Raw genomic sequence first — 70,061 nt, forward strand, 5'->3', positions numbered from 1 at the left:
TGACCCCCCCCAGACCCTCTACTGCCCCCCCAGTGATCCTCCTAGACCTACAACTGCCCCCCAAGTGACCCCCCAGACCCATAACTGCCCCCCAAGGGACCCCCCCGCAACTCCCCAGACCCACAACTGTCCCCCAAGTGATTCACCTAGATCTACAACTGCCCCCCAAGTGACCTCCCAGACCCATAACTGCCCCTCAAGGGACCACCCAGTGCCCCCCCCAGACACGTAACTGCCCCCCAGGGGACCCCCAGTGACACCCCAGACCCATAACTGCCCCCCAAGTCACCCCCCAGACCCATAACTGACCTGCAAGTGACCCCCCCATAACTCCCCAGACTCATAACTGCCCCTCAAGGGATAACCCAGTGACCCCCCATACCCATAGCTGCCCCCCGAGGGATCCCCCCTGTAACCCCCCAGACCCGTAACTGCACCCCAAGTGACCTTCCAGACCTACAACTGCCCCCTAGGTTACTGCCAAGTGATCACCCAGACCCAAGGCTGCCCCCAGGTGAACCCCCAGTCACTCCCCAGGCCCACAGCTGTCCCCCCAGTTACCACCCAGACCCACACCTATGCCTCAAGAGACCCCCGTCAGACCTACAACTGCCCCCCACGTTACCTGAAAGAGACCACTCAGATCATACTGCTCAGGCACTGGATTTGCAGCTGCTTTGCTGTGTTAGGAAATCGCAATGAATTTTGCCTAGCCAGAAGGATGGGTTTGTTTAGTTTGCCTCTTGGATCAGTCTGGAGTCAAGATCCTCGCCTCTTTGTATGCAGAGACAGAGCTTTGCACTCTGCAGCAGTGAGGATGCTGGGGAGGGGACGTGGTAAAAGGCAGATGCTCCATCCTGAACAGACTTAATGCCTTGTACACATAAACGTAATGAAACAGAAATGGAATCGTAGGAAGCACTCTAAGACACTCAGGTTCATCCCACAAGAAGGCTTCTTGTGCAAGCCCGGCTCAGAATAAATCTGACCTCCAGCCTTTAAGTGCTGCTTCCAGAAGAAACGGGAAAATGGTCAAGAAGGTTTTTAGAATTACTTCTTTTACTCATCTCGAGTGGAGCAAAAGACCCAGATTGTTGCTGAGATGTTCAAACCAACTGAACCTATCAGCTGTGTAACAGAAAGAGGTGCAGGGACACAGGGCTATGAAAAAAAATGTTGTGCTTTGGTTTGACTAACCCTAGGGTGATTGATGGAAGAATCCTCAGCGTCTGTATTTCAGGCAGCGTGCTTGCACCAGTCACACAGTGTTTATGATGAAGATTTCCTGTGCCACACGCCTGACAAATTACTTTGCCCTTTGAAACAGAGACAGAATATGTTTCACATGGTATCTGCAAACTATCATCAACAGTAATAAGAAGAGGACTTGATCTTAGAAAGTGCTGTGCTTATTCATCCCTGCAGATAGAAGAGATCATTCCAGTCTGTGCTGGGGGCTCCAGGTTTTAGTTAGGCCATAGTGCCTGCCCATCACAAATCCATGGATCTGGGTGACAATTCATTTTCAACTTACAATCAACCCAGGGAAGCAGGGAAATGAGGACCTGTTTAAGAAACTGGCAGCAGATGTCTGCATTCAAGACATGGTGCCATCTGAAGAAAAAGCCACATCACATCATGTCATTAAGACTGTCAAGAGGTTTTCAGTATTTTCCTGGTTAGGGTCTGCAGCAGCAAAGTCACTAGAAACACAGCAGCTGATAGCCACAGCTGCTGGTACTGATCCTTACAGACCAAAGGCTACGGAGAAGATACGAAGACAACTGGAAAGAGTGACTTTACCGACAACTAAACCTGGGCCAGAATGGCGCTAAGTTAGCTTTCAGTAAAATTAAAAAGCTGCTATGAATTGTAGGTGTTGAAATCCTCCTGATTATGAACCCAGCCTAAGGGGGTGGTGAATATCCTGTCATCACTTGAAGCTACAGCATTGCCCCAGAGAAGACATCTTTCTGAGGGTACCTGCGGAAAAATGACACCACTGCCATGTTAGAGCAGATTATTATCTCTTGGGCTGAGCTTAGAGACAACAGTTAAGAGGCATCACTGTAAAAACTTGCTGCTCTTACATACATGCCCACACCTGCCACCGTTTAGGGTCTCGGGTGTGATGGATCTTTCACAGCTATGACACAAGCAGTAGTTACCAACTAACTGCCCTAGTTAGCACTGGAACAAGATGCATATGCAGGTCCTGAGGATGCAGTGGTTGTTGTTGCAGGATGAAGAGGAACCTGAATTTGGTCATGTTTCCTGACACTGGTGAAAAAACCACAATTTACTTTTCCATTCTTACCCTTACTAACATATCTGGCACTCGAAGGAATCTATGGCTCATTTTGCCCATCATCTAACAATTACATGCAGTGCTAAAGGTATTGAACAAAACCCACAGAATCCCACAGAGGATGGGGCAGCCACAGCTCCTCTGGGCACCCTGTGCCAGCGCCTCAGCACCCTCACAGGGAAGACCTTCTGCCTAAGAGCTCAGCTCAGTCTCCCCTCTGGCAGGTTAAAGCCATTCCCCTTGGCCTGTCCCTACAGGCCCTTGTCCAAAGCCCCTCTCCAGGTTTCCTGGAGACCCTTTAGGCTCTGGAGTTGCTCTAAGGTCTCCCCTTAAGGAGCCTTCTCTTCTCCAGGCTGAACAAGCCCAGCTCTCTCAGCCTTGGATGTTTATCTCCTGGGCTGTGGGTGAAGGCCAATGATCCACAGAGGACGTGGATGGGAAATTCATCAAATATACTCTACTTTCACACACTGGTTTTTGTAGTCAAAGCAAAATGCAACGGTTTAAGAGCTTGATCTTGGAAGCAATCAAGACTGCTGCCATGTATGAAACAACTCACATGTCAGTAATGTTGTTTGGCTGCATCAAATTAAGTGCAGGTAGAGTTGGTGTATTTAAACATCTTGGTTAATTCTCTAAGTTCCTTACTGAAATGCACCCTCATGAAAATCGTCATGAAACGCAAACAAAAGTCTGGAGGCTCAAAGTTTCACATGAACGCATAAGAGAAGTTTTCACCTGGATTCAAAGCTCTTATTCAGACCTGATTTCATTTCTACAAGAGTATTCCTGCCTACTTCATGCTTCTCCTTCCCTGGAAGAGGGATTCCAAGTGGGCTCCAGCCCTGCCTGCACTTCCCCTGCTGGGTCAGGCCCCGCTTCCCGTGCGCTCCTGGCCCAGCCCAGCCCACCTCACCCCACTGCACCCCTGCTGTGCCCCCTGCCCACCCCGCTCCACCCCGCCCCACAGCCCTGACCCCCCCACTGCATCCCTGCTCCCGACCCCCTGCCCCCCGGCTCCAGCCCAGCCCAGCCCCTGCCCTTCCCACTCAATCCCTGCCACAGCCCCGCTCACCCCGCTCCTGCCCGCCTCAATCCCGCCCCGATCCCGGCTCCATCCCGGCTCCATCCTGCCCCGATCCCGGCTCCATCCCGGCTCCATCCCGGCTCCATCCTGCCCCGATCCCGGCTCCATCCCGGCTCCATCCCGCCCCGATCCCGGCTCCATCCCGGCTCCATCCCGGCTCTATCCCGCCCCGATCCCGGCTCCATCCCGGCTCCATCCTGCCCCGATCCCGGCTCCATCCCGGCTCCATCCCGCCCCGATCCCGGCTCCATCCCGGCTCCATCCCAGCTCCATCCCGCCCCGATCCCGGCTCCATCCCGGCTCCATCCCGCCCTCTCCTCTCCACATCCCTCCACCCCCACAGGTTACCACAGACGCCGCGCGCCCGCCCCCTTCCCGCCCTCCCCTCCGTGGCGCCGCCTCTGACATCATCCCCCCGCGCCGCCCGGTGTCATGGCGGCCGTGCAGGCGGAGGGGAAGCCGGGGCCGGTTTCCTGCCGAGAAACCCCAAGTGCTGGAGCTCACCCGCGTCTGCCCCGGGAGCAGGGTCAGGCCCCACAGCTCTGCTCCTGCCAGCGCTGCCGAGCCCTGCACTCCCTTGATGGTGCCGTCAGAGCGCCCCACACACTGCAGCACGGGCTGGACCATTGCTCTGGCTCCGGCAGAGGCACAAGTGCCTTTGGAAGCTGCCAGCGAACAACAAGAGCTGAGAAGCGGCTGCAGAAGGGCTCTGCTGTGGGGCTGAAAGCCAAGGGTGGTGCCGGGGAAAGGAGAGACTGCAGAGCCTCAGCCCTTGGGCTTCCTTCAGAGGAGGTGGCGGTGTTAGCGTAGGAACAAACACATAACCACCGGCATGGTTATATGAGGTGCTTTATTGCAGCGCTGGGAAACCAGGGGTACGCACCCAAATCTGGTTCCAACCTGGTCACATCGCGTTCGCAATTTATACACGTTTAGCACGGAGTACAACATTAGCTAATGCATATGCATTAAGGATTGCCACATCAGTCTTACTACATCAGCCTCTTCTACGCTTGCGCAGCCCCCTCTGGTGGTCGCCTGGTGGTCGTTCCGATGAAGTAAGGAGTCTTCCTCAGGTTGTCCTCTTCACCTTTCCCTTACTTGGACATATTCCAACCCTTGTGTGGACGCTAGCATTTTCTTATCTTCCTTTGACTGCTTCTGGCATGCTCTTCTGGCTATCTTATGCATAGGTTCTACCTGGGTATAGTCTCCAGTACATACTTTTCTAAATCCACCCATACACCTTTCACCGTATATGGTTATATTAGGTTTTTTACTAAGACTACCATTGTTAGCGTAAGAATAAACACATAACCACCGGAATGGTTATATGAGGTGCTTTATTGCAGCGCTGGGAAACCAGGGGCACTCGCCCAAATCTGGCTTCAACCTCGTCACATCGCGTCCACAATTTATATCCTAAAAGTTTCACCGTTAATACATATTCATCATAGGTTACAACATTTAACTAATACATATGCATTAGGGATTGCCATATCCATCTATTACGACATCAGCCTCTTCTGCGCTTGCGCGGCCCCCTCTGGTGGTCGTCTGGTGGTCGTTCCGATGAAGTAAGAGTCTTCCTCAGATGAAGTAAGAAGTCTTCCTCAGGTTGTCCTTTTCACCTTTCCCCCACTTGAGTATATTCCTTGTGCAAACGTTAGCACCCTCTTATCTTCTTTCTGGTATGTTCTTCCAGCTATCTTATACACAGGTTCCACTTGGGTATAGTCTCCAGTACATACTTTTCTAAATCCTTTTATACTCCTTTTACCATATTTGGTTATGCTATGTTTTTGTAGCATTGGGTACAAGACAGCTGTGATATATTGCAACATTAGAACCGCCGTGATACAAAACCACGAAGTCACAGCATTTTCTAATATACAAAACCTCACTATTAATTTATAAATTTCTCAAACATAATAATTTTTACTATTTTATACAATTGTTTTATCATACAAAATTCTGCTCTTTCGAACATTTCCCCCCTTTGAAAATACTTCACTTATTTAAGTAAGTATTTTCATTCTTTTAGATAGCTGTTTCCTAATAAGTAGGAGGAGGTGTCAGATATTTTGAGTGGTCTCTGGTCACTGCTCCTATAATTCGATGAGTCCATGCGTTGTTCCTGGCTATTTCCTTTCGGATACACAGATACATTAGGTAGATCATCAGAAATACAATTAGTACCATGATTATGGTCTGCACGAGGGAACGAACCCATCCCGTGAGGTGAAGGCCCAAACCATCAAACAGTGCTCCAACCCAATTTTGTTCAATATATTCCTTTTGTTTTTCTATTTCTTGTTCAATGCTGTTTAGTTGGGAGATGTCATGTTCTATATCTGCAGTCACATTAGGAATGTGAATACAGCAGTGATCTACTCTATCTTTTAAATATCCACAAACACCATGTTCCTTAAGTAACAACATGTCTAGTGCCATTCTGTTCTGCAAGGTCATTTTGGTTGTTGCCTGCAATTGTAAATTCAAATCTCTGAATCCTTTCTTTGTTGGCATTGGTCCTGTCAGAATGGTATCTGTGAACTTGCAAATCAGAATGGCATCCTGCTTTAAGTTGTGTCAAAACATCTTTTCTACCTGTCCACTAGATTGGGGCCTCCAAGGAGTGTGTAAGTTCCATAATATTCCTAATAGTTTACTAACTTTTTGTACTACGGTTGCAATAAAATGTGAACCCCTATCTGATGATATACCTAAAGGGACTCCAAATCGCGGGATGATTTCTCTAAGCAACCATTTCACTACTTCTTTTGCATGATTGGTGCGACAGGGAAAAGCCTCTGGCCATCCAGAAAAAGTGTCAACCCCTACTAATAGATATTTGTACCCTTGTACCTTTGGTAGTTCTGCAAAATCAACCTGCCAATAATCTCCTGGTTCCATTCCTATCCTAATTCTTCCCATCTCAATTTGTCTTTTTACTACTGGATTGTTTTTCAAACAGATTTCACATTTTGATCCCACTGATTTTGCCATAGTTAACATCTGTGTGGAAATTATTCCTCGTTTTAGATAAGTTACCAATGCTTCTGCACCCCAATGACATTTTTGATGTTCAGTTTGTAGAATCTTTCGCATTATTGCAGGTGGCACTATTACTTGTCCCGTTGTTGTTACATACCACCCTTCAGAATTCTTTTGGGCCTTTAAGAGTCCTGCTAATTTTTATCTTCTGTTGAATAGTTTGGGCTTTGTGAAAGATAGGTGTGGAGTGGGCTTACCTTCAGAGGTATTAAAGCCATCATATTCCACACCTCCCGGGCTACTTGGCGGGCTGTCCGATCTGCTAGTGTATTTCCTTCAGATACCTTTGAAGTTCCGCCTTGATGTGCCTTGCAATGCATGATGGCTACTTGTTTAGGTCTTTGCACAGCAATTATTAATTCTAAAATTTCTTTCTGATATTTTATGTTAGTCCCTTGTGAAGACAAAAGTCCTCGTTCTTTCCATAATGCTCCCTGAATATGTACTACACCAAATGCATATTTTGAGTCTGTCCATATATTTACCTTTTTGTCGTTGCTCAGCTCCAATGCTCTTGTAAGAGCTATCAATTCTGCTTTTTGGGCTGACGTTCCTTCGATTACCTTTTGCTGAGTTGTCACAGCATATCCTGCGTATCGTGTCCCGTTCTCCACAAAGCTGCTGCCATCTGTAAAGAGTTCCCAGTCCGGTTGTTCTAGAGGTGCATCCTTCAAGTCTGCTCTGGTTGCATATGTATGTTCAATGATTTCTACACAGTCATGTTCGAGGGTTCCTTCTTCTAGGTCTGTTCCTAGAAAAGCTGCTGGGTTTAACAGGTTAGTAGTTTTCAAGCTTATATCATCCTGTTCCATTAGGATTGCCTGATATTTCATCATCCGGCTAGGAGACAACCAATGCCCCCCTTTTTGTTCCAAAACAGTGGTTACCATATGTGGCACAAATACATCAATGTGTTTTCCCAGGGTTAATTTCCTAGCTTCTTGGATTAAAATAACAGTTGCTGCTACTACTCGCAAGCATGAAGGCCATCCTGCATTCACTGGATCCAGTTGTTTTGAGAAATATCCCACTGGTCTTTTCCAGTTCCCAAGTTTTTGAGTTAGTACCCCCAGTGCCAATTTTTGTCGCTCGTGGACAAACAATTGGAAATCTTTTGTCAAATCTGGGAGTCCCAATGCTGGAGATTTTGTCAGTGATTCCTTCAATTTCTGAAAGGCTTCTTTCTGTTGTTTTTCCCAAACAAAGGCATGTGATTTTTGGGCCTCATACAGGGGTTTGGCAATCAGTCCATAGTCCATTATCCATAGTCTGCACCACCCTGTCATACCCAAAAATATTCTTAGGTCATGCAAGTTTCGTGGTTCTGGGATAGCACAGATTGCCTCTATGCGATTTATTCCCAGCTTCCGTTGTCCTTGTGAAATTTCACATCCCAGATACAACACAGTCATGCATGCAATTTGTGCCTTTTCTTTTGAGACTTTATAACCCTTTAAGCCTAGTTGATTCAGAATTTCAATTGTCACTTTTATGCACAGAGATTTTTGTTCTGTCGCAATAAAAATGTCATCTACATATTGTAGCAAAAGGTATTGTGATCTCGGTACCTGTATCTTTCCTTGGGTAGTCCATGTTTCCAATTCTTTGGCTAGTTGGTTTCCAAATAGGGTCGGACTGTTTTTGAATCCTTGTGGAAGTCTGGTCCATGTCAGTTGTGTTTTCCGTCCATTCTGTGGATTTTCCCATTCAAACGCAAACAGTTTCCTGCTACTTTTGTCAAGGGGAATGCAGAAGAAGGCATCTTTTAAATCAATCACCATAAACCATTTATATTTTTCCTTCACAGATGTTAGCCATGTATATGGGTTTGCCACCACTGGGTGGATATCTTTTGTTATTTCATTTATTGCCCTCAAATCTTGCACCAATCTATACTCACCGTTTGGTTTCTTTATTGGGAAGATTGGTGTGTTATATTCTGATTCGTATTCTTCTAAAATTTTATATTTTAAGAATTTCTCAATTGTTTTTATGATCCCATATCTTGCTTCTAGCTTCAATGGATATTGTTTAACCCTTACTGGTCTAGCCCTGTCTTTTAACTCCACTATTATTGGTTGAGCTGCTTTTGATTTTCCTGGGATTTCTGTTTCCCAAACTGTTGGTATTACAGCCTGTTCCACTTCTTTTGGGATTTGTGGAATAGGTTTGTCTTTAAGGACTAAAATCTGTCCTGTTTTGGATTCAGGGATTTGCATTATCAATTTACCATTTTCAAAAAACAATCGTAGCATCCAGCTTACTCAATAAGTCCTGTCCTAATAGAGGCTTGTATATCATCCCAGTCTGGGTTTTCATAATCATCTTTATCACTCAAGCTACTTTATCAGGATTTTCTCTATATGTTCCTGCTGATTGTTTCCATATAACCAAATCCCCACGGGAGAAAGGTATTTTAACATACACTGGTCCTTCAACTCCAACCCCCTGTCTTAAAGGGGCAAGGACCGCACTAGCTGCTTGAAGCTGTGTGTTTCCTTCTCGCCCTCCCCTCCGGCGAGTTCTGTGTGAGACTGGGGTGACGGGGGAATTTCTCTCTCGACCTCCTCCATTTTCACACTCTTCTTCACTCTCGAGATCGCTATCACTTTCCTCCCCCTCCCCCCTTTCCTCATTTATCACTAGTGGAGCTACTAACAAACCAGGATCTTCCTCGTCCCTTTGATGTCACCGACTATTTCTCATGGCAAGGCATTTCACACATTCCTTTTCTCCAGCACCCTCCCTGCATTTTTCAGCATTGCTTGTTTTAACAACCATTATTCCGCAAGATTTCTGCCATTTATCATTGTTTCTTGAGATAAAGAAAAGATCCACATACGGTACTTCATCCCATTTTCCTTCCCTTTTACAATATAACACCAACTGCAAAATAGTATTATATTGTAAGGTTCCATTTTACATGCCTTAGTCGTCATGGGGGACTTTAACTACCCCGATATTTGCTGGAAGACTCACACAGCCAGTCATTCACAGTCTAGGAGGTTCCTCGAGTGCATTGATGATAATTTCTTAATGCAAATGGTGGACGTACCAACTAGGAGAGGAGCGCTGCTAGATTTAGGACTCGCCAACAAGGAGGGTTTGGTCGAAGTGGTGACGGTCAATGGCAGCCTTGGCTGCAGTGACCATGAGATGGTGGAGTTTAGGATCCTGTGTGGGAGGAATAGAATACCTAGCAAAGCCACAGTTCTGGATTTCCGAAGGGCCAACTTTGGCCTCTTCAGTCAACTGCTAAGGGAAGTCTCATGGGAAAGTGTACTAGGCGGTAAAGGGGCTCAAGATAGTTGGTTAGCATTCAAGGACCGCTTCTTCCAAGCTCAGGATCGGAGCGTCCCAATGAGTAGGAAATCAAGTAAGGGATCTAGGAGACTGGCGTGGTTAAACAAGGAGCTGCTGGGCAAACTCAAGTGGAAAAGGAGAATCTATGGATTATGTAAGGAGGGGCTGGCCGCTTGGGAGGAATATAGGACAGTTGTTAGAGGATGTAGGGAGGCAATTAGGACAGCTAAGGCCTCCTTGGAACTCAATCTTGCTAGTCGGGTTAAAGACAATAGAAAGGGCTTCTTCAAATACATAGCAAATAAAACTAACACAAGAGGTAATATAGGCTCACTGCTGAACGAAGTGGGTGCCCTGGAGACAGAGGATATAAAGAAGGCAGAGGTGCTGAATGCCTTCTTTGCCTCTATCTTTACTCCTGCAGACTCTCCCCGAGGGCCCCGGATTTCTATAGCCCCAGAAGGAGTCAGGACAAAGGAGGAGTTTGCTTTGGTAGATGAGGATTGGGTTAGGGATCAGCTATGCAATCTGGACATCTGTAAATCGATGGGTCCAGATGGAATGCACCCACGGGTGCTGAGGGAGCTGGCGGAGGTCATTGCTAGGCCACTCTCCATCATCTTTGGTAAGTCGTGGGAAACGGGCGAGGTGCCTGAGGATTGGCGGATGGCAAAGGTCACAGCAGTCTATAAGAAGGGCAAGAAGGAGGACCCGGGTAATTATAGACCGGTCAGCCTTACCTCCATCCCTGGAAAGATGATGGAACAACTTATTCTTGACTCCATCACTAGGCATATCAAGGATGAGGGGGTCATTAAGAACAGCCAACATGGTTTTATGAGGGGGAAGTCATGTATGACCAACCTTATAGCCTTCTATGAGGAAGTGACTAGGTGGAGGGATGATGGTAGAGCGGTAGATGTAGTTTTTCTTGATTTCAGTAAGGCATTTGATACTGTCTCCCACAGCATCCTCATAGATAAGCTAAAGAAGTGTGGGCTTGACGATCAAGTAGTGAGGTGGATCGAGAACTGGTTGAAAGGAAGAAGGCAGAGAGTTGTGGTCAATGGCGCAGAATCTAGCTGGAGGTCTGTGACTAGTGGAGTTCCTCAGGGGTCGGTGCAGGGACCGGTGCTGTTTAATATTTTCATCAGTGACCTGGATGAGGGAACTGAGTGCACCATCAGCAAGTTTGCTGATGACACAAAACTGGGAGGAGTGGCTGACACACCAGAGGACTGTGCTGCCATTCAGCGAGACCTGGACAGGCTGGAGAGTTGGGCGGGGAGAAAGTTGATGAAATTTAACAAGGGCAAGTGTAGAGTCTTGCATCTGGGGAAGAACAACCCCATGTACCAGTACAGGTTGGGGGTTGACCTGCTGGAAAGTAGCGAAGGGGAAAGGGACCTGGGGGTCCTGGTGGATAGGAGGATGACCATGAGCCAGCAGTGTGCTCTTGCGGCCAAGAAGGCAAATGGCATCTTAGGGTGCATTAGAAAGGGAGTGGTTAGTAGGTCAAGAGAGGTTCTCCTCCCCCTCTACTCAGCCTTGGTGAGGCCGCATCTGGAATATTGCGTCCAGTTCTGGGCCCCTCTGTTCAAGAAGGACAGGGAATTGCTTGAAGGAGTCCAGCGCAGAGCCACAAAGATGATTAAGGGAGTGGAACATCTCCCTTATGAGGAGAGGCTGAGGGAGCTGGGTCTCTTTAGCTTGGAGAAGAGGAGACTGAGGGGTGACCTCATCAATGTTTACAAATATGTAAAGGGTAGGTGTCAGGATGATGGAGCTAGGCGTTTTTCAGTGATATCCAGTGATAGGACAAGGGGCAATGGGTGTAAACTGGAGCATAGGAAGTTCCACGTTAACATCAGGAAGAACTTCTTTACTGTGAGAGTGACAGAGCACTGGAACAGGTTGCCCAGGGGGGTTGTGGAGTCTCCTACACTGGAGATATTCAAGGCCCGCCTGGACAAGTTCCTGTGTGATGTACTGTAGGTTACCCTGCTCTTGTGGGGGGGTTGGACTAGATTATCTTTTGAGGTCCCTTCCAACCCTTGGGATTCTGTGATTCTGTGATTTTCAGGCCATTTTTCCTGATCTTCTAATTCATACTGCGTCCACCATACATTGCAATAATCAATTAGTTTGCTTTTCCGCATACTCTGCCCAAATCCACCCTCCTTCCAATGGCTTAAAATACAACCTAAAGGAGATGATTTAGGAATTGGTGACATTTTATAATTACAAGATGATTTCTAAACAGGCTCCTCTCTCACACACACACACCACTATATTACAAAACTTATACAGACAGATGCTGATCCCACAGCACAAATACCAATACCATAACCACGTTTGCCGAACCTGCAGAGCTTTCGCTACTGTCTAACGGTCGGCGCCTAGGCTTTTACCCCGAGAGCTCTCTAGCCCCAACCAAGCGCAGCTTTCACCGCGTCTAACAGGCAGGCTTTACTACTAGCCCAGCCAAACGCAGCTTTTCGCTGCGTATAACAGGCAGGCTTTTACCAGACCTTACCAAAGGTCAATACACCATACTTTTACTAGAAACTGGTTCTGTAACTTAAATAAAGCACCTTTCTTACCGTGTCAGAGGTCCATCGTGAGCAGCAGAGGTCGGTCGTGGTCGATAGCTCCCCGAGAATCTCTCGGTGCCGGCTGGAGCGGGGTCGAAACGCGATCCGCCTCAGCAATGCCCACGAGGTCCCACCTGGGTCTCCAAAATGTTAGCGTAAGAATAAACACATAACCACCGGAATGGTTATATGAGGTGCTTTATTGCAGCGCTGGGAAACCAGGGGCACTCGCCCAAATCTGGCTTCAGCCTCGTCACATCGCGTCCACAATTTATATCCTAAAAGTTTCACAGTTAATACATATTCATCATAGGTTACAACATTTAACTAATACATATGCATTAGGGATTGCCATATCCATCTATTACGACATCAGCCTCTTCTGCGCTTGCGCGGCCCCCTCTGGTGGTCGTCTGGTGGTCGTTCTGATGAAGTAAGAGTCTTCCTCAGATGAAGTAAGAAGTCTTCCTCAGGTTGTCCTTTTCACCTTTCCCCCACTTGAGTATATTCCAATCCTTGTGCAAACGTTAGCACCCTCTTATCTTCTTTCTGGTATGCTCTTCCAGCTATCTTATACACAGGTTCCACTTGGGTATAGTCTCCAGTACATACTTTTCTAAATCCTTTTATACTCCTTTTACCATATTTGGTTATGCTATGTTTTTGTAGCATTGGGTACAAGACAGCTGTGGTATATTGCAACATTAGAACCGCCGTGATACAAAACCATGAAGTCACAGCATTTTCTAATATACAAAACCTCACTATTAATTTATAAATTTCTCAAACATAATAATTTTTACTATTTTATACAATTGTTTTATCATACAAAATTCTGCTCTTTCCAACACCATTGCAACACTGGTTACAGAGCAGCCATGATACAAAACTGCAAAGTTACAACATTTTCTAATATACAAAACCCCACTATTGATTTATAAATTTCTCAAACATAATCATCACTACTATTTTATACAATTGATTTATCATAAAAACTCCGCCCTTTTTCAACAGCGGTGCTGCCCTTGATCCCGGCTGTTCTCTAGGCCTGCCCTGCCCTGCAGAGCAGAGCCTCAGCGTGACTTTGTTAGGATTTTCCCAGAAGTTTCTCATCTGACAAGTGCTATTTTAGGTGTAGAAATCCTAGTTTTTGTAACTGCCCATGTGGTCAGTATTAGGACAGGACAGGGCTCAGCAGCCCGTGGATTAGTGCATAGTCTGGAGAGCTGCAGAGTCCATCACTCTTGGAGCGCTCCGATGGCACCATCAAGGGAGTGCAGGGCTCGGCAGCACTGGCAGGAGCAGAGCTGTGGGGCCTGACCCTGCTCCCGGGGCAGACGCGGGTGAGCTCCAGCACTTGGGGTTTCTCGGCAGGAAACCGGCCCCGGCTTCCCCTCCGCCTGCACGGCCGCCATGACACCGGGCGGCGCGGGGGGATGATGTCAGAGGCGGCACCACGGAGGGGAGGGCGGGAAGGGGGCGGGCGCGCGGCGTCTGTGGTAACCTGTGGGGGTGGAGGGATGTGGAGAGGAGAGGGCGGGATGGAGCCGGGATGGAGCCGGGATCGGGATAGGATGGAGCCGGGATCGGGGCGGGATGGAGCCGGGATCGGGGCGGGATGGAGCCGGGATGGAGCCGGGATCGGGGCGGGATGGAGCCGGGATGGAGCCGGGATGGAGCCGGGATCGGGGCAGGATGGAGCCGGGATGGAGCCGGGATCGGGGCGGGATGGAGCCGGGATGGAGCCGGGATGGAGCCGGGATCAGGGCGGGATGGAGCCGGGATGGAGCCGGGATGGAGCCGGGATCGGGGCGGGATGGAGCTGGGATGGAGCCGGGATCGGGGCGGGATGGAGCCGGGATGGAGCCGGGATCGGGGCGGGATGGAGCTGGGATGGAGCCAGGATCGGGGCGGGATGGAGCCAGGATGGAGCCGGGATGGAGCCGGGATCGGGGCGGGATGGAGCCGGGATGGAGCCGGGATCGGGGCAGGATGGAGCCGGGATGGAGCCGGGATCGGGGCGGGATGGAGCCGGGATGGAGCCGGGATGGAGCCGGGATCGGGGCGGGATGGAGCCGGGATGGAGCCGGGATTGGGGCGGGATGAAGCTGGGATGGAGCCAGGATGGAGCCGGGATGGAGCCGGGATCGGGGCGGGATGGAGCCGGGATGGAGCCGGGATGGAGCCGGGATCGGGGCGGGATGGAGCCGGGATGGAGCCTGGATGGAGCCGGGATCGGGGCGGGATGGAGCCGGGATGGAGGCGGGATCGGGGCGGGATGGAGCCGGGATCGGGGCGGGATGGAGCCGGGATGGAGCCGGGATCGGGGCGGGATTGAGGCGGGCAGGAGTGGGGTGAGCGGGGCTGTGGCAGGGATTGAGTGGGAAGGGCAGGGGCTGGGCTGGGCTGGAGCCGGGGGGCAGGGGGTCGGGAGCAGGGATGCAGTGGGGGGGTCAGGGCTGTGGGGCGGGGTGGAGCGGGGTGGGCAGGGGGCACAGCAGGGGTGCAGTGGGGTGAGGTGGGCTGGGCTGGGCCAGGAGCGCACGGGAAGCGGGGCCTGACCCAGCAGGGGAAGTGCAGGCAGGGCTGGAGCCCACTTGGAATCCCTCTTCCAGGGAAGGAGAAGCATGAAGTAGGCAGGAATACTCTTGTAGAAATGAAATCAGGTCTGAATAAGAGCTTTGAATCCAGGTGAAAACTTCTCTTATGCGTTCATGTGAAACTTTGAGCCTCCAGACTTTTGTTTGCGTTTCATGACGATTTTCATGAGGGTGCATTTCAGTAAGGAACTTAGAGAATTAACCAAGATGTTTAAATACACCAACTCTACCTGCACTTAATTTGATGCAGCCAAACAACATTACTGACATGTGAGTTGTTTCATACATGGCAGCAGTCTTGATTGCTTCCAAGATCAAGCTCTTAAACCGTTGCATTTTGCTTTGACTACAAAAACCAGTGTGTGAAAGTAGAGTATATTTGATGAATTTCCCATCCACGTCCTCTGTGGATCATTGGCCTTCACCCACAGCCCAGGAGATAAACATCCAAGGCTGAGAGAGCTGGGCTTGTTCAGCCTGGAGAAGAGAAGGCTCCTTAAGGGGAGACCTTAGAGCAACTCCAGAGCCTAAAGGGTCTCCAGGAAACCTGGAGAGGGGCTTTGGACAAGGGCCTGTAGGGACAGGCCAAGGGGAATGGCTTTAACCTGCCAGAGGGGAGACTGAGCTGAGCTCTTAGGCAGAAGGTCTTCCCTGTGAGGGTGCTGAGGCGCTGGCACAGGGTGCCCAGAGGAGCTGTGGCTGCCCCATCCTCTGTGGGATTCTGTGGGTTTTGTTCAATACCTTTAGCACTGCATGTAATTGTTAGATGATGGGCAAAATGAGCCATAGATTCCTTCGAGTGCCAGATATGTTAGTAAGGGTAAGAATGGAAAAGTAAATTGTGGTTTTTTCACCAGTGTCAGGAAACATGACCAAATTCAGGTTCCTCTTCATCCTGCAACAACAACCACTGCATCCTCAGGACCTGCATATGCATCTTGTTCCAGTGCTAACTAGGGCAGTTAGTTGGTAACTACTGCTTGTGTCATAGCTGTGAAAGATCCATCACACCCGAGACCCTAAACGGTGGCAGGTGTGGGCATGTATGTAAGAGCAGCAAGTTTTTACAGTGATGCCTCTTAACTGTTGTCTCTAAGCTCAGCCCAAGAGATAATAATCTGCTCTAACATGGCAGTGGTGTCATTTTTCCGCAGGTACCCTCAGAAAGATGTCTTCTCTGGGGCAATGCTGTAGCTTCAAGTGATGACAGGATATTCACCACCCCCTTAGGCTGGGTTCATAATCAGGAGGATTTCAACACCTACAATTCATAGCAGCTTTTTAATTTTACTGAAAGCTAACTTAGCGCCATTCTGGCCCAGGTTTAGTTGTCGGTAAAGTCACTCTTTCCAGTTGTCTTCGTATCTTCTCCGTAGCCTTTGGTCTGTAAGGATCAGTACCAGCAGCTGTGGCTATCAGCTGCTGTGTTTCTAGTGACTTTGCTGCTGCAGACCCTAACCAGGAAAATACTGAAAACCTCTTGACAGTCTTAATGACATGATGTGATGTGGCTTTTTCTTCAGATGGCACCATGTCTTGAATGCAGACATCTGCTGCCAGTTTCTTAAACAGGTCCTCATTTCCCTGCTTCCCTGGGTTGATTGTAAGTTGAAAATGAATTGTCACCCAGATCCATGGATTTGTGATGGGCAGGCACTATGGCCTAACTAAAACCTGGAGCCCCCAGCACAGACTGGAATGATCTCTTCTATCTGCAGGGATGAATAAGCACAGCACTTTCTAAGATCAAGTCCTCTTCTTATTACTGTTGATGATAGTTTGCAGATACCATGTGAAACATATTCTGTCTCTGTTTCAAAGGGCAAAGTAATTTGTCAGGCGTGTGGCACAGGAAATCTTCATCATAAACACTGTGTGACTGGTGCAAGCACGCTGCCTGAAATACAGACGCTGAGGATTCTTCCATCAATCACCCTAGGGTTAGTCAAACCAAAGCACAACATTTTTTTTCATAGCCCTGTGTCCCTGCACCTCTTTCTGTTACACAGCTGATAGGTTCAGTTGGTTTGAACATCTCAGCAACAATCTGGGTCTTTTGCTCCACTCGAGATGAGTAAAAGAAGTAATTCTAAAAACCTTCTTGACCATTTTCCCGTTTCTTCTGGAAGCAGCACTTAAAGGCTGGAGGTCAGATTTATTCTGAGCCGGGCTTGCACAAGAAGCCTTCTTGTGGGATGAACCTGAGTGTCTTAGAGTGCTTCCTACGATTCCATTTCTGTTTCATTACGTTTATGTGTACAAGGCATTAAGTCTGTTCAGGATGGAGCATCTGCCTTTTACCACGTCCCCTCCCCAGCATCCTCACTGCTGCAGAGTGCAAAGCTCTGTCTCTGCATACAAAGAGGCGAGGATCTTGACTCCAGACTGATCCAAGAGGCAAACTAAACAAACCCATCCTTCTGGCTAGGCAAAATTCATTGCGATTTCCTAACACAGCAAAGCAGCTGCAAATCCAGTGCCTGAGCAGTATGATCTGAGTGGTCTCTTTCAGGTAACGTGGGGGGCAGTTGTAGGTCTGACGGGGGTCTCTTGAGGCATAGGTGTGGGTCTGGGTGGTAACTGGGGGGACAGCTGTGGGCCTGGGGAGTGACTGGGGGTTCACCTGGGGGCAGCCTTGGGTCTGGGTGATCACTTGGCAGTAACCTAGGGGGCAGTTGTAGGTCTGGAAGGTCACTTGGGGTGCAGTTACGGGTCTGGGGGGTTACAGGGGGGATCCCTCGGGGGGCAGCTATGGGTATGGGGGGTCACTGGGTTATCCCTTGAGGGGCAGTTATGAGTCTGGGGAGTTATGGGGGGGTCACTTGCAGGTCAGTTATGGGTCTGGGGGGTGACTTGGGGGGCAGTTATGGGTCTGGGGTGTCACTGGGGGTCCCCTGGGGGGCAGTTACGTGTCTGGGGGGGGCACTGGGTGGTCCCTTGAGGGGCAGTTATGGGTCTGGGAGGTCACTTGGGGGGCAGTTGTAGATCTAGGTGAATCACTTGGGGGACAGTTGTGGGTCTGGGGAGTTGCGGGGGGGTCCCTTGGGGGGCAGTTATGGGTCTGGGGGGTCACTTGGGGGGCAGTTGTAGGTCTAGGAGGATCACTGGGGGGGCAGTAGAGGGTCTGGGGGGGGTCACTGGGGGGCAGTTGTAGGTCTAGGAGGATCACTTGGTGGGCAATTGTGGGTCTGGGGCAGCATTTGGAGGCATTTGTGGGTCTGGGGAGTTGCGGGGGGGGTCCCTTGGGGGGCAGTTATGGGTCTGGGGGGGAGGCACTGTGTGGTCCCTTGGTGTGCAGTTACGGGTCTGAGGGGTCCCTTGGGGGGCACTTACGGGTCTGGGGTGTCACTTGCGGGGCATTTATGGGTCTGGGGAGTTATGGGGGCGTCACTTGTGGGGCAGCTATGGGTCTGGGGGGTCACTTGGCTGGTCCATTGGGGGGCAGTTATGGGTCTTGGGGGTCACTTGGGGGGCAGTTATGGGTCTGGGGGGTTACTGGGGGTCCCTTGGGGGGCAGTTATGGGTCTTGGGGGTCTTTTGGGGGACAGTTATGGGTCTGGGGGTTCCCTTCGGGGGCCTTTATGGGTCAGGGGAGTTATGGGGGGGGTCACTTGTGGGGCAGTTATGGGTCTGGGGAGTTACAGGGGGGTCCCTTGGGTGGCAGTTATGGGTCTTGGGGGTCACTTGGGGGGCAGTTATGGGTCTGGAGAGTTATGGGGGGGTCACTTGGGGCACAGTTATGGGTCTGGGGGGTTACTGGAGGTCCCTTGGGGGGCAGTTATGTGTCTGGGGGGCGGCACTGTGTGGTCCCTTTGGGGGGAAGTTATGGGTCTGGGGGGTCACTTGGGGGGCAGTAGTGGGTCTGGGAGGCTGGGGGGGGAAGTTGTAGGTCTAGGAGGATCACTTGGGGGGCAGTTGTGGGTCTGGGGCAGCACTTAGGAGGCAGTTGTGGGTCTGGAGAGTTAAAGGTGAATCACTTGGGGGACAGTTGTGGGTCTGGGGAGTTGCGGGGGGGGTCCCTTGGGGGGCAGTTATGGGTCTTGGGGGTCACTTGGGGGGCAGTTATGGGTCTGGAGAGTTATGGGGGGTTCACTTGGGGGACAGTTATTGGTGTGGGGGGTCACTGGGGGTCCCTTGGGGTGCTGTTATGGGTCTTGGGGGTCTTTTGGGGGGCAGTTATGGGTCTGGGGGATCACTTGGGGGGCATTTATGGGTCTGGGGAGTTATGGGGGGGTCATTTGGGGGACAGGTATGGGTCTGGGGGGCTACGGGGAGGTCCCTTGGGGGGCAGCTATGGGTCTTGGGGGTCACTTGGGGGGCAGTTACGGGTCTGGGGTGTTACGTGGGGGTCCCCTGGTGGGGCAGTTATGGGTCTGGGGGGTTACTGGGGGTCCCTTGGCGGGCAGTTATGTGTCTGGGGGCGGCACTGGGTGGTCCCTTGAGAGGCAGTTATGGGTCTGGGGGGTCACTTGAGGGGCAGTTGTAGGTCTAGGAGGATCACTGGGAGGGCAATTGTGGGTCTGGGGCAGCATTTGGAGGCATTTGTGGGTCTGGGAAGTTGCGGGGGGGGTCCCTTGGGGGGCAGTTATGGGTCTGGGGGGTAGGCACTGTGTGGTCCCTTGGTGTGTCGTTATGAGTCTGGGGGGGAGGCACTGTGTGGTCCCTTGGTGTGTAGTTATGGGTCTGAGGGGTCCCTTGGGGGGCAGCTATGGGTCTTGGGGGTCACTTGGGGGGCAGTTACGGGTCTGGGGTGTTACGTGGGGGTCCCCTGGTGGGGCAGTTATGGGTCTGGGGGGTTACTGGGGGTCCCTTGGCGGGCAGGTATGTGTCTGGGGGCGGCACTGGGTGGTCCCTTGAGAGGCAGTTATGGGTCTGGGGGGTCACTTGAGGGGCAGTTGTAGGTCTAGGAGGATCACTGGGAGGGCAATTGTGGGTCTGGGGCAGCATTTGGAGGCATTTGTGGGTCTGGGAAGTTGCGGGGGGGGGTCCCTTGGGGGGCAGTTATGGGTCTGGGGGGTAGGCACTGTGTGGTCCCTTGGTGTGTAGTTATGGGTCTGAGGGGTCCCTTGGGGGGCACTTATGGGTCTGGGGTGTCACTTGGGGGGCATTTATGGGTCTGGGGAGTTATGGGGGCGTCACTTGTGGGGCAGCTATGGGTCTGGGGGTTACTTGGGTGGTCCATTGGGGGGCAGTTATGGGTCTTGGGGGTCACTTGGGGGGCAGTTATGGGTATGGGGGGTTACTGGGGGTCCCTTGTGGGGCAGTTATGTGTCTGGGGGGCGGCACTGGGTGGTCCCTTGGGGGGCACTTATGGGTCTGGGGGTTGACTTGGGGGGCAGTTATGTTTCTGGGATGTTACGGGGGGGTCCCTTGGGGGGGCAGTTGTAGGTCTAGGAGGATCACTTGGGGGGAAATTGTGGGTCTGGGGCAGCACTTAGGCAGTTGTGGATGTGGGGAGCTAAAGGGGGATCACTTGGGGGACAGTTGTGGGTCGGGGGAGTTGCGGGGGGGTCCCTTGGGGGGCAGTTATGGGTCTGGGGGGAGGCACTGTGTGGTCCCTTGGTGTGCAGTTATGGTTCTAAGGGGTCCCTTGGGGGGCACTTATGGGTCTGGGGGGTCACTTGGGGGGCATTTATGGGTCTGGGTAGTTATGGGGGCGTCACTTGTGGGGCAGCTATGGGCCTGGGGGGTCACTTGGCTGGTCCATTGTGCTGCAGTTATGGGTCTGAGGGGTCCCTTGGGGGGCACTTATGGGTTTGGGGGGTCACTTGGGGGCAGTTGTAGGTCTAGGAGGATCACTTGGGGGCAATTGTGGGTCTGGGGCATTACTTGCGGGCAGTTGTGGGTCTGGGGAGTTAAAGGGGGATCCCTTGGGGGACAGTTGTGGGTGTGGGGAGTTGCGGGGGTGTCCCTTGGGGGGCAGTTATGGGTCTGGGGAGTTACAAGGGGGTCCCTTGGGGGGCAGTTATGCGTCTGGGGGGTCACTGGGGGGTCCTTTGGGGGGGCAGTTATGTGTCTGGGTTGGGGGGGACTGGGTGGTCCCTTGTGGGGCAGTTTTGGGTCTGGGGGGTCACTTGGGGGACAGTTGTGGGTCTGGGGCGTTACGGGGGGGTCCCTGGGGGGGCAGTTATGGGTCTGGGGGGTCACTGGGGGTACCCTGGGGGGCAGTTATGTGTCTGAGGGGTGGCACTGGGTAGTCCCTTGGGTGGCAGTTATGGGTCTTGGGGGTCACTTGGGGGCAGTTGTAGGTCTAGGAGGGTCACTTGGGGGGCAATTGTGGGTCTGGGGCAGCACTCTGGAGGCAGTTGTGGGTCTGGGGAGTTACAGGAGGATCACCTGGGGGACCATTGTGGGTCTGGGGAGTCACTGGGGGCTCACTTGGGAGCAGTTTTGGGACTGGGAAGTACCCACAGTGCATGTGGCTTGGTTTGGGGAAGCCTCGCTGCTCATCGATGAGGTTGGAGCAGCGGCAGTGTCTGTCTCAGGCATTGGAGCAGCCGCATTGCTGTGTGCTGTAGCTGCTGTGCTTGTTCAGTGGTTGGAACAGCTGCAGTGCTTATGCCTGTCACTACCATGTAGTAGGCACTGTCCCAGTCACTGGGGTTGCAGTAGCCGCAGCGCTTGTGGCTTGCACTGGAGAAGCCTCCCTGCTTGTTGATGTGGTTGGAATACCTGCAGTGCGTGTCATTGGAGCTGCAGCAGCCACAGCACCTGTCCCTGGCACTGGAGTAGCCCATGTGCCTGCTGCCATGGTTGCAGTAGGCACAGTTCTTAGGGCTTGGGTTGGAGAAGCCTCACTGCTTGTTGGTGGGGCTGGAGGAGCAGCAGTGTGTGTCACTGGCGTTGGACAGCCCGCAGTGCTTGTGCCTGTCACTGATGTAGCTGTAGTGCTTCTGGCAGGGTTTGGAGTAGCCACAGTGCTTGTGGCTGGGGTTGACGTAGCCACTGCATATGTTGCAGGCTGTAGAGTAGCAGCAGTGCTCCCTCCTAGAGCTGGAATTGCTGCAGACCTGAAGAGTGCTGGTGGAGCAACTGCAGTGTTTCTGCCTGGGGTTGGATTGGCCAAAGTGCTTGTTGATGGGGATAGAGGAGCCACAGTGCCCATCCTTTGCATTTGAGTGTCTGATGTGTCTCTTACGTACTTTGAGTACCTGCAGTGCATTTGGCTTGGTTTGGAAAAGCCTCACTGCTTGTCAATGAGGTTGGAGCAGCGGCAGTGTCTGTCTCAGGCACTGGAGTACTTGCACTGCTGTGGCTGGCACTGCAGTAGCTGCTGTGCTTGTTCAGTGGTTGGAACAGCTGCAGTGTTTATGCCTCTCACTACCATGTAGTAGGCACTGTCCCAGTCACTGGGGTTGCAGCAGCCGCAGCGCTTGTGGCTTGCACTGGAGAAGCCTCCCTGCTTGTTGATGTGGTTGGAATACCTGCAGTGCGTGTCATTGGAGCTGCAGCAGCCACAGCACCTGTCCCTGGCACTGGAGTAGCCCATGTGCCTGTGGCCATGTTTGCAGTAGGCACAGTTCTTAGGGCTTGGGTTGGAGAAGCCTCACTGCTTGTCGGTGGGGCTGGAGGAGCAGCAGTGTGTGTCACTGGCGTTGGACAGGCCGCAGTGCTTTTGGCTGGCACTGGAGTAAGTGCAGTGCTTGTGGCTGGGGTTGACGTAGCCGCTATACATGTTGCAGGCCATTGAGTAGCGGCAGTGCTCCTTCCCTGCATTGGAATAGCTGCAGACCTGAAAACTGGTGGTGGAGTAACTGCAGTGCTTGTGCTTGGGTTTGGATGGCCAAAGTGCCTGTTGAAGGGGCTGGAGTAGCCAAAGTGCCCGTCCTTTGCATTAGAGTGGCCGATGTGTCTGTCACGGTACTTTGAGTACCTGCAGTGTATGTGGCTTGGTTTGGAGAAGCCTCACTGCTTGTCAATGAGGTTGGAGCAGCGGCAGTGTCTGTCTCAGGCATTGGAGTACTTGCACTGCTGTGGCTGGCACTGCAGTAGCTGCTGTGCTGGTTGCAGTGGTTGGAACAGCTGCAGTGTTTATGCCTGTCATTACCATGTAGTAGGCACTGTCCCAGTCACTGGGGTTGCAGCAGCCGCAGCGCTTGTGGCTTGCACTGGAGAAGCCTCCCTGCTTGTTGATGTGGTTGGAATACCTGCAGTGCGTGTCATTGGAGCTGCAGCAGCCACAGCACCTGTCCCTGGCACTGGAGTAGCCCATGTGCCTGTGGCCATGGTTGCAGTAGGCACAGTTCTTAGGGCTTGGGTTGGAGAAGCCTCACTGCTTGTCGGTGGGGCTGGAGGAGCAGCAGTGTGTGTCACTGGCGTTGGACAGGCCGCAGTGTTTGTGGCTGGCACTGGAGTAGCTGCAGTGTTTGTGGCTGGGGTTGACGTAGCCACTGTATGCATAGCAGGCCTTAGAGTAGCGCCATTGCTCCTTCCCAGAGGTGGAGTGGCTTCAGAGCTTTAAAGTGGTGGTGGAGTAACTGCAGTGCTTGTGCCTGGGGCTGGAGTAACTGCAGGGCATGTTGAATTGGTTGTAGTAGCCACAGTGCCTGTCCTGGGCGTTCTAGTGGCCGATGTGTGTCGCTGCATTTGTAGTCCTGCAGTGCTTGTGGCTTGGGTTTAAGAAGCCTCACTGCTTGTCTCTGTGTTTGGAGTAGCCGCACTGCTTTTTTTGCCCTGGTTGGAACAGCAGCAGTGCATGTCACTGGAGTTGTAGCTGTAATGACAGTCCTTGCCATTGGAGTAGCCACAGTGCCTGGCGCCATGGTCGGTGTCACCGCAGTGGTTGTGGCTGGTGTTGGAGTAGCCGCATTGTCTGTTGCTTTGCAATATTAGGTCTTGTCTCTCCTCACTGCAGAGCATGAGAGACTGAATCAGCCTTGCTCAGGGTACAGGCTAATCAGAAACCACTATACGATCGGTATGTTATCAGCGTTATCCTCAGACTAAAGCCCAACCTCAGCACTGCCCCAGCTGCAAGGAGGAGAATGAACTCTCATGAGGTGTCCCTCTGACACCTATTGCCCTCCAAAGAACCCAGAAACCAGTCCCCACAACCCCCCCAATAAATGCATAAGTCCCCCCAAAACACCCAATCCCCCAATAGACACCCAACCTCACCAAACTCCCCAAACCCCAAAACACCCAAAACCACCAACTCTCCTCAAAACCCTCGACGTCCCCCCAAAAAACCAAGCCCCAAACCCTCAAAGTCTCCAAAAAATCCCCACAGGCCCCAAAAATCCATCCCAAGCTGCCAAGAGCCCGAATCCCCACAAAAGCACCCAACCTCCCAAAAACAGCACACTCCCCCCAGAAGGCACCCCCGGCTTACTTGCGCGGCTGCTGGCTCAGGCTGTGCGGTTGGAGGGGCAGCCGTCTCCTGGGGCAGGGGATGTCTGCAGCCAAGGGTGGTTGAGCACATCCTCCAGGGATGGTCTGTCGCAAGCGCGCATGGACAAGCACCACCCAATGAGGTGCTGGCATTCTGGGGAGAATGCGGGAAGCACCGCTCAGTTGCAGGAGGCTCCTGCCCACCTTGTGCCACCGTCCGCAGCGCCCAGGCCTGGGTGTGCTCAGAGCCTCACCCAAACCTCCTGCTCCACCATCCGGTTTGGAGGAGAGCAGGATGGCAGGACATGGGCCATCTCCTCCAGCTGAGCAAGGGAGATCGGCTGCCACCCCGTAAATCCCGACCTCCCCCTGCTGCCGCAAAGCCGGGCACCTACCGACAGAGATCTGGCGCTGGAAGAAGAGCTGCCCACCAATGATGTCCTTGCAGCACTGGAAGGGGAGGACCCCGCACACCATCTCATACAGCAGCACGCCCATGGACCAGATCGCCGCCGGACGGCCGTGGTAGCAGTGGTAGCGGAACCACTCCGGCGGGTAGTACAAAGCTGTTCCTACAACAGGATACAGGCACAGCTCATCAGGCGGATGCCACCTGCTCCCGGATCCTCGCCCGCGCATCCCCAGGGCTGCAGGGGCTGCAGCGGCGGCCCCATGGACGTGGGGACACGCACTCGGTGTGACCCGCCACCTCGTCACTGGCACGTGACTCTGGTTCACAAACTGCCCGGTACCGGAAGCACCCTGGGCTGTGGGCTCACCGCTAAATTTGGTGTAGACCGTGTCCCTGAGGAAGGTGCTGCAACCAAAGTCAATAAGCTTGACCTCTCTGGTGGCCAAGTTGATGATGATGTTATTGGACTTGATATCCCTGTGCAGGACACCGCGGCTGTGGCAGTGCCGCACAGCCACCAGCACCTGGAGGAAAATGCCCCGCGCCATATCCTCGGGCAGGAACCTCCGCTTTTTGATGAAGGCAAAGAGGTCCTGCGATGGCTGCGGACGCTCCAGAACCAGCACAAAGGAGTGGGGCAGCTCAAACCAGTTGAGGAGCTGGATGATGGCACTGCAGCCGGAGCGCACCTTCCTCAGCATGGCTATCTCCATGGGAATGCGAGTGCCGCTGGGCTGCGGGGGGACCAGGGCACCGTCAGCAGGGCTGATGCTGGCCCGGGGGTCCTGTGCCTCCCTGCCTGGGATGCCCCAACGGTACCAGGCACCGTCCCGCTGCCCCCGCGCACTCACCCGCTCGCCCCACGAGGAGATGCGCCCCCGAGCCACTTGTTTGATCGCCACCTGCAAGCCAAGGGCAGCGCTGGGCTGAGCCTCGCCTCGCCCCGCCGCCTCCCCGCCCCGCCGCCGGCCCCGCCCCTTACCGGGGTGTTGTCACTCAGGCGGACCCCCGCGTACACGGCCGCGAAGCCGCCTCTCCCCAGCCGCGGTCCCACGCGGTAAAGCCGCTCGAAGCTCTCCTTGTCATGCCCCGCGCGACAGACGCGGCCGCTATCGCTGCGCGCGGGGTCCCCGCCGGCCCCCACCGGCCGCTCCGGGCCGAGCGGCGCCGCATCCTTCCCGGCCTTTCCCGGCCGAGGCTCCGCGGCGTGCCGCTCCCCGCCGGTCCCGGAGCGCAGATAGGCCGACGGGTCAATGCGGGTCAGGAGCACCACGGGCACCTTGCCCGACCGCGCTCCCGGGGCCGGCACCCCCGCAGCCGCCCCGCGCACCGGGGTCTCGGGGGTCGCGGCTGCCGGGCGGGGCGGGGCCTGGGGGCGGGCCGGGGAGCGCCAGGGGGCGGTGCTGCCTCGGCAGACCCAGCGGCGGCGGCTCGCCCAGCGCCGCCACTGCCAGTACCGGGAGAGCCGAGCGGCGCCGCGAGCCCCGGCGGGGGGCTGGGGGGAGGCGGGGGGGCACCATCGCGGGGAGCGGCGGAGGGAGGGCTCCGGACCGCCGAGAGCTGCCGCCGCCGCCGCGCCTGGTGCTGCCGCTGCTGCCGCTGCTGCCGCTGCTGCCGCTGCTGCCAACGGCGCTGCCGCTCCAAAGCCGCTCCAAAGCCGCTGCTGCTGCCGCCGCCGCAGCCTCGCTCCCAACGGCTCTGTCCACGCGCGCCCCGGGCGCCCGCTGCCAGCGGCCGGAGCGGCCGGCGGGGGGGGGCTCGCGGCCGCGGGAGCCCGTGGAACGGCGGAGCGGGTCCTGCCCAGCCCCGCGGCCGGGCCCGTGCGCCCCCCGCCCGGCCGCAGCGTCCCCACGGCAGAGCCTTTGTAAACTGAACCCGAGCCTTGGGACCCTGCGAGCGAGGCTTTAGAAATGAGACCGGAGACTTTGGAAAGTCAAAAGGAGGCTTCATTTTACTGCTTATTTTATCCCCTTTTTCCTTTCCTTTCCTTTTTCCTTTCCTTTCCTTTCGTGATAAACACATAAATGTATTGGCTTTCGCAAGTCATAGGTGTGGTTATGTGGCTATAACTGTACGAGTTTACGGCAACAGAAACAAAGCTCGCTAAAGACATAAGATCAGACGACAAGTTAAAAAGGACCAGAACTCTTAAGCAAAATGAAGTCACATAGCAAAAGGATTTGTAAAGGTAAAAGAAAGAAGGTGGGGGTCCTGATATAAGAAAAGCTAGTGCCTGGACAACATAAAGTACTTTTTAGCTTCACTTAGGTTGTAGAGAGAGAACAATGTTTATGTTGTAAGTCTGTGGAATGTAGTGGCCCCACTAAACATGAGTTAATGGTTTCACACCAGACTTCTAAAGTGTCTTTAGTTTTAAAGAACAGTGTTTGTGTTGTAAGTCTGTGGTGAGCTAACAGGATTTAGCGGCCCCACTAAGCATGAATGAGTTATTTCACACCATCCTTCCACTTGTTAGTTAGTTTAGAGACAGAGCCTCCCAAACATCTGCTAGCTTGGGATACTCCTTGTCTGCCCGTCCTGCAATAAATTTTGCAGGAAGATCACACTTTTAAATCTTTGCTAGTTGTCAGAAGAATTACAGATATGGCTGGTTTCGGCTACTTGTGTGGTTACTGGGGCGTCCAACTGTGCCAAAGGTGAACAGTACGCTGTGAGGAAGACTGCTTACTTCATCTTGAAGACCCCTACTCACAAGAGGAAGACTGCTTGCTTCATCCTCAAGAGCCCTGCCCACAATCACCGCAGAGCAGTGCGCAGACACCAAGAGGAGGAGACCTATGATAACAAGTTCTTGGAGCTAGTTATAATATTCCTTGCCTGTACACGGGAATTATGAATATGTATGTGACTAACGTAAGAGTGAAAGTATATAAACCTGTAACAAATACTAATCACTTGCGCCTCTGGTTACTGTCATGCGCCCAGCACTGTTGCTTTTGCTTTATTGACTTTGTCCCTCAATAAAACCTTCTTATCTTGTTTAGAGGAGTGAGTTCTTATTTCACCCTTTCCTTTCCTTTCCTTTCCTTTCCTTTCCTTTCCTTTCCTTTCCTTTCCTTTCCTTTCCTTTCCTTTCCTTTCCTTTCCTTTCCTTTCCTTTCCTTTCCTTTCCTTTCCTTTCCTTTCCTTTCCTTTCCTTTCCTTTCCTTTCCTTTCCTTTCCTTTCCCTCTCCTCTCTCCCCTCCCCTCCCCTGTCCTCCCCTGTCCTCTCCTTTCCTCCTTTCCTCCTTTCCTTTCCACAAAGATGGATTGAGATGAGATCTCAGGCAGGTTTTCCCTGTGAGGGTGTGAGGCGCTGGCACAGGGTGCCCAGAGGAGCTGTGGCTGCCCCGTCCCTGGCAGTGTTCAAGGCCAGGTTGGACCCAGGGGCTTGGAGCTGGAGGAGCTTCCAGGTCCCTTCGCCCCAGCCCATCCGGTGCCTGTGGGATCCCGCTCGGGGGTCCAGCTGCGCCCCCTCCCCTCTGCCTCGTACCGGCTGCGCCTTGCGCATGTGCCGGATCCCGGACTACAGCTCCCAGCGCGCCCCGCGCGGGGAGCCGTGCGCTGATTGGCGGAGGCGGGCCCAGGGCGTGAGGCGGAGCTGCTCCCGGCAATGGCGGCGGCCGAGCGGGCGCGGGGTGAGGGCGAGCGGGCGCGGCGCGGGTCTGGGGGGCGCTGCAGAGCCCGGGGAGCGGGGCTGGGGTCTGCGGCCCCCCGAGGCTCTGGGCAGTGGGGCCGGGCGCTGCGGGGGTGCTGGGGAATGCGGGGGGCGGGTGCGAGCGCTGGGCAGTGGGGCTGCGAGTTGCCTGGGAGTATGGGGTGCTGCGAGCCCGGGCCGTGGGGGCTGGAGCTGTGGGGGTTCCCGGACCTTTCCGTGCCCGCCCCGGCCACACGGCCCTGGGGATGGAGCGGGGCTGTTGTGGGGGGCCTGGGGGCTGTTTCCCCCCGGGGGGAGGTGCTGCTGGGGCAGCCGATCCCCGGCACCCAGGAGGGGGCAGAGGTGCCGCTGACCCTGAGCCAGGTTTTGGCTCCTGGGGCGGGATGGGGAGGAGGGACGGAAGGATGAAAACCCCGAGGGTGCAGATAAGAACAGTTTAATAACCGAAGCACAGTGCACTAGTACTGGTAATAGTGGTAATAATGGTAACGGGAAAAACAAGAGGAGAGGAAAGAAAGGGAAAAGGAAAAAAAGCCCAATAAACACAAGTGATGCCCAAGACACTTGCTCAGCACCCGCTGACTGATACCCAGCCCGACCCGAGCAGTGATCCTCCCCTTCCGAATAACTCCCCCCGGTTTATATACAACTAAAAGGTCAGTGTGTTGTCAGCATTGCTCTTGGAATAAAGCCAAAACACAGCAGTGCACCAGGTACTAGAAAGCAAACGAGCACTGTCCCAGCCACAACCAGGACAGTATCCACCCCTTATTCCACAGCATTTGTGTCATGCCGGGCCTCCCGCTTCCCACCGTCATCTTTCCCGTCTTTTGAGACTTACACATATACATATATCTACACACCCCCACAGAGATATCACTCCCTTAGTCTACGGACCATCCCTACAAAAGTCCGTTGAATTCATTCAGGCCATGGCTTGGGGCTCCATCTGCCATAGCAGTGTCTCCAGGCAGGAAAGATGGATGGGGTGTGGTGTTGGGTTGTTGGATGCTGAAGCCAGTTCCGATTCCATCACCGCGGCACCTGTCCATTCGGATCAAAGTCCATTCTTCATCAGTGTGGTGATCAAGGGAGTCAGGTTCAGATCCTCAAACCCAGAGCGGTGGGGACAGAGGCCACAAGGTGTCCCGCGCAGTGATGGGTGTTCAGCCGCCATGGAGGCGATCACGGAATTCAGTATTAGACAGCATCATAAAGTTCAATTCACTGGCTCTTTTCACCCCAAATCAGATCTCCTTCAGGTACACACCGGACTTCCCCATCCTCCTGCAATACCCACCAAATGCCCCCAGCTCTTGGAGCAAAAGCAATCCCACAAGCGGGTTTTCTTTTGCTCGAAGCAGCGATAACCAGGACTGGTTGCCCCAGCACACCCTTTATGCCACCACGGGAACTTTATCTCCCTCTATGGTATGTAAAAGTTGTGACTGGGCTGGGTCAGGCCTGTTGGCAGCTCCTCTGGTGTTGACCAACCAGGTGGCCTTTGCTAAGTGTATCCCAGTGTTTGAAAGTCCCACCACCCGTTGCTCTCAGTGTGGTGTTCAGCAGCCCATTGTACCACTGGACTTTCCCAGAGGCTGGTTCATGGTGGGGGATGTGATATAGCCGCTCAATGCCATGCTCATGGCCCAGGTGTGTCTAAGGTTGTTCTGGAAATGAGTCCCATTGTCTGACTCAGTTCCCCCTGGGGTGCCGTGTTGCTACGAGATTTGCTTCTCAAGGCCCAGGATAGTGTTCCGGGCAGTGTTGTGGGGCACAGCGTATGTTTCCGGCCACCCGGTGGTTGCTTCCACCACGGTAAGCACACGGCGCTTGCCTTGGTGGGTTGGTGGGAGTGTGATACAGCGAATGTGCCAGGCCTCCCCGTATTTGTACTTCAGCCATCGTCTGATAATCCTCAGTGGCCCGACTCTTGGGTACATGAGCATCTCCATGGCATACCTTCACCACCAGGTTCTGCATCTGGGCAGCGATATCTTGCCACAGTGCAGCAGCCCAGATGGGTTTCCCTCTGCGCTGCCAGTTGCTCTGCTTCCATTACTGCAACCACCCCCACAGGGCACTTGCCACCATCCATGAGGAAGTAGAGATAAAGCACTGGAGATTTTTCTCATTCATTATGTGGTGGGGCTTCTTCAGCATCTGTTCTCTGGTGACATTCCAAAATCGGTGCCTTCTGGCCAGTCCACGGTCACTTCCAGGATTCCTGGACAACTGGGATTTCTATCTGAGCTCGTTGTGTCATCAGTGCAACCCCCTTCCTTAATCCCTGTAGCATCAGTTGTATGACGTGTAGGCCTTCCCTTTGAGCATCCAGCCCAGCACGGGCAAGCGGGGTGCCAGGAGGAGCTGTGCTTCAGCGCCAGTCACTTCTGAAGCAGCTCGATCCCCTTCAGAGGCTGCCAGTATCTCTTGTTCAGGTGGGCTACAACCAGCCTTGGATCCTGTGTGTCCCCGACTCCAAGAGCCGAGGGTTCGACCTCGAGTCTCCCCTGGAGCTTTCTGCCAGAGGCTCCAGGTAGGCCCATTCTGCGCGGCTGGGGTGCAGAGCACATTTCCCATCTTGCCCAGTCCGGACTGGCCCAAGGGCATAAACTATCTCCTGTTGAATTTGTTCAGAGGCTTGTTGTTGCTCAGGGCCCCATTTGAAATTGTTCTTCCTTGGGTCACTTGATAGAGCTTACAATCAGACTGTAATGTGGGTTGTGCACGGGCCCTGTGGGGCTATTAAAGGGTGAGTGGGACCTGCTGAGCACTCCTGGGCTCTCCAATCAATGGATCAGCTCCTGGATGGCAATCAGGGAGTATCGGTTGGTGCCATATTGCCGCCGGTGCACTGCTGTGGTGGTGATGGGCACTTGCTGTTCTACCTTCATCAACCCCACCACAGAAGGATCCTGTGAGAGACCAGGCAAGGCGGAGAGCTGCTGCATTTCCTCTGTCTCCAAGACAGCGCTACCAAAAGCTCGTCAGTCACCTTTGGGCAGTGCCTGTCACAGGCGTTGGAGTAGCCTCAGTGCCTGTTGCTGGCATTGAAATAGCTGTGCCACCTCTTGCTGAGGTAGTAGTTGCGGTGCCTGTTGTAGGGGTTGGAGTGGCTGCAGTGCCACATCTCTTTTATTTGTATATGTGTGTCTATATGTTTCCATGTGCACTGTAACGTGACGAGGCAGTGGATTTTTACTGGAAGCTTCAGGCCAGCCCTGGATCTAGGACTTTTCTTTCGGGTATCTTAGAGCTGTCTGTGAAGGAGAAGGGGTTTTGCAGCACAGCAGAAACAGTGGCAGAGTCCCAGCCCCTCCAGCATGACTTTGAAACCCTCCCACAGTCCCGCACAGCATTAATCAGTATCTCCTGCAGGACTGGTCCAGGGACATCTGCATCACTAGACAAGAGCAGGACCGCAGCAGAAGCAGCATGAGCGCCTGGCAGACTTTGACTAGGACTAGTAGTTGGTAGTGAGGGTGCTAGTGCTTAGTCCAAGTGTGTGGTATGTGACTGTTTGAAGGGTGTGAGAACCCTGTGTACAACCACATTTGGGATTCCCCAGCGCATCTGGGGATACTCTGCTGTCAGGGCAGTAGGATCTCCATGAAGGTTTCATACAACCCTAAGATAATACTGCACAAGAATTGGGACAAAAGAAACCAAAACAAACAAACAAACAAAAAAAAAACCCCAAGAAAACAAAACAACAAAACCTAAACACCAAAAGGTGAGACAATGAAGAAATAATCAAAGCTTTTGTGCACCCTTTATAAAAAAATCTGAACTCCTTTGAGGTTGGCTGTTAAGAAGGAGGAAGAGAACTGTTAGAGCTGAACCCAGGACAGCTGTGCAGCAATAATTGGCAAGCTTTCCAGGGATTTATGCCCACCACACCAAGCTCCAGATTCTGCTCTAAAACACATACAGAAATATGTGTATTAGAAAGAAAACTAAAATCTACTCCCCCCACTTCAGACCAGATGCGGATTGGCTTTAAGAATCACACCAAGTGTGGCTCTGACACCAGAAGCACCTGAGCCTGCAGTGCTTTTACAGCAAGAGAGAGAACACTTGTAAAGAGAGATGAGAGGCTTCCACCCTCCCTGTGGCTCCCCATAACCCGAACCAGGTACAGTCGGAGCAGACAGGAAGGGGATGCTTTTGCTCTGCCTTTCACTTACTTCAGTCAGTTCTAACTGTGTGTTCCCTTTGACTCCAGAGCTTTTCCTTCTTTTCAGGTTTTTTTTTGGAGACCTCTGTGTCACCTTATGGCAAGATGCTACTTAGAAATGGAATCCAGGCATGCCAGGGAATCCACAAGGCTAAATGAATGCGTACTTTGTCTATGAACACTGGTTTGAGTTTATACACATGCTGGTAAACGAAGAGAAGCAAAACTGTTGTCAGGATCTAAAAGCCCAGGGAGGTGCTGATCTCTTCTCCCTGGGATCCAGGGACAGGAGACCTGGGAGTCAGGGGAGGTTCGCACTTCATAGAAGGAAGCATTTCTTCACAGAGAGGGTGTTCAGGGGGTGGCACAGGCTTCCTAGAGAGGTGGTTGATGCCCCAAGGCTGTCAGCTCTCTGCCCAGGCTGGAAGTCAAAACACAGAGCTTGCACCAGTTACTAAGAAGGAGCAAAACGGCTCCTGGTAAACCCAGGACAGTGTTGAAGAGGCATTTGGACAATGCTTTGGCTTTTGGTCAGCCCTGAATTAGTCAGGCAGTTGGACTAGGTGGTGGTTGTAGGTCCCTTCCAATGAGCTAGTCTATGCTCTTCTGGTCTGTGCTATGCTCTGCTCTGCTCTGCTGTGCTATGTTGTGCTATGCCATCCCATGCGATTCTATGCTATACTTTGCTGGTCTGTGCTATGCTGTTCTGTGCTGTGCTGTACTATGGCATGCTTTGCTATGCCATCACATTCCATGAGGTGCTGTGCTGTCTTATGCTGTGCTACAGCACGTGTTGGTGTCCTCAAGATGAAAAGGACATGAAGCTGTTGGAGCAAGTGCAGAGGAGGGTTGTGAGGATGATCAGGGGCTGGAGCACCTCCTCTGTGAAGACGGTAAGAAAGTTGGGGGTGTTCAGCCTGGAGAAGAGAAACTGTGTGGAGACCTCATAGCAGCGTTCCGGTATCTACAGGGGGCCTATAAGGATGCTGGGGATAGACTCTTCGTTAGGGACTGTAGTGACAGGACAAGGGGTGATGGGTTCAAACTTAATCAGGGGAAGTTCAGGTTAGATATAAGGAGGAAGTTCTTTACTGTAAGGGTGTTGAGGCACTGGAATGTGTTGCTTGGGGAAGTTGTGAATGCTCCATCCCTGGCAGTGTTCAAGGCCAGGCTGGACAGAGCCTTGGGTGACATGGTTTAGGGTGAGGTGTCCCTGCCCATGGCAGGGGGTTGGAACTGGATGATCTTAAGGTCCCCCCCTATCCAAACTATTCTATGTTTCTCTGCTGGGCTGTGCTGGGCTGTGCCGTTCCCTTCACTGCCATGAATCGCATGATGAGGCTGTTGTTTGCCTGAAAGCTCAAGTGTTTTTTCAGCTCCAGAAACAATTTCAAGACACACAAAGGTAACAAGTGGAAACAGGATTTAATTTCATTTCATATGATGCAGAAGCTCTTCCCTGTGAGGCTCTGGCACCGGGTGCCCAGAGAAGCTGTGGCTGCCCCATCCCTGACAGTGTTCAAGGCCGGGTTGGACACAGGCGCTTGGAGCAAGCTGCTCCAGTGGAAGGTGTCCCTGCCCGTGGCAGGGGTTGGAGCTGGAGGAGCTTGAAGGTCCCTTACTCGATTTCGTACGCCCCTTCCTCTTATTTATTTATCTCCTTTTATGGTTTGATTTGGTAACTTTCTGGCAGAGATGTGGTACCCCAACTTCCTGTGTAACCAGCCTGCACCTGCTTAGTTTCCCAGGCTGTACAAAGACATTGTTTTTAACCACAGAGTTTGTCTTTCATCCAAAAGACGATCCTGTCTTTAACCACAGAGTGTGTCTTTCTAAGTTATGGTGTCTCAAACCCTTTGTCTTGTTCCCTTAGTAACTTAGCCCCATGGCCAGTATTGAAAAATCTTAGTATTGCAAGGCCTTAATATTGATCTTAAAGCTTTAATATTGTGAATATTAAACCAGCAGTTTGCAGCGGTTTAGCTTCATAGGCTGTACAAGAATAGCGTTCTTTTGCACCACAGAGCATGTCTGTTGCCCAAAGATGACGTTGTCTTTAAGCACAGAGCGTGCCTGTTTAAGTCATGGTATTTCAAACCCTTTGTTTCGTTCCCTTAGCAACTTAGCCCCAGCCCCAATATTCAAAGTCTTAGTATTACAAAACATTAATACTGCAAAGCCTCATCCCCAATATGCAAAGCCAGCAGTGTTTCTCTCTCATGCCTGATTTTTCCCCGTTGGGAACCTGCCATTTTCTTTTCATAGAATCATAGAATGGTTTTGGTTGGAAAGGACCTTAAGATCATCCACTTCCAACAGGCTGGGACACCACTCAGTAGCCCGTGCCACCCAAGGCTTCGTCCAACCTGGCCTTGAACACCGCCAGGGCCTCCCCACCCTCACAGTAAATGCAGTTGTTTTCATCATTCAGAGGATCTTTTTGGTAAAGGATCAACGTAGCTTATAGATGACATCACTAAGGGCACAGCTTCTAACTACCCAAGTTTGGATCATGAATTCGTTTATCCACCATGGAGCAAGAGTAGTCCTAAAGCGTTGCTGCCTGGTTCTTACTTGTTCTCAACATGCACCAAGTAACAGAAAAGACCAGAAGGAGAAGCTCTTGGGGTTTTATTTCTGGTGTTTAGGCAGTGGCAGTAGAGAGGAGACTGAGGTGTGGGAGCAGGCAGCTGTAAGCACAGCTTCCCTGGGATACCTGCTGAGTGGCTTGCTTTGCTTGTCTCTCTTTCCCAGTGCTTTTAAATCCTGAATTGTGAGAGTGAAATGAATCCGTTGATCTCAACAGAGCCCTTCTGCATGGAAATAGCTGCTCAGGAAGGAAAGATGTTGCATCGATGTTTCCTCTGGAAAATATAAGTGCTTTATGACACAGAATTGTAAAGGCAGTTTGTTTTTTTCCCCTCAACTTCTCCCTTTTAGAAAGTAAGTATTAGGCACCCTTTATGCCGTTGTTTCTGTCAGGAAGCTGGAGGCTCTGCTGGAAGCAAACCTGAAGCTAGTGTTTGGCAACAGCTCTCTGCTTTTTCTTTCTTTTCCCATGTAGTTTACTAAGGGGGAGAAAACATGAGGAAGCCTCTGTCCAAGGGGCATTCAGAAGGGAAGGAGCAGGAGATGGGGAGTGGAACAGAGGCAGAGCTAGGACTTCATATCCTCCCAAGTTTTTTGTTACAGAGGAAAGAGACTAAATGGTGTAAGAAGACCTGTTCCACCCTCTGAGATTCTTCACAGCAGGTTTTGGAGAGGCCAGCTTCCTGAAGAGGAAAAACTAGGAGCAAAAGTTGTGTTGTGTGTTCCCCTCACTGCACCCCTTCTCTGCTCCCCTTCTCACTCCCAATTTGCCCTTCTGCCCTCTGAGGTCAGTACGAAGCAGTGGGCAGGTGGGTTTGGGAGCCTCAGACCCACAGTGTCCGTGCACTGTGTGGTGTGTAGCCAGACGTGCGTCTCTGTTATCATCCACTCCCATTCCTTCTTCTGCTTTGTTACACTCCCATTCCTTCTTTCTCTTTGTTAATCAAGACTTCCCTTTGGTTGTTTTTTACAATGTGATTTCCAGTTCCTATCCACAAATGTCCCTCCATCTCTACGATAGCTGGAGAATAGTACAGCTGCTGAGACTGCAATTTGGCGCGTCCTGGCTACGTTGAGGAGTTTCTCATAAAAATACAGGCCAAAAGAGACATACCGCATCCTACTGGGAAAGCAGGAGTGTTTGTGGCAGTAGGCCAGGAGGCCCCTCTGAACAAGTCCCTCTGGTCCCTGAAAGTGGAGGTGTGGGATGCGCTCGTCGTGCCTTCCCTGCTGCCATTGTCAGGGCTTTCTGACGTCCGGAAAGTAAGCACTGTGAAAGGCTAACCCAGGACTATGGTTTTCCTGCGTCTCTAAGGCTTTAGTGTGAGAAGTTTTCCTGGGAAAGTGGTCGCAGTCTCTGTGTTTTGAGTCTTGTGCTTGGAGCAAGCATTCAGAGCAGTCTCACTGAGGAGTAGTCATGAGCACTGTGAAGAAGCTGTTGAAGAGCGCTGACATTTCAGTCCAAAAGTTTACTCTGTGGATTTGAAGAAATCACAGCTAATGTTAGTGAAACCGGTTTTGGCAGGATGCGTGGTTTGTTACCAGTGCACCGTAGAACGGACCCTGGTGAAAACAGTTTGACCTTGTAAAATGTCAGGCAGTTGAGCTAACCCCAGTTTTAAAGGGAACTTGACTGTGCAGTGAAATTCCTGAAGCTGTCAAGTGTGAGGATCTGGGGTGCAAAGTCCTCAGGCTGTCCCTACTTTCCATCACAGGAGGTTTGTCAGGGTTAGGAGCAGATGCTATTATTATGGTTCTGTTTCCTGGCCAGCTGCTTTAAGGTTTCAGCCGTAAAGAGCTTTTGGTTGATTTTGGTGCCTCCTTCTGACCAGGCAGAAACAGGCAGCTTTCACAGTGTAGCATTTGCCCATAGTGATTTTGCCCGCAGTGCACACGCAGTGTGTTCAGTGCAAGCAGGGGAGCCCCAGAGTTTTTGCGGGGGTGTTTTACAGACCTCACTTCTCAGAGGCAGGGCTACAGATGCCTGTAACAGTGCCTGGGTTGTTTCAGCTTAAAAGCGTTCTGTGAAAACACCTTCTCAAAAGTTAGCAGTCTTTAGCTCACATACTTCTTTAGACCAAATGCTTCTGGTTTTGGAGATGTCTTGGCATGAAAGACCCAGGGTCTGCTTGGGATTTGTTTGGGTTTGTTTTTGTTTGTTTGTTTTGTGTGGGCAGTATCACCAATCACAATGGTAGAATTTAAATATCAATCCATGCTGTCAGGTTTTGAATGGTAGGATGTACAAGCACCCTTAATCATAACATTACTTAGGTCCACTTCCATAGGAACAAGACCATTTTGTTTCACTTCAGCATTCTGGAATGTGCCAGCCCCGTAGTGTTAATAAACCTACAGTGCCCTATAAGACAGGTGAGTGAAATACCGAGATTGCCTTTTAATCATGGTGCTTAAGAGGTAGACATACGTTTGTTTGTTTTAAAAATTCATATCCTTCAAAATGCACTCGCAAGTGCATTGTGTCCCTTCCCAAATGCTGCAGTAAGCATTACTGAAGGCAATTCCATAAAAGAGGGCAGTTTTGCAGGTGGCCTTTTCTCTTGCTTTTTGATTGCGCTGACTTTCCTTACCCTTCTCTACCCCCGTGTCCCTTCTTTTCTTGCAGCTTTGTGTCTCAAAGTTCCCAGGCAGGTTTGTGACCTACACTGATGTTCAGGCTTCCTACAGATACAAACGCGATCAGTGGAATTACTTGAGGCAGTTCTGCAGACCTGGTTTTAGGGGTCCTCACAAGGTCTGCGTGTATCAGGAGGTGATGGAATACATGTGTTTTCATCAAGCAATGTGTAATACGCATGATTTTCCTGAGCTACAGCAAAGCTTTGAATTATTCTGATTTCACCATATAAGGAGTTGTCCCATACATATGTTTTCAGTGATTTGGTAAGGGATGAAGGTCTTGTATGCACATCAGATCCCTAACTCTTTCAGTGATTACTATTTGCTTAAAGAGAATCTGCAGCTACCCATGTGGTTGCGGTATTGTGGCAAGTATCCTTTAGTACTTAAGTGCTCCACAGCAGTCGAGTAGTGTCTCAAACCAGTTCTTAAGGCTCCTGTGTTATGTAGAGCTCCTCAGTAATTTAGCTAGGAAAAGAAGTCTGTCTTTCGTGGAACTGATTTTGGACTCAAATGTACTGTGTTATTTCTCCCATCTCTAAACCACCCTGCAATTCAGCTATGTTAGTTGTGTTAAATTCTTACTCTCTAAGAGAAAAGTAAGGGCGAGGCAAGGAGCAATCGCCCAGTCATTACTGCCTTATCTGCCGATGCAAAGTGAAGAGGTCTTTCTTTTTTGTCACTAGAAAAGTTAAGAATAGTCTTTTCCCAAATCACACTGAGAGGCTGGATTCTCACATCATGACTGTGTCTTGCAGGTCCACCAGTCAAGTTTGGGGAGGAGGCTACAGAGTCCAGTTTGGGGCATTTTCTCAGAGTGTGTGGGAAACAAAACCCACGTAGTTAATTCTGCTACGTATTCAGCGTTCCCGGTTTTCCTCTTTTTAGTCTGTTGGTGAAGCCCTACGTGATGACGATTGTCCTTCGATGATCATTCCAAGCAGGCCTTGTGAGTGGTTCTATTTCTTACACACACCTTAGCAGATTGTAAGCATTCCCGTGAAATCACAACCCCAGTCTGAAAAGTGTTCTGTGGCAAGATCGCAAGGTGCTGGCTCTTACCTGGCAGTGGCATCCATTCAGTTTTAAACAGTTTGAAAGTATAAAGATTTATCATAATTTTTTCTGGAGAGCCATCCATGGACACTTGGAGTGTGATTGGGTCAAGCTGAGCTCTTTCTTGCTCTTGAATCATCACTGATAAGAAATGCTTTACAGCGCAAACTGTGCCTTCCAAAACCTGTGAGCACCCAACCCAGCCCAAGCTGTTGACATGAAGGAAATGCCACGACGGCAGAAAGGCTCATCTGGGCAGCTGTTGAAGTTCTTGTGGTACTTGAGCCCAGTTACAGGGCACCTTGCTTTTCGGTGCTGCACATAGTGCTGCCTGTGCAGGGCGGCAGAGGAATTAAGGGGACAAAAAGCTGGTTTTGTCACTGTGGTCAGCAGGGGCTTTTGAGTAGACAAGCACAGGTCTCAGAGCTCAAGAGTATCTGTCACTGTCCTAGAAGCTCATGCAAATGAGGAACTGCTGTTTATTTTGCCATGCTTTAAAATAGAGATCGTGTAAGGCAGGCACAGGCTGTCAAAAAGAGAAAATAATGGATGAAGCGATAAAGAATTAAAAATCTGCATGACGCAAAAGGCAGAAAATCATTTGCAAAGAAGCTCTTACCCTCTTTTAGACTCCAGCCACAGGTGAAGATCAGAGACGAAGGAAAAGAGACATGCAACTGATGCTACGTGGAGTAAATGGTCTGCACTAATTACACAACGCGCTCGAATAGGAAATCCCAGTCGTCCAGGCATTCTGGAAGTCATCATGGAGTGGCCAGAGGGCAAAGATTTCGGAATGTCAGCAGAGGAGGAGGCGATGCGTGCTGAAGAGCCCCCACCATATAACGAACTGTCAGAAAGTGAAAAACAGTATGCCTTGTTTACTGATGGGTCCTGCCGTATTGTGGGAAAGCATCGGAGATGGAAGGCAGCCGTATGGAGTCCTCGGCGACAGGTTGCAGGAACTGCTGAAGGAGAGGGCGAATCGAGTCAGTTTGCCGAGGTGAAAGCCACCAGCTGGCCCTGAGCATCGCTGAACGAGAAAAGTGGCCAGTACTTTATCTCTGTACTGACTCATGGAGGGTTTGGGGTGGTTTTGTGTGTTTTGGGTGTTGTTTTGGGCTGTTTTGGGTCCATTTTGGTGCTGTTTTGGGCGTCTAACCCTGTATCCCATAGGAGAAGCAGGACAAGGTGGTTTTGGGGTGTTGTGGGGTGTTTCGGGGCTGTTTTGGTTCTCTGACCCTGTATCCTATAGGAGAAGCAGGACAAGGTGTTTTTGGGGTGTTTCTGGCTTCTTTGGTGCACTGAAATTGTGTCCCATAGGAGAATCAGGTCAAGATTGTTTTGGGTTGGTTTTGGCATGTTTTTGGGGTGTTTGATTTTTTTTATGTAGTTTTTTGTGTGTTTAGGGTGTTTTGGGGCTCTGACGCTGTATCCCATAGGAGAAGCAGGACAAGGTGGTTTTGGGGTGGTTTAGTGTGTTTTTGGGGAGTTTATGGGGTGTTTTGCGGCTCTGGCCCTGTATCCCATAGGAGAAGGATGACAAGGTCATTTTGGTGTGTTTTGGGTTGTTTTTTGCGTGGATTTTCAGTTTTCTGGTGGCGTTTTGGGGCTGTTTTGGTACTCTTATCCTGTATACTGTAGGAGAAGCAGAAGAAGGTAGTTTTGGGACGTTTTAGGTTGGTTTTGGGGTGTTTTTGGCGTGGTTTTGTGTCCTGATCCTGTATCCCATAGGATAAGCAGGGCAAGGTGGTTTTGGGGTGGTTTTGGGGTGGTTTTGGGGGCTGTTTCGTCAATGTTTTGGGGCTCTGACCCTGTATGCTATAGGAGAAGCGGGACAAGGTGATTGTGGGGTGGTTTAGAGTTGATTTTGAGCAGTTTTGGGGTGTTTTGGGTCTGTTTTGGAGCTCTGACCCTTTATCCCATAGGAGAAGCAGGACAAGGTGGATTTTTGTGGTGTTTCAGGATGTTTTGGGGTGGTTTGGGGTTTGTTTTGAGCTCTTTTGGGCTGTTTTGGGGCAGTTTTGGGGCTCTGACCCTTTATCCTATAGGAGAAGCAGGACAAGATGGTTTTGCTATGGTTTAGGATGTTTTTGGTTTGTTTTGGGGTGTTTTGGGGTTTGTTTTGAGCTATTTTGGGCTGTTTTGGGGCACTTTTGAGGCTCTGACCCTGTATCCCATAGTAGAAGCAGAACAAGGTAGTTTGGAGGGGTTTTTGCTGTGTTTTGGGGTGTTTGGGTGTGTTTTTGGTCTGTTTTGAGCTGGTTTGGGGCTCTGAGCCTGTATCCCATAGGAGAAGCATGACAAGGTAGTTTTGGTGTGTTTTAGGGTGGTTTTGGTGTGGTTTTGTCATGGTTTTGTGGTCTGACCCTGTATCCCATAGGAGAAGCAGGAAAAGGTGGTTTTTGGGTGGGTTTGGGGTGGGTTTGGGCTGTTTCAGTAATGTTTTGGGGCTCTGACTCTGTATGCCATAGCATAAGCAGGGGAATGTGATTTTGGGGTGGTCTGGGGTTGGTTTTTAGGTGTTTTGGGCTCTTTTGGGGCTCTGACCCTGTATCCCATAGGAGAAGCAGGACAAGGTGTTTTTTTGTGGTGTTTTAGGATGGTTTTGGGTTTGTTTGGGGTTGTTTAGGGGATCTTTTGGGCTCTTTGGGGGCTCTTTTGGGGCTCTGACCCTGTATTCCGTAGGAGAAGGAGGACTAGGGGATTTTGGTATGTTTTGGGGTGTGTCGGGGCTTTTTTGGTGTGCTGAAAGTGTGTCCCATGGAAGAAGAAGATTAAGATGGTTTTGAGGTGGTTTGGGGTTTTTTGAGGCTCTGAAGCTGTATCCCATAGGAGAAGCAGGCCAAGGTGAATTTGGGGTGTTTTGGGGTGTTTTGAGCATTTTTGTGGGCTTCTTTTTTTTTTTGTGGTGTTTTGAAACAGTTTTGGTCTCTGACCTTGTATTCCATAGGAGAAGCAGGACAAGGTGGTTTGGGGGTTTTGGGGGGTGTGTTTGGGCTGTTTTGGGGCTGTTTTGGGGCTGTTCTGGGGGTCTGACCCTATATCCCAGAGAAGAAGCAGGACAAGTTGATTTTGCTGTGTTTTGGAGTGTTTTGGGGCTCTTATTAGGCCTCTGACCCTAGGACAAGGTTATCTTGGGGTGTTTTCGGGGTGGTTTTGGTTTGTTTTGCGGCTGTTTTGGTTCTCTGACCCTGTAAACCATAGGAGAAGCAGGACAAGGTGGTTTTGGTGTGTTTCGGGGCTGTTTTGGTTCTCTGACCCTCTTTCCCATAGGACAAGAAGCACAAGCTGGTTTTGGGGTGTTTTGGGGGCTTTTTTGGGGGTCTGACCCTGTATCCCATAGGATAAGCAGGACAAGGTGATTTTGGGGTGGTTTTGGGGTGTTTGGGGTGATTTTGGTTTGTTTTGCGGCTGTTTTGGTTCTCTGACCCTGTAATCCATAGGAAAAGCAGGACAAGGTGGTTTTTGGGGTGTTTTCGGGTGTTTCGTTGCTGTTTTGGGGCTTTAAACCTCTTTCCCAGAGGAGAAGCAGGACAAGGTGGTTTTGCGGTGTTTTGGGGGTGGTTTAGGGCTGTTTTTTCAATGTTTTGGGGCTCTGACACTGTATCCCATAGGAAAGGCAGGACAAGGTGATTTTGGGGTGTTTTGGAGTTTTTTAGTGTGTTGGGGGGCTGTTTTGGCGCTCTGAAGCTGTATCCCATAGGAGAAGCAGGAGAAGATGTTTTTGGGGTGGTTTTGGGATGTTTTGGGGTGTTTTGGTGCATTTTCTGGCTCTGAACCTTTATCCTATAGGTGAAGTAGGACAAGGCTTTTTTAGTGTGGTTTAGGGAGTTTTGGGGATTTTTTTCAGTGTTTTTGGGGTGTTTCAGAACAGTTTTGGTCTCTGACCCTGTATTCCAAAAAGAAGCAGGACAAGGTGGTTTTGGGGAGTTTTAGGGAGTTTTGGGACTGGTATTGGGCTGGTTTGGGGCTGGTTTGGGGCTCTGACTTTTTATGCAATAGGAGAAGAAGGAGAAGATAATTTTGTGGTGGTTTTGGGGTGTTCTTGGGATGGTTTCTGGGTGTTTTGGAGGTGTTTTGGGGCTGTTTGGGGACTCTGATCCTGTATCCCATAGGAGAAGCAGGAGAATGTGGTTTTGGGGTGTTTTAGTGTTTTTTAAGGTGGTTTTGGGGTGGTGTGGTTTTGGTTTTGAGCTGTTTTGGGCTGTTTTGCAGCAGTTTTGGGGCTGTCTTGGGGCTCTGACCCTGTATCCCATACGAGAAGCAAGACAAGGTGGGTTTGGGGTGGTTTTGGGGTGGTTTTGGTGTGTTTTAGCGTGTTTGGGGGGTCTTTTGGGGCCGTTTTGGGGCTCTGACCCTGTATCCCATATGAGAAGCAGGACAAGGTGGTTTTGGGTTGTTTTGGGATGTTTTAGTGTGTTTTTGGTGTGTTTATGGGGTGTTACGTGGCTCTGACCCTGTACCCCATAGGAGAAGCATGAGAAGGAGGTTTGGGGTGGTTTTGGGTGTCTTGGGTATTGTTTTGGGCTGTTTTGACTCTTTTTTGGTGCTGTTTTGGTGTCTAACCCTGTATCCCATAGGAGAAGCAGGACAAGGTTGTTTTGGAGTGGTTTGCAGTGTTTTGGGGTCGTTTGGTGGAGGTTTTGAGCTGTATTGTGCTGCTTTGGGGCTGTTTTGGGGTCTGACCCTGTATCCCATAGGAGAAGCAGGACAAGGTGGTTTTGGTTTTGGTTTGGGGTGTTTAGTTTGTTTTGTGGCTGTTTTGGGGCTTGTTTAGGGCTCTTACCCTCTATACCATAGGAGAAGCAGAAGAAGGTGGTTTTGGGGGGGGGGGTTTGGTGTGTTTTGATGCTGTTTTGGGGCTCTGCCCTGTATCCCATATTAAAAGCAGGAGAAGGTGGTTTTAGGGTGTGGTTTTGGTCTGTTTTGGGACTGTTTTGGGGCTATGACCTGTATTCCATAGGAGAAGCAGGTCAATGTGTTTTTGGGGTGTTTTGAGGATTTGATTTTTTTGGTCAAGGTGGTTTTGGGGGGATTTTTTGGTGTGTTTTGATGCTGTTTTGGGGCTCTGACCCTGTATGCCATAGGAGAAGCAGGACAAGGTCGTTTTGGGGTGGTTTTGGGGTGTTTTGGGGCTGGTTTGGGGTTGGTTTGGGGCCCATTTTGGACTCTGTATTCCGTAGGAGAAGGAGGACAAGGTGGTTTAGGGGTGTTTTAGGGTGTTTTTTGGGTGATTTTGTGCTCTGACACTGTATCCCATAGGACAAGTAGGACAAGGTGGTTTTGTTGTGTTTTGTGGTGGTTTTGGGATGTTTTGGGGGTGTTTGAGGGCTGTCTTTGTGCTGTTTCGGCGCTGTTTTGGGGCTCTGACCCTGTATGTCATAGGAGAAGCTGGACAAGCTGGCTTGGGGGTGTTTTTGTTGTGGTTTGTGGGTGGTTTTGAGATGCTTTGGGGATGTTTTGTTTTTGCTGTTTTGGGCTGTTTTGGGACTGGTTTGGGGCTGGTTTGAGGCTCTGACCCTGTATCCCATAGGAGAATAGGGACAAGGTGGTTTTGGGGTGTTTTGGGGTTGTTTTGGGGCTCTTTTTGGGGTGTTTAGGGGCTCTGACCCTGTATCCCATAGGAGAAGCAGGGCAAAGTGGGTGTGGGGTGTTTTGGGGGTTTTTGGGCCTGGTTTTGTTCTCTTTTGGGGCTCTGACCCTGTATCCCATAGGAGAAGCAGGGCAAAGTGGGTGTGGGGTGTTTTGGGTGTTTTTGGGCCTGGTTTTGTTCTCTTTTGGGGCTCTGACCCTGTATCCCATAGGAGAAGCAGGGCAAGGTGAGTTTGGGGTGTCCGTGCTGCCTGGATGCTATAGATGGAGATGGAGAGCAGGGAATGGGGCGGTGGAGGCACTGCCCTTCAGTCTCCGGAGCTTCTTGGTCCAGGTTTGTTTGCTCCGCCGCTCTGGTGCGCTGCTGAGGATGAGCACGGCCTGTGCCGCCAGGGAACAGAGGCAGGGACCAACCTCATGCAGCAGCGGTTCCAGGGCTGTGATCCAAAGAGACCGGGATGAGCTCCCCCATAGCCTCCAGCATCCCCCCAGCCCGTGTGGGGGATGAGCAGGAGCACCTGTGGTAGGGACTGGGAGCACTGGGAGGGACTGGGAGCACCTGCAGCAGGTAGTGGCAGCACTGGGAGGGATTGGGAGTTGAGCACAGCTGCAAACAGGAAGACCTGCGGTAGGGTCTATTGAACCCCCAGCAGTATCTGGGGCCATAGTGGCCTATATTGGTCTGTACTGGTTCAAACTGGTGCATGCTGCTCCCTACTGGGATGTGTAAATTTGTGGCCAACACCCAGCTGGGTGGGAGCGTTGATCTGCTGCTTTCTGCTTGGTTTCTGACATTACCCAGGTGGAACTTTGACATCGTGTAGTGCTTCCCACAGTGCTGTTGCTGCTTCCCCTGCCTCTGTGGGGCAATCTCCTCTGATGAAGACCTCATCTACACAGTGGTACAATTTCACCTTCGGAGGAAGTGAGACCTCGTGTGGGTTTGTGGTGTTCATGGGAGGGAGCTGAGACCCCTTCCAGTCTCAGGGCTACAATCCCAGGATGAGATGCCTCAGCTAACCGGGCTGAATCCCATCCTTCAGCAGGGGTAAAGGAGATGCCAGCGTGGGCTGGCCTGGCTGTGCTGTCTGATGATGGGACAAGAAACAGGCTGCCCGCACAAGTGGTTGTGTCACCATCCCTGGAGGTATATAAAAGACCTCTTAGGTATATAAAAAGACTTTTTATATACATGGAGATATTTAAAAGACATGTAGGTGTAGCACTTAAAGACATGGCTCAGTGGTGGACTTGACAGTGTTTGGTTATTGGTTGGATTCAATGTTCTTAAGAGTCTTTTCCAGTCTAAATGATTCTGTAATTCTAAGAAAAGCTGATGTTCAGACCAAAGTCTGTCTCTCATCACAGAAACGGCACTGCAGGAAGGCAGTGTGTCTCCAGCTGACGGAGGGAGCATCAGTGCTTGCTTCAGGCTCTTTCCCATAGGGTTCCCCTGGAGCCCCAGGGAGCCCTGGATGAACCTCAGAGGGGCAGAGGCAGAGCCACCTTGGGCTGGGCCTCTGCTGCTGAGCTGGGCCGGGCTCCTGGGACGCAGACAGATGCTGGCAAGCAGGCAGCGCTGCAGAGAGACAGCTCTGCCCAGGAGCAGGGCTGGGGCACTGCCTGCAGGCACTCAGGGGAGACCTGAGAGCCTCAGAGAGCTTAAAGGCACTTGGCAGTGGAGGATGCTGAGAGCTCCCTGCAGGAGAAACACTCCCAGCCCTGTGCATGGTAAGGCTCTGGGTGCAGGGCAGTGCAGCTGCGGTTCCTGGAGGGATCTCCTCAAGCTGCTGCCTCGGACAGTCCATGGGATCTGTCAGGAGCACTCTCTTGGTTTCTCTGTGTAGATAAGGAGGATGTGCTGCAGAGCAGGGCTTCCCTCTGCGCCCTGCGAGGGCCAGGACAAGGCAGGTCCCTTGTCCCAAGGCTGGCTGCAGGGTGTGAATGTGGGTGTGCAGCCAGGGGTGCCCAGCGCTGCCCTTGCGAGCAGGGTCCCTGTGTGCTGGGCAGGGATTCTGCTGCCTGCCAGGGCAAGCACTCAGCCTGCCCGGGAGCTCACCACGGCGCTGGGGGAGAAGCTGGGGGAGAAGGAACAACCCCTGTCAGGAAAGGAAAAGTATTTGTGTGCACTGGAGAGGGTGCTGGGTGGGTCAGGGCTGCTCAGAGCTCCACATCGCTCTGAGCACGTTTGCAGAGGGTCCTTCTGAAAGACACTGAGGCACCGTCTGCCTTAGAAGGAAGGATCCTGAGCTCTGATGTTTTTCCCTCTTGGTGGGCAGGCTGGGCAGTGGGAGCTGGGAATTTACTTCTCTGCTTTGGAGGAGGCAGCGAGCGTCTTGTCAGGACTTGTGTGAGCTGCTCCTGAGCCGCTGCCCAGGTAGAGATGCCCCTGGGCAGAGCCCTGCTGCCGGGAGGGGTGTGCAGGGCACAGCTGAGCACACAGCCCATGGGATGGGCTCTGGGAGCCCTGAGAGGCAGCAGAGCTGGGCACAGAGCAGCAGCTGCTGGCAGGGACAGCTCCAGGCAGCAGAGACATGGGCAGGGAGTGGGGGGAAAGTGCAGCCCGGCCCTGGCGAGGGTACGTTCAGGCAGCTCTCTTGGTGGCTGGCACTGGAGGTGGCTGCTGGCCATGCTGTGCTGGGCAAGGAGCTGACTGTCTCACTAGAACATCTCCTCTGCAGTTCCCTGTCTGCTCTGCCTGTCCTGCTGGGCTTGCGACCTGCCCCCAGACAGGCACAGGTCTCCCATAGGGTCCTTGGGAGCACAAAGCCTTCCCTTGGGGTCGGCACTCTGCCATCAGAGTCCTTGGCTTCCTGCTCTGTTTATCACAGCTGCACCAAGGGCTGGGAGTGTGAAGTTCTGCCCTTTGAGTCAGCAGGGCTCCCTACCAGTTGTTCTTTATCTCATTCTTTCTCCTTTTCTCTATTTATCTGTGTGCGCAGTAATAGGACAAGTGCAGGGCAGCTGGGAACAAGAGTGATGGACTCTGCAGCTCTCCAGACTATGCACTAATCCACGGTCTGCTGAGCCCTTTCATCTGTCCTGTCCTAATACTGACCACATGGGCAGTTACAAAAAATAGGATTTCTACACCTACAATAGCACTTGTCAGATGAGAAACTTCTGAGAAATTCCTAACAAAGTCACGCTGAGGCTCTGCTCTGCAGCCAGCATCTTCATAGTTGTGAGTGCAGGCACTGAACCTCTGATACATCTGACATCCCTCGTGGGTATAGGAGCTTTCACAAAGCAGCTTTGTAAAATCCCTGCAGCGGCACAGAGCTGAGTCCTTGAAGCCACAGTGCTTCTGCCAGGACACTCAGCCACCAGCACCAGGAATGGGGAAATGCATTTGAACTTGAGGGGATTGTAGAAATCTTATGGGAAATGAACTGGTTTTATCCTGAGCAGTCTCCTGTAACCTGTCACTGCCTGTTTCTCCTCTGACAGTGCCCCATGCCCAGAAGCACCAGATGTCCAACGGCAGCTCCATCACCCATTTCCTCCTCCTGCCATTCGCAGATAGGCGGGAGCTGCAGCTCTGGCACTTCTGGCTCTTCCTGGGCATCTCCCTGGCTGCGCTCCTGGGCAACGGCCTCATCACCAGCACAGCCTGCGACCAGTGCCTCCACACCCCCATGTACTTCTTCCTCCTCAACCTCTCCCTGCTGGACCTGGGCTGCTTCTCCACCACTGTCCCCAAATCCATGGCCAATTCCCTCTGGAACACCAGGGCCATCTCCTACACAGGTTGTGCTGCACAGGTCTTTTTCTTTCTCTTATTCATTTCAGCAGAGTATTTTCTCCTCACTGCCATGTCCTATGACCACTACGTGGCCATCTGCAAGCCCCTGCACTATGGGACCCTGCTGGGCAGCAGAGCTTGTGTGCACATGGCAGCAGCTGCCTGGGGCACTGGGTTTCTCTGTGCTCTTTTGCACACAGCCAATACATTTTCACTACCCCTCTGCCGAGGCAATGCTGTGGAGCAGTTCTTCTGTGAAATTCCCCAGATCCTCAAGCTCTCCTGCTCACATTCCTACCTCAGGGAAGTTGGGCTCCTTGTGCTAAGTGTCTGTTTGGTACTTGGCTGTTTTGTGTTCATTGTGGTGTCCTATGTGCAGATCTTCAGGGCTGTGCTGAGGATCCCCTCTGAGCAGGGATGCCACAAAGCCTTTTCCACGTGCCTCCCTCACCTCGCTGTGGTCTCCCTGCTTGTCAGCACTGGCACGTTTGCCTACCTGAGGTCCCCTTCCATCTCCTCCCCTTCCCTGGATCTGGTGGTGTCAGTGCTGTACTCACTGGTGCCTCCAGTATTGAACCCCCTCATCTACAGCCTGAGGAACCAGGCGCTCAAGGATGCTGTGAGGAAGCTGGTGACTGGATGTGTTTCAGCAGCCACACACTGCCTGCTGTCCTCTGCAAAGGGCTCCCAGTGTAGTTCATGAGAAGCCAAGTCTGTCTTTGCTGCTTTACATTTGTTTTCCTGGTTCAATTTGTGATGATGTTGTCTTCATAGAAATGTCAGTTTCCATCTGTTCCTGCTTAAGTAGCCACTCGTGTTGTGTGAGCCACACACTTTGTGTCAGTGGTGGTCTCTCACTTTATTTAAGGGGAATAAATGATCCTGAAGAAACTTCTTCTCTTGATACGTCCTCACATGGCAGGAATGAAGGGGAATGAAATCAGCTTTCTGGCTGCTCCAGCTCTGAATACAGAGCCAGGCTCCTGTCCATGGTGCCTGGTGGGAGGACTAAAGGTGATGGGGGATAGTGACAGAGGAGAGGTTCAGCCAGGACAGAAGGAAACCTTGTTCCCATCGGCTCAGGCAAGTGCTGCATCAGGTCACCCAGAGAGGCTGTGCAGTCTCTGGCCTTGGGGATTTCCAGCTCGGCCTGAATCAAGCCTTGAACCACTTGCTCTGAGCCTTTTTCTGACAGGTTGGACTTGAGACCTCCTGGGGTCCCTTCCAGCCTCTGTTCTCTTCTGATCCTACAATGATGGGATTATGAAGGGCCACAAAGGTGCTCTGAGGGCTGGAGCAGGTCTCTGGGGAAGACAAGCTGAAAGAGCTGAGGGTGTTGAGCCTGGAGAAGGTTCCAGGGAGACGTCTTAGCAATCTGCCCATATCTAAACAGGGCCTACAAGAAATTGGGTGAGGGGCTTTTTACAATGGTGTGCAGTGACAGGACAAGGGGGAATAGCTTTAAGCTGAGAAAAGGGAGATTTAGGTTGGACATTTGGAGGAAGTTGTTCCTTTTGAGGGTGGTGGGACACTGGCACAGGGTACCCGGAGAAGCTGTGGCTGTCCTATCGCTGGCTGTGTTCAAGGCCGGGTTGGAAGGCACTTGGAGCAACGTGCTCTAGTGGACCACTCTAAAACACCACCATAACACCCAGAAATACCCCTGAGAGACCTAAATAAAACCTCCAAACCACCTGCACAACACCTAATGGACACCCTAAAACATCCCCAGAGCCCCCAAAACACCACTGGCATCCCCCAAGCACCTCATGTCCTTGTCCTCCCCCTGCTGTGATGCTGTGGCCTGAAACAAACCCTAAACCCTAACCCCAAACCCTGACGTAAACCCCTGTTCCTGACCCTAATCCTCACTTGTTTTTATAATGTTATAATATTATAATAGAATGTAATGAAAATTATGCTGAAATAAAATAAAAAATGAAGTGTCCTGGGTTCAGCAGTAGCAGTCATTTTTCTCCTTCTTAGTAGCTGGTGCAGTGCTGTGTTTTGACTTTCAGCCTGAGAACAGCACTGATAACACCGATGTTTTTAGTTGCTGCTCAGTAATGTTTACTCTGACCCATGCCCTGGGATTAAGAGTCCCATGCTCTACTGACTGAGCTTGCCAGGCCCCACGTTGGGCACCAAAAAGCACTGTCGTGGTTTAAGCTCAGTCAGCCATGCAGCTGCTCTCTCACATCCCCCCCTTCTTCCTCCCCAGTCCCGGAGGGATGGGGAAAAGAATGGAAAGAATGTAACTCCCACGGGTTGAGATAAGAACAGCCCAGTAACTACGGTACAACACAAACCACTACTGCTACCACCAGTAATGCTAATGATAAGGTGAGTAACAAGGGAAGAGTATACCACCTGCTGACCGATACCCAGCCCAGCACGAGCAGTGATCTAACCCTTCTGGGTAACTGCCCCCAGTTTATATAGTGGGCATGACGTGCTGTGGTACGGAATACCTCTTTGGCTAGTTTGGGTCAGGTGTCCTGTCTCTGCTTCCTCCTGGCTTCCCCTCCTCCCTGGCAAAGCATGAGACTCAGAAAGTCCTTGGTCAGAGTAAACATCACTGAGCAGCAACTAAAAACATTGGTGTTGTCAGCTCTGTTCCCAGGCTGAAGGTCAAAACACAGCACTGCACCAGCTACTAAGAAGGAGAAAAATGACTGCTGCTGCTGAACCCAGGACATAAATTCAAAAAAAACACAGATTCAGTAAAAAGAAAGAAACCTGCCTTTTTGCTCTTCCTTCTTCCTCTGTCTATTCCGTCTCTCCAAAGAAAAGATTCATTGAATCCTGGAATAACTCAGTTTGGAAAAGACCCCTGAACATTGTCTTGTCTGCCTACCCTGCTCAAGGCAGGGTTAACCGGGTGAGATCATTCAAAGGCTCTTCCTTTCCTGCTGTCATCCACCAAGCAGCTGAAAAGGCACTCCATCATATTAGACAGGGAGCTAATAAAGACAATCAACAGTGTTGGCCCAGCTGCTTGCACTGAGGGGTGTCACTGGTAAGTGGCTGCCAGGAGGAATCTACCACTGGTGACATTTGGGCTTGATCCACCAGCCCGCTTCCCACTCACTCCATCATTCGTTTCTTCAGCCCAGAGATCACCAACTGGCTATAAAGAGATTATTAATGATCCAGGTACAAAACATGCCCTTTTTTCCCCTACCCACACAGGTTTGGCAATCGCTTTCTTGTCCTACAAGCACCTAGAAGTGGCTGCAGGTGTATTTGGTCCATCACCTTCCAAGGGACTGGGCTGAATTGCCCAGCCTGGGATTACCAGGAGCCTCCTTCTTGCCCTTTGTGAGGAAAGGTTTGATGTCCGCCTTTTCCAAGGACCCCAGAAGCTCTCTGATGGCTCTGACACGTTTGAGGGCACAATCCAGAAAGGATGATGTGAGCGTTCGCCATGGGCCTGCCCAAGGCATGTGAGAAAAATCCCGCTGGGACACTGGGGGCTGTTCCTGGGGTCACACCCAGCAATGGCAGGGCCCTGGTGTCCACATCCGAGCTGTCCTCATGCACTCCTGTCATGGTTTAAGCTCAGCCTCATACACTCAGGGCTGTTCAGGGACACGAGTCCTCCCTGTGCACACACAGAGCCCTGCACTGCAGCAGCAGCGTCTCTCTGGCCTCCTGCTGCCACTGCCAGAGGCTGGAGGCACCTCAGCCCTGCGCTGTTGCCGCCCTGCCGCTCACCTGGGGGCCCAGCAGCACAAGGAATGGGAACGGGGACCTTGGCTCGAGGAAGCACATCCCAGTGCTGCATTCAGGTAGGTTCCCAAGGCACATTGCTATCAAAGGGAAGTGACCTCAAGACACTGTAAGACACGTAACTGCCCCCCAGGGGACCCCCAGTGACACCCCAGACCCATAACTGCCCCCCAAGGGACCCTCCTGTAACCCCCGGGACCCATAACTGCCCCCAAGTGACACCCCGGACCCATAACTGCCCCGCAAGTGACCACCCCATAACTCCCCAGACCCATAACTGCCTCCCAAGTCACCCCCCAGACCCATAACTGACCTGCAAGTGACCCCCCCATAACTCCCCAGACCCATAACTGCCCCTCAAGGGGTAACCCAGTGACCCCCCATACCCATAGCTGCCCCCCGAGGGATCCCCCCTGTAACCCCCCAGACCCGTAACTGCACCCCAAGTGACCTTCCAGACCTACAACTGCCCCCTAGGTTACTGCCAAGTGATCACCCAGACCCACAGCTGCCCCCAGGTGAACCCCCAGTCACTCCCCAGGCCCACAGCTGTCCCCCCAGTTACCACCCAGACCCACACCTATGCCTCAAGAGACCCCCGTCAGACCTACAACTGCCCCCCACGTTACCTGAAAGAGACCACTCAGATCATACTGCTCAGGCACTGGATTTGCAGCTGCTTTGCTGTGTTAGGAAATCGCAATGACTTTTGCCTAGCCAGAAGGATGGGTTTGTTTAGTTTGCCTCTTGGATCAGTCTGGAGTCAAGATCCTCGCCTCTTTGTATGCAGAGACAGAGCTTTGCACTCTGCAGCAGTGAGGATGCTGGGGAGGGGACGTGGTAAAAGGCAGATGCTCCATCCTGAACAGACTTAATGCCTTGTACACATAAACGTAATGAAACAGAAATGGAATCGTAGGAAGCACTCTAAGACACTCAGGTTCATCCCACAAGAAGGCTTCTTGTGCAAGCCCGGCTCAGAATAAATCTGACCTCCAGCCTTTAAGTGCTGCTTCCAGAAGAAACGGGAAAATGGTCAAGAAGGTTTTTAGAATTACTTCTTTTACTCATCTCGAGTGGAGCAAAAGACCCAGATTGTTGCTGAGATGTTCAAACCAACTGAACCTATCAGCTGTGTAACAGAAAGAGGTGCAGGGACACAGGGCTATGAAAAAAAATGTTGTGCTTTGGTTTGACTAACCCTAGGGTGATTGATGGAAGAATCCTCAGTGTCTGTATTTCAGGCAGCGTGCTTGCACCAGTCACACAGTGTTTATGATGAAGATTTCCTGTGCCACACGCCTGACAAATTACTTTGCCCTTTGAAACAGAGACAGAATATGTTTCACATGGTATCTGCAAACTATCATCAACAGTAATAAGAAGAGGACTTGATCTTAGAAAGTGCTGTGCTTATTCATCCCTGCAGATAGAAGAGATCATTCCAGTCTGTGCTGGGGGCTCCAGGTTTTAGTTAGGCCATAGTGCCTGCCCATCACAAATCCATGGATCTGGGTGACAATTCATTTTCAACTTACAATCAACCCAGGGAAGCAGGGAAATGAGGACCTGTTTAAGAAACTGGCAGCAGATGTCTGCATTCAAGACATGGTGCCATCTGAAGAAAAAGCCACATCACATCATGTCATTAAGACTGTCAAGAGGTTTTCAGTATTTTCCTGGTTAGGGTCTGCAGCAGCAAAGTCACTAGAAACACAGCAGCTGATAGCCACAGCTGCTGGTACTAATCCTTACAGACCAAAGGCTACGGAGAAGATACGAAGACAACTGGAGTGACTACCGACAACTAAACCTGGGCCAGAATGGCACTAAGTTAGCTTTCAGTAAAATTAAAAAGCTGCTATGAATTGTAGGTGTTGAAATCCTCCTGATTATGAACCCAGCCTAAGGGGGTGGTGAATATCCTGTCATCACTTGAAGCTACAGCGTTGCCCCAGAGAAGACATCTTTCTGAGGGTACCTGTGGAAAAATGACACCACTGCCATGTTAGAGCAGGTTATTATCTCTTGGGCTGAGCTTAGAGACAACAGTTAAGAGGCATCACTGTAAAAACTTGCTGCTCTTACATATATGCCCACACCTGCCACCGTTTAGGGTCTCGGGTGTGATGGATCTTTCACAGCTATGACACAAGCAGTAGTTACCAGCTAACTGCCCTAGTTAGCACTGGAACAAGATGCATATGCAGGTCCTGAGGATGCAGTGGTTGTTGTTGCAGGATGAAGAGGAACCTGAATTTGGTCATGTTTCCTGACACTGGTGAAAAAACCACAATTTACTTTTCCATTCTTACCCTTACTAACATATCTGGCACTCGAAGGAATCTATGGCTCATTTTGCCCATCATCTAACAATTACATGCAGTGCTAAAGGTATTGAACAAAACCCACAGAATCCCACAGAGGATGGGGCAGCCACAGCTCCTCTGGGCACCCTGTGCCAGCGCCTCAGCACCCTCACAGGGAAGACCTTCTGCCTAAGAGCTCAGCTCAGTCTCCCCTCTGGCAGGTTAAAGCCATTCCCCTTGGCCTGTCCCTACAGGCCCTTGTCCAAAGCCCCTCTCCAGGTTTCCTGGAGACCCTTTAGGCTCTGGAGTTGCTCTAAGGTCTCCCCTTAAGGAGCCTTCTCTTCTCCAGGCTGAACAAGCCCAGCTCTCTCAGCCTTGGATGTTTATCTCCTGGGCTGTGGGTGAAGGCCAATGATCCACAGAGGACGTGGATGGGAAATTCATCAAATATACTCTACTTACACACACTGGTTTTTGTAGTCAAAGCAAAATGCAACGGTTTAAGAGCTTGATCTTGGAAGCAATCAAGACTGCTGCCATGTATGAAACAACTCACATGTCAGTAATGTTGTTTGGCTGCATCAAATTAAGTGCAGGTAGAGTTGGTGTATTTAAACATCTTGGTTAATTCTCTAAGTTCCTTACTGAAATGCACCCTCATGAAAATCGTCATGAAACGCAAACAAAAGTCTGGAGGCTCAAAGTTTCACATGAACGCATAAGAGAAGTTTTCACCTGGATTCAAAGCTCTTATTCAGACCTGATTTCATTTCTACAAGAGTATTCCTGCCTACTTCATGCTTCTCCTTCCCTGGAAGAGGGATTCCAAGTGGGCTCCAGCCCTGCCTGCACTTCCCCTGCTGGGTCAGGCCCCGCTTCCCGTGCGCTCCTGGCCCAGCCCAGCCCACCTCACCCCACTGCACCCCTGCTGTGCCCCCTGCCCACCCCGCTCCACCCCGCCCCACAGCCCTGACCCCCCCACTGCATCCCTGCTCCCGACCCCCTGCCCCCCGGCTCCAGCCCAGCCCAGCCCCTGCCCTTCCCACTCAATCCCTGCCACAGCCCCGCTCACCCCACTCCTGCCCGCCTCAATCCCGCCCCGATCCCAGCTCCATCCCGCCCCGATCCCGGCTCCATCCCGGCTCCATCCCGCCCTCTCCTCTCCACATCCCTCCACCCCCACAGGTTACCACAGACGCCGCGCGCCTGCCCCCTTCCCGCCCTCCCCTCCGTGGCGCCGCCTCTGACATCATCCCCCCGCGCCGCCCGGTGTCATGGCGGCCGTGCAGGCGGAGGGGAAGCCGGGGCCGGTTTCCTGCCGAGAAACCCCAAGTGCTGGAGCTCACCCGCGTCTGCCCCGGGAGCAGGGTCAGGCCCCACAGCTCTGCTCCTGCCAGCGCTGCCGAGCCCTGCACTCACTTGATGGTGCCATCAGAGCGCCCCACACACTGCAGCACGGGCTGGGCCATTGCTCTGGCTCCGGCAGAGGCACAAGTGCCTTTGGAAGGTGCCAGCGAACAACAAGAGCTGAGAAGCAGCTGCAGAAGGGCTCTGCTGTGGGGCTGAAAGCCAAGGGTGGTGCCGGGGAAAGGAGAGACTGCAGAGCCTCAGCCCTTGGGCTTCCTTCAGAGGAGGTGGCGGTGCTGCCCTTGATCCTGGCTGTTCTCCGGGCCTCACCTGCCCTCAGCGGTCTCCAGTGGCCTCTGGCGAGGCCAGCAGCAGAGACAGGATGTTCTGCACAAATGTCTGCACCTGCTCCTGGGCCTGACTCAGTGCTGAGAGCTCTTCTGCAGCCAAATGCAGATCGTACTTTACAGTCAGACAGTCACAGCGTGGTGTGGGGTGGAAGGGACCTTAAATCCCCATAGGGATTCAGATCATCCCACAGGCAGAGCATCCCATAGGTGTTCAGAGCATCCCCCAAGCAGGGCATCCCACAAGGATTCACAGCATCCCAGAAGCAGACCATCACATAGGGGTTCCAAGCATCCCAAAAGCAGAGCATCCCATAGGGATTCAGAGCATTCCACAGGCAGAGTATCCCATAGGGATTCAGATCATCCCATGAGCAGATCATCCCATAACGGTTCAGGGCATCCCATAGAGCTCCAGAGCATGCCAGAGGGATTCACAGCATCCCACAAGCAGATCATCCCACAGGGGTTCAGAACATCCCATAGAGCTCCAGAGCATGCCAGAGGGATTCACAGCATCCCACAAGCAGAGCATGCCATAGGGATTCAGAGCATCCCACAGGGCTCCAGAGCATCCCACAAAGCAGAGCACCCCACAGAGATTCACAGCATCCCACAACCACAGCATCATACAGAGCTCCAGAGCATCCCACAGGGATTCAGATCACCCCACGCGCATCAGAACGCCCCCATCTCCCCATGGAACCCCCCATCGACCCCCCCCCGACCCGCCCCCCTCCCCATGGACCTCACCCCATGGAACCTGCCTCTCTATGACATCAGCCCCAGCTCCAAGGGACCTGCATCCAGCACCCGTATCCCTGGGGCAGTTGCGCTTTGGGTGCAGTGGTGCTTGCAGCTCCTTGGTTGCAGCTCCTTGGAAGCAGCTCCTTGGTGTCACTCTTAGCGGTGGTGGCAGCGATGGCTTTGCTCCTTGTCATCATCCTGCTGGCCTCGGCCTGGCTGGTGCAAGGCTCCTGGGACAGCTGTGGGTGAGTGGCTCCAGGCTCCGGGGCTCCTGGTATTCCATAGGGAGATGCTGCCGCTCCCAGCCACGGTCACACCAATGGGGAGGTGGGATGTGGGGAGCCCCACTTGCTTGCCATCACCCCATGTGGTGGCACAGCCCAGCTATGGGTCACCCCATAGGGTCCTTTGTCCTGCAGCACCCTATGAGGCAGGATGATGCTCATCTCTGGGACACCCCATAGGGTCCCTTGTCCCTGCAGCACCCAATGGGGCACGACAATGCTCGCCCTGCATCCCTAACCATCAAGTGTTGGGCTTCTGCTTCCAGAGGGACCTGCGGTACCCGTCCCATGGCTGATTCTTATGGGATGTCGCGCATTGTCGGAGGCATGGATGCGCACCAGGGCGCCTGGCCATGGATTGTCAGCATCCAGTTCCCCACAGCCACCGGATTCTCGCACATCTGCGGGGGGTCCCTCATCACCCCTCAATGGGTCCTCACGGCCGCTCACTGCTTCGTCGGGCAAAAGTAAGGGGGAGAAGGGATTCCAGCCGTAGGGAATAGCCAAGGAGCAGCTCCCATCCCGTCCCGTTCCCCATCCTGGATGCACTGGGAAGAGCGCTCAGGAGAAGGCTGATTCCAGCTTGACAGCCCTTGAGCCTAAGGCACGCTGGCGCAGTGCTTTCCTTTGGGAAGCAGCAGGAATGTGGCTCCTTCCCATCCCTCTTCTCCATAAAATGGATTAGAATAGATTAAAATGGAATGTTATGGAATGAGATGGAATGGAATGCAATAGAATGCAATGGTTATGGATCATGGAGTGGTGTGGGTTGGAAAGGAGCTTGAGATCATCCATTTCCAACCCCTTGCCATGGGCAGGGATGCCTTCCATAGAGCTGCTTGCTCCAAGCTGGCCTGCAGCACTGCCAGGGATGGAGATCCAAACCTTCTCCATCCATGCCATCCCAGTGCCCCAGCACCCTCTTAGGGAATCCCTTCCTTATCTCCAGCCTGCAATTCCCTGTGGGAACCCATCAGCCCTTGTCCTATGGCTCCAATCCCTGCTCTTCCACTCCCTCCCAGCTTCACCAAGGATTGGTTCGTGATGGTCGGAATCACGGACCTGGCTTGGGCCAATGCCGAGACCCAGAAGCGTTGGATACGGCAGGTCGTGGTCCATGAATATTACACGGGCATCTCCGGCGGCTTTGACATTGCCTTGGTGGAGCTGGACCAGCCAGTGCAGTGCGGGTACCACGTGCAGCTGGCCTGCATACCCGATGCGACGCTCAGGTTATCCCAGCTCTCCGAGTGCTTCATCAGCGGATGGGGCGCAAGGGAGGCCAGAAGTGAGTGCCCGATGGCCCCGTTGGCCTTGGAATGCTGGGCCATGGATTCATGGAATGGGATGGAAGGGAGGGTAAAGCTCATCCAGGTCTATTGGAGATTGCTCCAACTGGGGATGGAGCATCCCAGCCTTCTCCATCCAGCCCTTCCCAGTGTCCCACCACTTCCTTCTCTCCAGCCTGAGCATCCCTGGTTGAGTTGGAATCCATCACCCCTTGTCCCATCGCTGAAGGTCCCTCCATGTCCTCCTTTTGTTGAGGATACAGAGCAAAGGGGATGCAGCCCAGGACATGGGGGGATGTTGATGGCTCCCATTGAGCTTCTCAGCCCCCAATACCCCCAAAGCCAGTCCTTGTGCCCCCAGTCCTGACCCCCTTTGTGTCCCCACAGCGGGGGCATCGTCCCCATCAGCCCTGCAGGAGGCCAAGGTCCGCCTCATCGATGTCAAGCTCTGCAACAGCAGCCAATGGTACCGAGGGGCCATCAAGAGACACAACCTCTGTGCTGGGTACCCGCAGGGTGGCATCGACACCTGCCAGGTAGGGATGTGCCACTGGGGCTCCCTTCTCCTCTCCCATCTGCATGGCCCTGCTCTGCATCCCCCCTTATCCTAACTTCGGAAGCGCATCCGCCTCCTGATCCATCATCCCTGCGCGGAGACCATGGAGGTTGGAGCTTTAAGAGCATTGAGATTCCACCACTAAACCATGTCATGAGCATGGATTCATGGAATGGGTTAGGTTGGGAAGGAGTTTAAAGCATCCAGTTCGAAGCTAGGGACAGGGACGCCTTCCATTAGACCAGGTTCCTCCAAGCCCCATCCATCCTTCTCCATCCAACCCATGCCGGTGTCCCACCACCCTCATAGGAAACAACTCCTTATCTCCAACCCAAACTCCCCTGTTCCGGTTGGAACCCGTCACCCCTCGTCCTATGGCTCCAATCCATGCTGAAGGACCCTCTCCCCACCCAAATGATGAAGGAGAGCCCTTCCATCCCCATAGGGTGACAGTGGTGGTCCCCTCCGACATTGCCATGGCCACCCATCCCCATCCTCATCCTCTCTCCTTCTCCTCCACAGGGTGACAGTGGCGGTCCCCTCTGCTGTTCCCATGTCGACCCATCCCCATCCTCATCCTCTCTGTTTCTCCTCCATAGGGTGACAGCGGTGGTCCCCTCATGTGCCGGGACAAGCGTGCCAACTTCTTCTGGGTTGTGGGGCTGACGAGCTGGGGCCGTGGCTGTGCCAGGGCCAACCATCCGGGGGTCTACACCTCAACGCAGCACTTCCATGAGTGGATCCTCTACCAGCTGGGGATGTTCCGCTCCGCGGGAGCCTCTGCCACGCCCCCGACATGGAGCCACCAGCACGTCTCCCATACTCCCATCCAGGAGACAATGCCGGCGCCCACGGCCTCCAGCATCAGTGGCTTCTGCTCCTTCCCAGTTCGGGTGCTGGTGGAATTCACCACTCGGGTGCGGGAGTTACTGCAGGCTCTAGGGGGGAAGAAGACTTGAGGAGCGGCATCGCTTGCAGTTGTCTCGAACTTCGATAAAGTTGCCTTGTTTTCCCATAGAGAGGATGCTTTGCACGCCCACGTCTTCTTCTGGTCCATGGGGATGGATGGGGATGAGGGATGGAGGGCAGGGAACAGTGTGAAGCAGGAGCTGGGAATCAGGGAATCAGCCAGGTTCGGAAAGACCTTCAGGAGCATCAAGTCCAATCATTGCCCTACCATTAAGCCATGGCATGAAGAAGGAGGGGGGACAGCTTCCATTAGACCACATTGCTCCAAGCCCCATCCATCATCCTTCTCCATCCAACCCATCCCAGTGTCCCAGCACCCTCACTTCCTTATCTCTAACCTGAACTTCCCTGTTGTGGAGGATTGGCTTGTCAAAAAAGGTCAAAAGGTTACGTTCCCATCAACGAGCTGAAACAAGACATCTGTGTAGAACATGGTGCAAACCTCTCACGCCAGATAATGAGGAAATGAAGGACACCGGCAAACAGCAACATACTATGACCAATCACAGCCAAGGCCACTAAGTGATAAGTGCATGAGAAGGAGGATGGTGGGGGTGTGCACAGTGTAGCTGCAAAAGTATAGAGCTTACACAATGCCTTATTTGTGCCAGAACCAATCAAGTGCCTGGTATTTGCATATTCACTGTTATATTAACCGAAGGTAGAAGCCCAATAAACGAAGCTTGCTGGTAACTCATATTGAGTCGTCCAAGTCTTCCTTTCACGACACCCTGTTGTAGTTGGAACCCATCTCCCCTTGTCCTATGGCTCCAATCCATGCTGAAGGCTCCTCTCCACGCCCAAATGATGAAGGAGAACCCAGCCTTCCATGCTTCTGTTTCATCCCTGCATCCAGCTGGAGCATCCTGCTTCCAGGCTTGGGATCTTCACTTAGGACCTAACAAGCTTCAAGGCTGTATCCATCTGTCCTGGGTTCAGCAGTCGCAGTCATTTTTCTCCTTCTTAGTAGCTAGTGCAGTGCTGTGTTTTCATTTTTTGGCCTGGGAACAGTGCTGATAACGCCGATGTTTTCAGCTGCTGCTCAAATGTTTGGTCTGCCCAAGGACTTTGTGAGCCTCCTGCTCTGCCAGGGAGGAGGGGAAGCTGGGAGGAAGCAGAGACAGGACACCTGACCTAAGCTGACCAAAGAGGTGTTCCATACCACAGCACGTCATGGGCAGGATTCAATGCGGAGTTACCCGGAAGGGCAGGGACTGCAAGGTTGGACGAGTATCGGTGGGTGCTCAGCTGGGGGGAGTGGGGCGAGTTATTGGTCGGCTGGTGTTGAGGTGTTGTATTCTTTCCTCTTGTTATTTCCTTCATCATTATTATTATTGGTGGTAGCAGTAGTGATTTGTGTTATACCTTAGATACTAAACTGTTCTTATCTCAACCCGTGGGGGTTGCATTCTTTTCGATTCTCCTTTCTGTCCCTCTGGGAGCAGGGGGAGGGCAAGAAGTAGGGGGAGTGAGAGAGCGACTGTATGATTTATGGGTGACTTTGTTTAAACCACATGTGTGATCATTTTGTGGAGTAGCCTGCCTGTCAGCAGAACACTTGCGTACCCAGCAACCTCCCTGGCACTCTTACAGACACCAGGTCCTGCTGCATTCCCCAAGGTGGAACTGGACGTCTGCAATAAAGGAGCTCCCATGTACAGGATGGAACCAAAAGCAGCCTTGGAGGAGACAAAACAGGGAAGCCAGGGTCAGCAGACTACCTCCCAGGAAAGGTAAGGCAGCCTGCCCATGTCTCCTCCTCTGCTTTGCAACTACCAGCCTTTGAGCCTCCCTGCTTTCTGTTGGGGCTTCTGAGAACACACGACCACCTTAGCGCAGTGACCAGCCACAGAACAGCAGGCCTGCTCTCCTGCCTTGGCCCAAAGCTGAGCAGAGGGAGGCCAAGGAGCACATCTTTGCCTCTCCACTAGCTCAGCTATTGAAAGCTGACACTTGCTCACACATGACGAGCTGTTGGGAAGGCATAAGCAGACCCTGGATCAGACCTTTCTCGTGCACTGGGGATCAGGGGGCAGAGTAGGGGTATCCAGCAATGTCTGGCTGTGACTAGAAGGGTTCTAGACTTGGAACCAATTCCAGTGCCAGCTCAGCTCCAGCCATGAGCTTGCCCTGCCACATGGAGTGGGCATGTCACTCCAGTTTCCATCAGAGACTAGATTTTTCCTTTGAGTGGCCTTCTAAAACCCCTTGAAGGATGTATTTTATCTGCCCCTTAGCTCTGTCTATCTTGCTTTTACCTTCCTCCCCAAAAAACGGAGAGATGCCAGTCAGTACTGCGGCAGATCACTAGCAATGTCCTAATAACACCAGAGGTTTCAAACGTGCCACTGGGACCTGGGGACTTTAGCTAAAGGTGCTGTCATGGTTTAGGACAGCTGGTAGCTCAGAAGCACACAGCCGCTCACTCACTCTCCTTCCTATTCCCCCCCTTGGCTCTCGGAGGAAAGGGGAGGAGAATGGAAAGAATGTAACTCCCATGGGTTGAGATAAGAACAGTCCAGTAGCTAAGGTATAACACAAAACCACTACTGCTGCCACCAGTAATAATAATGCTAATGTGAATAACAAGGGGGGAGAATCCAGTTGCTCACCACCCATCAACTGATACCCAACCTGCCCTGAGCAGGGATCTGGGCCTCCCGATGGACTCCTCCCAGTTTCCCCCTGGGGCGGCTGTGGGGTCTCTGTGCCCCCCTGAAGGATAGAGGGATGCGGGCAGGGGAAGGGAAGGGCAGCACAAGAGATGTGACCAAATCGGGGAGTGTCACAGACCGGGTCACAGAGGGCGCCGCTGTGACCCTGCCGCCAAGGGCAGGAAGCACAGGGCGTCCGGTGCAGGCTGGCCCTGGAGCTGGGATAGTCCTTGTGCCAGGAGCTGTCCTGCTGTCGGGAACCTTATCTGCAGCTCTCTTTGTACCCCGTCCGGTTGCACTGGGCTACCTCCATCTGCCATGGCCCTCAGTGCGGAGCGAGGGCACTTGCTGGATCTGACGCTGCATACCTGAAGGGAAATGGACTTGGAGCTGTGCCTCACTGTGCTTCACAGGGGAATGGTTCAGAGAAGTCATCCTTGTGGGGATAAGGGCCTTGTTAATGACCAATGGTAATTAATCAGGGACTGAATTAAAATCAAATGGGAATCCAATGGTGATTTAGCAATAATTAACTTTCAATTCAACTGTTAATTGACAATGATTTGAAGATGATACAAATGATAATTTAGATGATGACTTAGACAATGAGTTTGCCTCCCAATATCTGTTTGATGCCTACAGGAAAGCTGGAGGGGGATTCTTTACAAGGGCATGTAGTGATCAGACAAGTGGGAACGGCTTTAAGTTGCCAAAGGGGGGTGAATAAGATGAGACCTTAGGAGGAAGCTCTTCCCTGTAAGTGTGGTGGGACACTGTCACAGGCTGCCCAGAATGGAATCCATCTGGGACACTGGGTGCCCAGAGGAGCTGTGGCTGCCCCATGGCTGGCCGTGTTCAAGGCCCGGTTGGACACAGGGGCTTGGAGCAAGCTGCTCTAGTGGAAGGTGTCCGTGCCTGTGGCAGGGGTTGGAGCTAGATGAGCTTTAAGGTCCATCCCAACCCAAAGCATTCCATGCTTCTGTGACACCCTCAAGTACCCAGCGCTGCCGGGTGGCAGGAGCTGCCCCTCAGGAGCTGTGCACTAACGTCTCCTTTCTCCTGCAGGCCACACGCTCCCTCCCTGCTGCTCCGCTGACCTCAGGCCGGCGTCAGAGCGACTCGTCTCGGCCATGGGCTGCACCGTGTGCCTGACGGTTCCACCGCTGCAGGGAGGCAGAGCTGTCATCTGGGAATACAAAACTGCCCAGCAGGAGGGAGCCATCCTCACTTATGCTTTTGATGGAGCCAGCACCACCGCTCCCCCTACGAGAGCCACTTGAGGTTCAACAGAACAAACTTCTCGCTGCAGATGGTGCTGCAGTGGGGGGACAACTGGCTCTAGCGCTTCAGGTCCCAGCTGGAGGCCATGGGCTGGCTGCAGCTGCACGTTGTGGGTGAGTGATGAGATAGAAACATTCCTCCTCCACAGCCAGAGAGCTTGAAGGTGCTCTGGGTCCGAGACCTGGGGAACTGTGGCTTTGAACGCTGACAGTCACTCCATGTCTCCCAGAACCACTTTCCAAGGCAAAAACTGTGCACAACTCATCCGTGAAGTTAGATTTTTGCTTGGAGGGTGTTTGGTGGGGATAAATTCAGTCTGGGTGCAGACACTGTGGATTCTCTTCTGCAGAGATGCAGCAAATGTGGTGCTGCCCATGATGCTGGCAAGCATTGCCGTGGGCTCGCTGGCAGGTGAGTGCTAGGCCTGGTTCTTGCCCTGGCTTTTTGGCCACTGCAGTGGGTGCTGCATGCGAGGAGGGATGTGGGAAGAGGCTCTGTGCTGGCTGAGGTGACACGGTCATGCTGGGACCTGTGTTTCCCCCGGGAGCCCTGTGGCAGGGACTGGGGCTTTGCCACTGCTGTCCTTGCAAAGCAGGTCATCCCCTATCCAAGGAGGTTGTGTTATTCTCTGCTCCTTTCCAACTTCTGCCTAGGACAGCCCTTAGCTGCAGCCCAGCAGTGCTACTCTGCCTCTCTTTTGCTGCAGGGACTCGGTCCAACGTTTCCTGTATTCCAGACTGGGAAATGCTCTGTGTGCTCTGGGAAAGCCCTTTCAATCCTCCTTTCGAGGTCATCCTCTCCTCAACATGCTACAGATTCCTGAATCCTAGAATCCCAGACTGGCTTGAGCTGGAAGGGACCTTAAAGCTCACCAGTTCCAACCCTTGCCACGGGCGGGGACACCTTCCACTAGAGCAGGTTGCTGCAAGTCCCTGTATCCAACCTGGCCTTGGACACTGGCAGGGATGGGGCAGCTACAGCTTCCTAGGGCACCCTGTGAGGGCTGGGGCATCCCCGTCACCACAGGGCACACAGGGAGGGTGTTTGAGTCTGTGTTTGAGTCTGCTTTGATTGTCCAGAAGAGTTTGTGAGGGTGTGTTCTGTGACAGCACTGCTGATGCCTTTGGAGCTGTGCCCCCCATGTCCCTCCTGTCCCCTCTCCCTTCTCCTCATGGACTCTCTGTGCCCAAGGCTGCAACCCAGGGGCAGGTTCTCTAGGCTCCTGGCCTCCTCCTCTGCTGCTGGAGCTGAGCCAGAGCCCTCGGCCTTTGCTCGCCCCCCCCATCCCTTGGGTGTTTCTGGGCCCGCAGGAGCGCTGGGACAGAGGGGGCTCTCTCCATGCGGTTCAGTGTCTATGAAAGAGGCGACTTGAACATGAAAGTGCTTTTTGTTCCGTCAGGGCCAGTGTGAATAGGTCACAGGAAGAGCCATGCTCAGCAAAAGCCCATTCTACTATGAGAGGGTGGTGGGGGTGTACAGGCCCAACTGACTGTATGGTTTTAATTCCTGTATTAGGTAGTTCCTGCTTCCTCATGCTCTAGATTCCATTCCCATGGTTTTCCCTTTCGTAACAGTGAGTACAGTGGGCAAGCAATGATAGAGAATCCAGGGCCATGTTCCCTCCAGTGTCCTGGAGGACCCCACAAGCTGTTGTAATTCCTTCCTAGACTGGGGCATCTGCCCTTGTTTTGTTTTTCTGAAGGTGTCTGCAGCAATCACTGCGCTGCTGCTATCCACCAAGTACCCCCCGATTTGACTGGTTTCTGCTTGGTTTCTGACATTCTTTAGGTGGAACTTCAACTTCTGCACCACGGGGTGCTCGCCACGCTGTGGTTGCTGTAGTTCTTCGGGGCAATCTCCTCTGATTAAGACATCATCTATATATTGGTACATTTTCGCCTTCTGAGGAAGTGAGAGTTTTGTGGTGTTCATGGGAGGGAGCTGAGTCCCCTTCCAGTTCCCTGAATCCCTTCCTTCAGCAGGGGTAAAGGAGCTCCCAGCCTGTCCTGGCCTGCCTGTACTGTTTGATGAGGGGACAAGAAAAAGGCTGCCCACAGCTGTTGATGTGTCACCTTCCCTGGAGGTATTTAAAAGCCATGTAGATTTGGGACTTGTGGACATGGCTTAGTGCTGGACTTGAGAGTGGTTAACGCTTGGACTCGATCTTAAGGGTCTTTTCCAACATAAATGCTCTGTGTGCTCTGGGAAAGCCCGAGAGTCCCCTTTCAATCCTCCTTTCAAGGTCATCATGATTCTACAAAATCTTGATTTTTAGATCAAACTCTGTCTCTCAGCTGAGAAATGACACTGCAGGAAGGCAGTGTGTCCCCCAGCTGAGGGATGGAACATCGCTGCTTTTTAAGGCATGAATGCATGATTACAATTCTTAGTGAAAAGCAGAAAAGATTTATTAATTATGCTGGCACCTATTGGATAAGCTTTTCTGAATGAGATCTATACTCCCTGCTGAAGGGTGAAACCTAGACAGATAAGAAAAAGGCAGTAATGAGCGTAGGTTGGCCCAGTTCCAGAGCTAGGTAACACAGCCGAAACACAGTAAAACAAAACTACCAGCTTAACCTCACAGTAATGCTAGCAGTATTAGAGAGTCTTCAGCAGAGGTGCACTGACACTGAGGAGGTTACTGAATTTTAATTTCTTTTTTTAATCAAATGTATCTAGAGTCATCATCCCTGAATAGCAAAACATATCAATTGCCAACCAGAAGATCATGCACAAAAGACAAAAGGTCACGCTCCTCAAAGTCTGAGAGGCTTTATGCATGCTCGTGCCACATTCTTCAATCTTCAAAGGGGGTCATTCATATCAATTCAGTAAAGACAGTAACGTGTGAATCTGATGCTACTCTGACCCCTCTTCCACCTTCAAAAGCAACTCTAAAAGCTTAATCAGTAAAACTGAAGCAAAAAGGCACCTCCACTCCTGCCAAACAGACAGCCTGTGCCTGAACTCAATTTTCAAATCAGAGGCATCGCTGTATGTTAGCCACTTTAATCGATTCAAGTTTATTTTCAGAATATACATCTACTTCAGTGAACTGCAAAGCACAAACAGAATAAAAATGCTGACAGAGACAGCAGCCTGTAGGTGATACAGACAACTGAAAAAACAAACTTAACAGATTATAAGAATAACTTTATTTTCATAGCAGATGAAGGGGTTTTCCTTCATAATTTGCCATAACAGGAAGAACAATAATGCTTGTAAAACTACTAATCCAGAAATCCATCCTATTTGTCCATCATATTTGAAAAATCGTGGCAGTCGGGTGAAGTTCCCGACAAGTGGAAAAAGGGTAATATAACCCCATTTTCAAGAAGGTATCGCTACGTCTGGGCGTGAGGCGCAGAACTCCTATTGGCGGGGGGGTTGAGCTTAATTTGTGTTTGAAGGCGGCTTGCGGGCAGCGCAAAGGTAAGCACAGGGCACATGGGGAAGGACGGATGGACACTGCAGCTCTCCTGGCTCTGCCCTGAGCTACAAAGAGCTGAGAACTTCTCCCTGCCTAGATACTCTTCAGGTTTTCGGTCATACAAAGAATGGTTTACGCCCCAAATAAAAACCCTCAGCAGTGATATGCCAGTAAATAAATAACACAGTCAAAATGATTCTGAGGCCCTGTTGAGCCTGTCTTGTGCTGCCCAGACTCATCCGAGTCATGAGTGCCAGTACTGAACTTTACAGACAAGTTGGATTTCATCTGACGTCCCTTCTGAACATCAGAGCTGGGCAAAGCACTGCTTCAGAGCAAAGCTGACGCCAAGGCAGCACATGGGCAGAGGTCCTGCTCCTCACAGCACACTCAGCCAGCACAAACCAGAGAAAGGAAATGCATTTCAGCTGGGGGGATTTCTATGAGAAATGCAGTGGATTTGCTTGGAGGAGCCTGTCATAATTCTTCCCTGCCCTTTCCTTCTTTGAACAGGCTCCATGCCCACAGGCAGCACATGTCAATGGCAGCTCCATCACCCAGTTCCTCCTCCTGCCATTTGCAGACACCCAGATGCCAGCTCTGCAGCTTCTGGCTGCCCCTGGGCACCTCCCTGGCTGCGCTCCTGGGCAACGGCCTCATCATTGAGACAAGGAGGCAGGAAAGCACAAAATGGAATCGGTTCTAAGTAATGTGAAGTTTGATGGCTTTGTAATGGAAAGTAACTGCGGTGCTCGGAGGCAGTTGACATAGTTGTAGGTCCTTAGGAGCTTAGTACAAAAAGTGTAAGAAAAGCAGAATAGAGAAACAGGACCTGGGGGTGGGGAGTATCCGGGACTAGCAGATGTCCGGGATGGGCACAGTTAAACTAAGTGGTAAATAGAAGGACAGGGTAATTGCTATGTTTGTGGTGTTAATGAACCCATGAAACACTTACTGGGGAGCAATATGGTGATACCCTTTAGGAGGACCTATCCCCCGTGTGTCTCCCAGTGCGGCAATAAAGAATAGCTGCTTGCCAACTTCAACTTTGTTGGCGAGTTTGTTCCTGGAGTTTTCTCCGAATCAACCCCCAATGACTCCGCAAACCCCCAACTGCCCCCCAAGTGACCCCTAAGTGACTTCCCAGACCCACAACTGCCCCAAAGTGACCCCAAGTGACACCCCAGACCAACAACTGTCCCCTCAAATGACCCCCGAGTGACTCCACAGACCCACAACTGCCCCCAAAGTGACCCAAATCTGCCCTGCAAGTGACACCCATAGAGCCAGAACGCCCCCGAGTGACACCCTGCACCCACAACTGCCCCCAGTGACTCCCCAGTCACCCCCAGACCCTGAACTGCCCCCAAGAGAACCCCAGTGACCCACACACCCACAACTGCCCCCAAAGTGTCTTGCCCAGGAGCACAACTGCCGCCAAATTCCCCCAAGTGAACTCCCCAAACCCATAACTACACCCCCAAATGACCCCGTGCCCCACATCTGCCCCCCAAGTGGCTCTGATGTGAACACCCAGACCCACAACTGCCCCACCAAGTGACCCCCCAGACCCACAATGCCTCACAAGTGACTCCCACGTGACCACCCAAACCCACAACTGCCCCCCAAGCGAACCCCCATACCCACAACTGCCTCCCATGTGACCCCCCCCAGATCCACAACTACTCTCCAGGTGACCCCTGAGTGACTCTCCAGACCCACAACTGCACACCCAGTGATACCCCAGACCCATAACTGCCCCCCAGGTGACTCTGGAGTGACTCCCAAGACACACAACTGGCCCACAAATGACCCCCCAGTGACCCTGCAGACCCACAAGTGCCCCCAAATGAACCTCCACACCCACAACTGCCCCCCAAGTAACGCCCAAGTAAAGCCCCACACCACAACTGCCCCCTAAGTGACCCCCAAGTGAAGCCCACGTTACCCCCAGATACAGAACTGCCTGACAAGAAACTCCCATGTGACTCCCCCAGACCCACAACTGCCCCCCAAGTTGGGGGTCAGAGAATTCTGGCATCCCAGAGGCACGGATGGCTTGGGGGGAGCAAACTTTCCCGGCTGGTTCCATTTCACCCTGATCAGCGCCAGCAGGAACATTCCAAAAGCCTTTTTCTCCTTCTTGTTGCGAGCCCTGCTCTGTGGGGCTCTCGGAGCCATGGCAGTGCAGCACGGTGCTTCCTCACTGTGCTTACCGAATGACCTCAGTGCTTGTGCAGGCTCGCAAGGTCCTAGTGCCCAGGTAGCAGTTGGTATGTCCTTGCTTCTGCTCCGCTCCAGTCTCACTCCACGCTGGGCGCCACTCTGCTGTCTTGAAGGCTGGCATCCTTGCTCTTACTTACTGTCTCCTTAGCTCTTATCAGTCCCATGATGTTCCTTCCCTCATCAGCCAAACGCTCCTTTCTCTCTACACGTTAGTCAGAACAGTATGGCCAATTCTACTATGCTAGAGGCACACACATTATTGTTAGCTTAAGGTTCCAACACAGTGACCACAGGGACGCGCTGGGGACACGGGGACATGGTGACCATAAGGACATGGTGGGTCACATGGGAACCATGGGGACACAGACATCACAATGACCATGGGGACACAGGGACCACAGGGGTGGCTGATTGTGGAACACCCCATGTTCAGGTGTGCGAGGCCACGGAACCCCACGGAACCCTTCAGCGGAGGCACCGTGAGACGACAGCTGCCCCACGGAACGCAAGCTACCGGTGAAAGAGGCAAGAGCAGCTCCTCTGGTGGTTCCCGTCTCGGTATATGGGTGCCTGGGCAGGCAGCTGGGCTGCTGTGACACACTGGGAGTGACATCACCTGCCACACACTGTGTCATCACCGCTCCCGCCGCTTATATTGCATGCAGCGACTACCCATGGCAGTCACTGTGGGGAGACAACAGAGAACTCACCAGAGCAGCACCTGCAGCATCAT

At 52.3% G+C, this 70,061-nt stretch overlaps 2 protein-coding genes across 3 annotated transcripts; both read left to right on the forward strand.

The window, feature by feature from the left end:
- The first annotated feature begins 28,319 nt into the window (after positions 1-28,319).
- LOC136006261 (olfactory receptor 14A16-like) lies at positions 28,320-48,869 on the forward strand. 2 transcript variants are annotated; one of them, XM_065664300.1, is made up of 2 exons: positions 28,320-28,329; positions 47,860-48,869. In XM_065664300.1, exon 2 carries the CDS (start codon positions 47,883-47,885, stop codon positions 48,855-48,857), a length of 975 nt encoding a protein of 324 aa, XP_065520372.1. In that variant the 5' UTR covers positions 28,320-28,329; positions 47,860-47,882; the 3' UTR covers positions 48,858-48,869. The 2 variants fall into 2 exon arrangements, with proteins under 2 accessions (XP_065520372.1, XP_065520373.1); XM_065664301.1 differs by lacking the exon at positions 28,320-28,329 and adding an exon at positions 38,694-38,707.
- An 8,339-nt stretch (positions 48,870-57,208) lies between these two features.
- On the forward strand, positions 57,209-63,668 carry LOC136006264 (acrosin-like). The gene is made up of 6 exons (XM_065664305.1): positions 57,209-57,387; positions 57,943-58,208; positions 58,597-58,745; positions 59,365-59,682; positions 61,328-61,442; positions 63,454-63,668. Exons 1-6 carry the CDS (start codon positions 57,209-57,211, stop codon positions 63,666-63,668), a joined length of 1,242 nt encoding a protein of 413 aa, XP_065520377.1.
- Positions 63,669-70,061: the final 6,393 nt, after the last annotated feature.

The sequence above is a fragment of the Lathamus discolor genome, unplaced genomic scaffold (genome assembly GCF_037157495.1).
Source record: "Lathamus discolor isolate bLatDis1 unplaced genomic scaffold, bLatDis1.hap1 Scaffold_125, whole genome shotgun sequence".
NCBI lineage: Eukaryota > Metazoa > Chordata > Aves > Psittaciformes > Psittacidae > Lathamus > Lathamus discolor.

Bases quoted from the DNA above. Each gene is read 5' to 3' on its own strand.
- LOC136006261 (XM_065664300.1), top strand. From the start codon at position 47,883: ATGTCCAACGGCAGCTCCATCACCCATTTCCTCCTCCTGCCATTCGCA.
- LOC136006264 (XM_065664305.1), top strand. From the start codon at position 57,209: ATGGCTGATTCTTATGGGATGTCGCGCATTGTCGGAGGCATGGATGCG. The intron at 58,209-58,596 runs GTGAGTGCCCGA...GTGTCCCCACAG, and splicing joins GGGCGCAAGGGAGGCCAGAA to CGGGGGCATCGTCCCCATCA. The intron at 59,683-61,327 runs GTGCGGGAGTTA...GCACTCTTACAG, and splicing joins TGGTGGAATTCACCACTCGG to ACACCAGGTCCTGCTGCATT.